At 42.6% G+C, this 72,089-nt stretch overlaps 1 long non-coding RNA gene across 1 annotated transcript; it reads left to right on the top strand.

Moving 5' to 3' along the window:
- The first annotated feature begins 14,113 nt into the window (after nucleotides 1-14,113).
- Nucleotides 14,114-36,640, top strand: LOC135318725 (uncharacterized). Its single transcript, XR_010377053.1, has 3 exons — nucleotides 14,114-14,325; nucleotides 35,038-35,137; nucleotides 36,524-36,640. It is a non-coding gene; the product is annotated as an uncharacterized LOC135318725 (long non-coding RNA).
- Nucleotides 36,641-72,089: the final 35,449 nt, after the last annotated feature.

A 72,089-nucleotide genomic window follows, 5' to 3' on the forward strand; every position in this document is an offset into this window, starting at 1 on the left:
ATATATATACACGCACACACGTATATCTCTTACATATCTCCACACTTTATCTTTTTTATATCTGTCTATCTCTATATATTAAAAGCCATTAGTTCAAACCACAAGTTTATACTGATACCTCCCATTCTAGTCCAACACCACAGGGCTTCATTCTAGCTCTCCTTCTATATTGATCATTTCCTTTTCCAACAGTGAAAAACCTGGGTCCCACTATCCATGACATTGTCTTATCTTCTTAACCCTAGCATATACAGAAAGTCATTTCAAAATTGTTAAATCACACCTCTGCAGAAGAAAAGCAAAACAAAACTAGTTTACAGATAATTTTGATCTCTAGCTTTAGGGCATATGGTCCAAATGCTTTGTTTAAAGTTATTTGAGACAGTTATGGTTGTTTTAAGCCACTAAGTTTTGGAGTGGAGTGGTTGTGCAAGGGATTATAGAATGACTTTGCAGATTAGAATTTATTTCAAGTCCAATATGGAGAAGAAATCAGGCAGGAATCAGGAAGAATGGGGGTGGGAGGAGAAGTTTCACCTGAGCCAGGGAGAGAGAGGCATTCGTTAGCTTAGCCGTCTTTCGGGTGAGGCTGAGAACAGTAGCACTGGCCTTGGGCCTAATTATCAATCAGGTAAGGTCTGTTTGGGACATCCTGTCTCTCCTTTCTCCATCACTCCCATCTGATGGGAATTTCACTCCCTGGATACTCGCTGCTTGCTGGCTACCCAGAACCTCCTCCCATGGCTTCCCACCTTTGCTTAGGTCCTGCTCCCAATCCTTCTTTAATTTGGCCAGGCTCTCAGCTGTGAACGACCCATGAGTTCTGGAGAAAATAGCCGTCTAGTTCTCCAAATTCACAATGGAGAGTGAGATTATTATCCAACTGGTAGACACTTGTTAAACTCAGGCCCTGGGAAAGAATGGGAGATACCTTAGGACCAAGCCTTTCCTGTCCGGCCCCCTGTCCCCTTTCTACTTCGTCTGTGGCCTACAATTGTCTTGCTGGGAAGAAACTCACCAGCACGTACAAAACTTCTGCCAGTTCTCTGGCCCATCTTCTGTGCCTGTTTCCCTCGGTCTCCATACTCCCCCTTTCCCACACCCAAGCTCAGCCCAGGCCTGCCGCAGGGCCTGTGGTCCCCTCCATCGACCGTGCTCTTCCCTCAGATCTTCCCAGGGCTCGCACGTCATCATTCAGGGTTCAGATGAAACTCGCATCTCAGAGAAGCCTTCCCAGGCCCCCTTGCTGGTGCACTTCTCTCCTTTCCCAGTGCCCTTTTGTCCTCTTGGTCTGTTTATTTTCTTCATAGCACTTACCTATCTGAAATTAATCAGTTTATAAATGTACTGCCTCTCTCCCCAGTAGCAGTACAAGCTTCCTGAAGGCAGAGGTTTTTGTTAACAAGACAAAATAACAGCTGTGTTCTTCGTGCTTGACACATAATAGATAATCAGTAAACATTTGGTGAGTGAATGAAGGGGGTCAGGACTTTGTTTTTAGTCCAGCCCCCTGTCATTTACTAACTGTGATTCTGGGTCAGTCCCTTGAGCCTCTCCAAACCTCAATTTTCCCGTCTGTAAGTGGGAAAAAAATGATACCTTCCTAGGCTATCTCCCAGAGCTGCTGTCATGGTCCATTCATATGCTGATGGATTTAAGCTGAAATGTGCTCTTCAGTGTGGGGGGCACCAGCACCACATCTGCATGTCAAAAGCGCCCCCACCCAACGTCATGGCTCAAGCGTCTTAAGAGCAGGGCTAGTGAAGGTGGGGATATTGTGAGGGCACTGGGTACTTCCAGGTCCTCAAATTTTGCCACCTAAGTAACTACCATCTCCGGCTCACTGAGAGCCAGCCAACGGGCTACATTCCAACAGTGTCTGTATCAACCATGACAAGGGTGCTGCAATTTCTTGGGGCCTTTGGGGTGAAATCTGCATCAGCTAGATCAAGCGTGGAGGTGAGGCAGCCAAGAAAGCACTCCCCTCCCATCTCCTTTCAAGAGGATCTGCTGGTAGCAAAGGTAACTGACAACCTCCAGCTGTACATCTTTGTCTCCCTCTTGGCATTCACACCAACACCAAGCTGCTTCCAGCTAATGAAGGAGCACAGCAGAGATTCTAGAGTGGGCCCTCTCATCCAATGTGAGACTATTCCAATGGGCAGCTTTTCCTTGGAGACTCCTCATTGCCCGGCTAAGACTTTCTCAAGCAGCACTGCAGTCTGAGGTTACTCCGACCTGGGGCTCCTTCTTCTAACTCTCCTTTCCCAGGTGTCAGCCCTGCAGTGTGGTCTGAAGTCTCTCCCTGCCTACTCCTGAGTCCTCCCCTTTATCCTTTACAGGTATTTCCCTCAATATCTTTGGCACATCTAATCCCACTTTGGTATCTGCTTCTCAGAAGACTTGAACCGACATTGAAGAGCTGGAGACAACTCTTAATTTCTCCCTGTAGCCATGACCTCCTGGTTTTGATCTAGACCCTGTAACAACTTGCAAGGTATAAAATTTTAATAAAGGCATCATCGATTAGGAAACACCCTGTCTCCTCCTCCTCTAATGGACTCTGGAGCAGGCTTAACTGATGGAGTAGATATCACTTTCTCAGTTCAGGGCTGAGTGAGACAGCCCAAGGGCTCCTGGCAGAGAAGAGCTGTGGAAATCACAGAAATGCATAGTTTGGGAAGTCCACTCTTTTCTAAAATCTCCAGTGGACATATGCTTCATTGTTTTCAAGTCCAGCTCATCCTACAAGGAAAGAAGAGGGAAGAGAGGATTGGAAATTAAGACAAGCATGCGAAGTAGAGCTAATCAATGATACGATGCAAGAGGAGTCAGGGGGAGGAAGCGTCAGTGCACTTAGGAAAATGTGCCTGGTGGACGAGGTCCAGGAACAATTTCCTCTCATCATCTGAAAGTATTCAGTAAGCCCATAGGCAGAAAGCACTGCATGGAGGGGTTGTCCAGGGTAAGTGAGAGACAGGACCACAGGACTCTATAGCAGGGGTCCTGAGAGGGCATCTCCCAGCCCAGGGGACTTCAAACAATTCCCCCTGGAGTTACCACTGACATTTTCTGGAAGGGGACGTGAGGGTCCCTAAGGATATGATCCTCGTCTTCTCACTCTGCATTTGAAACAACTCTACCACAAAGGCTCTGCTTCTCAAAACTAAGTCTAGAAACCACTAAGGTAGTCTCACCCTTTCCTGTTATCTACGGAATGATGGACGCCCGCAGAGGCTGTGTGATTGCGTAGGTTAACAGCAAAGGGGATAGGACTGGAACTCAAGACCCTTGACCTTAGTCCTTCCTGTTCTTTCTGCTTCATAATGACACTCCTTCAAGGAATTTATAATTTCTATGTCAGCTTGGACATAATCCATCAAACTGAATTGACAAAGTAACCACATCAAGCAGATGTTCAGGCTGAGGTTGGGTAGACGTGTCAATTTCCTGTTCAGAGAAGATGGGTCCAAAGAGATTTCCCTGCTTTTCCCTCAGGTTGTCATTTATACATCTATCACTTGGATTTGCTCTTGGATATTTAAATCCATCACTTGACAAATGTTCTACTACAGAGGAAACATAGAGTGGTAGAAACAGACAAGTTTGAGATCCAGACAAGTCTAGGGTTGAGCCCCGACTACTACACAATGATCTTAGACGAGTTTATTACGTGATCTCTTGGAGCCTCAATTCCAAATCTGAAAGGGTGGAGAACATCTACTTTACAAGTTGCTTTGAGGATTAGAAACGATGTAAGTGAAGCACTTCGCTGTGCCCATCACACAGTAGGGGCTCAGTAATTGGTGGAGAGTGCACTAGAAAGATAAGGACACTTGCCCAGAAGACCCTTAAGGAGTCACAATGCAATGGGGAAAACAATGCCTGTGGCAATGAGGGAACAATGAACTGGTAAATTATCTATGCTTATGGTGAGGGGTTCAGAGAAGGGACAAGTTGGGGGATGAATTTCCAAAGATGATTTGGAGGAGAAGGGACTTGCCTTGAGACTTAAGGGTTGAAGAGGTGGAAGATATATGAGACAAGCAAAGAGGCAGAGCAGGAAATAGGGGTCAGGACCATGGGGTTACTGGGACTGGACTCTGGGAACAGTGGGTGCATCACTGGAGTGGCAGGAGAAGCCTTAGAAATCTCCATGACTGGGTAGATTTTTACTGCTCCCACAGGTAGGAAAATTCTCTGATGTTTTAAGACAGTGAATTCTGGAAATGATTGATTATTCCTGATGTGACCTCTTGAGGAAGGTGTTAACCCTTGGTTTTCTTGCTCTCATGTCTCTGAGCCCTTACTTCTTTAGAGGTGAGGAAACTGGGAACCAAATGACCTAAGTGCCTGCCCCAAAGTCACACAGCTGGGAAGTGGCAGAGTTGGAACCAGAGCCCAAAACTTCCTGACTCCCCAAATCCATTGCACCCCTATTTTCACATTTCTTTGGTTTCTCTGTGGTGTCAAATGCAGGACTAGGCAGATAGATAAGAAACACTTGGGGGGAAAGCAATAAGCCTTGACTATGGTTCAAGGAAATTGCAAGCACTCCAACAGTGTTCTTCAACACTAAGGGCACGTGGAAATCACACGGGGAGCTTTAAAAAAAAACCAATGTTGAGCCCCAGGCTGCGAAGCACCACTTAGAGCAAAACCTCGGGGGCAGGGCCTGGCATATGAATGTTTTAAGACTCCCCAGGTGGTTCCAGGGTGCAGCCAGGACCATGAAATCATCGAGCTGGACTGTTTGAGACACCTGGTCCAGCCCACGCTGGCGTTTCTCAGAAGAGCTCTTGAATGCTACACCATCTGTGTGATCCACAGGCCTTTCTGTGCTCGCCTCATCTGCAGGCAAGTTCCTCCCTCCCTCTCTCTTTCTCTGCCATATTGCTTCTTGATTTGGTCTTCATACTCCTGGTGGTGACTAATTAATCCTCCTGGAACAATCAAAGAAGACCTAACCGTGGGTGAGCCATCTGGAGATCCTTTTCGGTTGACTTGGACTTTGGGGAGGCTGAGGGGAAGAAAGTGGGAGATGACTCATACTTGAGATGAAACACAAAAATTGCACTTATTCGAAGAAGGTTGTGGTACTTGGGGCTGTTACTTCTTCTCCCGCTTCTCAGCGGTTCCAGATGGCCCGCTTTCCCCTTGCACACCCCCGTGTCTGTGCTCACCGCCACCTCCAGGGAGGGTGGCCTCTCTGAGCCACTCTTATTCCAGTTCACAAAGTGAATTTGGTATTCCTTCAACAAGGTGCATCTACAAAATGCTTTACATGAGGGCCAGAGAGCTAACAGCTCAGACGGTTCTATTCTCTTAGTGTAGAGTTCTCTCTTAGAGGTGGGAACAGTAGGAGTCAACTGATTTCAAATATTTGTTGTACACTTGTTTTGTATAAGACAGGGATGGTGTTTGAGCCCTGCCCAGATCCCCTGGCCTGGGGCAGGGCCATCACCCCACAGTTACTATGCGTGCTGGCCCCAGATGGCTCTTGGCTGCCACCCTCTCTGAAGAGGTGACCTGGCCAGTAGGTGTCTCCTCACCCAGGAAGTGGCTCCCCCTCAGGGTGGCCCGTAGCCCATGACTGACTGACAGGGAGTACAAGATGCCAACCCCTTGCCTCAAATCGGGTGTGGTTTCTGCTCCTCAGAATCATGGCTAGCGTTGACCTGAGCCACATCCCTGCTTAGCGTTTTCCCCTTCTCTGTTCCAGGTGTCCCCTCGTCCCTTCCAAGTCTTCCCTTGGCCACTGCCTCCAAAAGTGATAGGCTCTGAGGTCCTTTCTCAGAATCCCTTCTAAGAAACTGATTAGAACCAGAAAGTTTGCTAGGTGACATGAGGGCTGCAAAGATGTTTAAGACCCAATTCTTATTTGTAAAAATGCTTCTGGGTCCATTACAGAAGCAAATCATTAACATGCAAAATGTTAAAAGGGAAAGAAGTAAATAACAATAAAGCCGCCTTGGAACACATCACAAGGTACTAGACAATATTTAGATGAGTTTTAGAGGTAGAACGGCATAGAGAAGGGTGGCAAGGACCCACGAGAAGCATCTGGGAGGAGCAAATAGGATGAACAAAACCACGAAGGCAAGAAAAAACAAGGTGCAGGGTTCCTGAACCTGAGCGTGCATCAGACGGATCAGCAGGGACTGGGGGACTGGGAACGTGGGTCACCGGCCCCGCCCAGCTTCTGATCCAGCAGATGTGTGTCAGGATGCAAGAGTTTTCATTTCTAACAAGCTCCCCAGGGATGCAGGTGCTGCTTGCTGGCCCAGGACCGCACCGCAGTGAGATGAGGTTTGGGAAACGAAGAACTTTACTTCCTGGTGTGCATCCTTATCCCAGGGGCCCTCCTGCCACCACTCCCACCACTCAGGTAGCAGATCCCAGGGAAGAGAGGGTAGAACCTTAAAGAACAAGTTGTCAAGTTCTTGGCTTAGGTCCTTGAGGGAGGCTTTCTTAAACCCCAGTCAAAGAAGCAATAACCTTAAAAGCCACAACTTCCAAATGCAACTACCAGGGCTTGAGGGAGAAAAGGGTCCTGTGGATTTTAAAAACCTGGCATCAAAAGCTAAAGTCTCCAAGACTGAGATCATAGGGTTTATACCATGAACCCAGGGTCAGTAAACAGGAGCTGTGCTTGTTTTTGTGAATAAAGCTTTCCTGGAGCCCAGCCACACCCTCTCACATATGTATTGAATAGGCTGCTTTTCCTGCTGCAATGGTAGAGTCAGGTAGTTGTCATAGAGACAGAATGTTCCGCAAAACCAACAATATTTAATATCGGAAAAAGTTTGGCAACCTCTGCCATCAACCATAGAGTAGGGAGAATGGCGGGGAGAGGGGTGTGATGGTGCGAGAGCAGCTTTCCCATCTCTGAGAGAGGAGATGAATGTCTTACCCGCTGGTTGGTAAGTAGAAAATCACTCAGGTTAAGATGAATTTATCTCTGAGCCTCCAAAAGGGATGCAAGCAAAGTTATGTTCAGTTAGAGGAAAAAAAACCTTCCATTTTGGGATTTCTGAATGATCTGTGCAATTCACATCTACTTAGGGGTAATTTAGCAGGATCAGAACAGGAAGTGGGGAATGACATGAGAGGGAGGTACGTGTGGGTTAAACTGGGGAGCGTTCCCATGCCTGGAGGGCGGGGACCAGGTCTGGGCCTCCTGGTGTCCAGCCTAGTGCAGAGCCAGGTCGCTGGCCATGAAAAGCTGTAGTTGTCGTTCCAAAGCTGTCCCCTGGAGGCCACGCCTCGTGGCTGGCGAGCTGCCCTCCAGCACTCTGTGGGAGCCTCACATCACCTCTGAGGGGCCCTTCCTGTCCCATCTCAGAGTGAAGACACCAGAAGCTCTGAAACGCTCAGGGACTTGTCTTAGGGCCGACCCCCAGGTTTCTAATGCCCTCTTTGGGGCTCTCCCACTTCTGCCCAAGGAAGGGAGAGGCTGGCACCTGCTCCAGGATGGTGACTACCAGAACGCAAGGAAGTGAACAACAAAGGGTAAAAACCATGGAGCAAATGATGGTATCTATAGCTGAGACTCTTGTTTGATGAACCATTTATTAATTACCAATCTCCTCCTATTTAACACTAGTAATAACTCTGTGAGGTAGATATTATAATTGTCATCATTTTACAGATTTAAAAAACTGGCAATGTTCTTCAAAAGGTGAATGGATCAATAAACCGTGACACAGCCTAGACAATGGACAATTTTTCAGCGCTAAAAACAAATGAGCTTTCAAGCCACAAAAAGACATGGAGGAAACTTAAATGCATATTACTAAGTAAAGAAGTCAAAGGCGAAGGCTACATACTGTATAACGCCAACTATATGACATTCTGGAAAAGGCAAAACTCTGGAGATTATAGCAAGATCGGTGGTTGCCAGGGGTTATGGATGAGGGAAGGATGAATAGGCAGAGCAAGGAGGATGCTTTGGACAACAAAATACTCTGTATGACACTGTAATGGTGAATACAGGTCATCATGTATTTGTGAAAACCCGTAGACTTTACAACACAAAGAGTAAACTCTGCTGTGAACTACGGATTTTGGTTGATTCAAAAAACAACACATTGTACAACACAGGGAATGTAGCCAATATTTTATAATAACTATAAATGGAGGATAATCTTTAAAAATTTTGAATCACTACATTGTACACCTGAAACTTATATAATATTATATATCAACTATACTTCAATAAAAAATAAATTAAAAAAAAAAAAACAGTGGCAGGTATTTGCCCACCATTTGTGTTCCCCCAGCCACACCTCCACCATACTTCATGCCGTGCCGGCCTGTAGATAGACAACGGAGTGAGTGCATCTGCTAATGGACCCAGCTGTACTCAGTTAGCAGGTGGACGTGTCTTTTATCCCTGGGAATGAATCATGATTAGTCCAAATCAGTTGTGGCAATTTGGGCTCCTTGTGCAGTGATTGGTGTAGGAGTGGGTGTATGGCCTGGTCTGGTCAATAAGACACAAGAGCAGGATTGATGTTTCACTGGAACACATTAGAATGGGACAACTAGTTGTTAAAATATTGAAATACCTCTCTACCAGGTGGTAAATACTGCTCCCCTGGTCTCTTCTCCCCTTGCCCCAGGTCTCTTCTCCCCTTGCCCCAGGTCGCCTGCATCTACCCACAAGCAGCATCTACAAGGTCACTTTTGGCAGAGAAGGGGCCTCCAAGACTTTGCTCCCAAGGTACAACCAGCATTTGACTTGTTCTGATTATCCAAGGGAGGTTTCTAAGAAAAAATTTCTTCCTGAGTAAAAAACCAAAGGCTCATGGCCTTTTGTTCATATCCTTTCTTCCTGCTTTACCACTGTTGTTGGCACCATGGCAGCTATTTTGTGACCATGAGGCAACAAGACAATGAGACTATAGACCTTGAGTCCTTAATGGTACTGGTGAGCCACGCTGCATCAAACCTGGAGCTGCCTCCCTCTAGATGTTTTGTTGCATGAGACAGTATCTTTCACAGAAGGCTTGATTAAGTTGTTCTATTATTTGTAGCTAATCAGATACATCCTAAACAATACAGACTCAGTCTCAAAGGGTTAAATAATTAATAATCAGGTTGACACCGAGTGCTAACTATGTGCCAATCGCTGTGCTAAGCTATTTGTGCCCGTCATCTCCTTGGCTCACTTTTCAGATAAGGAAACTGAGGCTTGGGAGATTTGAACAAGTTCCTCAAGCTCATGAAACCAGTGAGTAGTGAAGTTAAGACTTGCACCAGCTCTGGGACAGACTAGAACATAAACTGTTTCATTCTCAGCCTTGTCTTTGTATTAATCCTGACTGCACATCGTGGGGACAGCACTGGGGGAGGGATGGACTCACACTGGGAAGGCCATTGGTCCTCAGATGGGCCTCCGGCAGGTGGCAGCTCCTTGACCTGGTCCCGCATCCCATGTCTGGCCCCTGTTGTGCAGGTTGAGAAATTCAGTTGTCAGTTTCCCTAGTGCTGAGTGGGTTCCAGTTACCTGCCTCACAAAAACCAGTAAGTGGATGAAAAGCAAAGCTGTCAAGCAGATCAGTTGCAGGCGAGCTTTTACTGGCCAGCACCTACTCTTCCTTGAGGCTTGGAGATGCAAGTACATGGAAAACTAAGTTATAACCAGGAAGCTGCCTGCCAGGCATGGGACCTGAGATGGCAGTGAGCTAGTGATCCTCACTGCAGATGTTCCCAAGCTCCACGGTGCCTGCAAATAGCCGTGGAACTCATTTTGTGGGCCAGGGCTCCCACCCTGCAGACACTTACATCACTGGGCTTCCTTGGCAGAATGTTCCCTCCTCGGATTTGCACATTTTCTCCTTGGATGTGTGAATGCCTTCAGCTCACCACCAGCTTGCCAGCTGAAATCAAGCCATTCTCTTTAAGGGTGATTTTGCCTATTCTGTGTGCAGCCATTATGATTCTTTCTTCATCATTAAACTTCCTGGAGGCAGTTTTGTCTCCAAATCCTTGTTATTCCAATGCTCCACCTTAGACTTACATTTCGGTCATATGAAGAGTTTCATTTTAAAAAAGCACCCTCTGACCATGATGGCTATTTAAAGAAATTCTGACCTGTACATCGGTGTATCAAGAACATTCAAGGGAATAACCCACAGCAACACGTCTCCAAGCCCCTGCTCTGCTCCCTGGCTTTCAGAGTCCCCATGCTTCCTCTGGAGTCCCGGCATCCTAAACAGGTAGTTCTTTTCTTCCTCTCTCTTTGCTTCCTACTTTGCAGCTCCTCTAGAAGTTGACTCGGCCACTCTGCTCAGGCCTTTCCCGTTTCCTTGTAGTGGATGGGAGAAGATGAAAGGAGAGGAAGGGAAAGCAGGAGCAGGTGTTAATAGGTTTGCACCCATCAAAATCTCCCCCAGAGATGCCATGCTGGACCCTGAGGACACAATGGTGCCCAAGGCAGGGTCCTGGCCCCCATGGAGCTGCTGAATTCCGGAGAGACAGGCTGCTACAGCTTGAGGGAGCTCTGGTAGAGATGCGTGTCTGACAGAGACAGAGGTCGAGATGCATACTGAGAATGGCATGGGGAGATCGTACAGACACTTATTGGCTGTATTGCGGCACCACCATCGGGAACCAGAGCTGGGAATGTGGAGTCAGTGGAGAGAAAACCTCAGAGAGGAAGAGGGACTAATTCTTGCCCTAAGAGGAGAAGTTGAGGTGCTTTGGTGGGAGGAAAGCAGACTTGTTTAGGAGACATGCAAGATTATGAATCCCCCCTTCCTGTCACACCAACAAAGAAAGGGGACCAGGGGCAGGGAGGCCACCACTGCTGGCCATGCAGGCAAATTGGAGGAGTTACCGCCAGCCTCTCTGTCCCATGGGGGCTGGAGGAAGGGAGCTATGTGGGCACAGCCTTGTGGGAGGCGTGGTCCAAGCTCCCAGGGGCCGACATGGGATGTGTACTGGATGTCCCAGGATTTATTCTGCCTCCTCCACTCTCACCCACCACCCCCAAGATTTCTGCTATTACAAATAATGTGGCTACACACATCCTTGGACATTAGCCGTGGTGCTTTAGCTTCTATGGGGTAGCTCCTAGGAGCAGAACTGCTGAGTCAAAACTTTAGGTTTTTTATTGTAATGAATGTTGTCAGATTGCTTTCCTAAATGCCTGTAACCATTTGCCCTTCCATGAACAATTCAGGAGAGTTCCCTTTCCTCTGCATCGCTGCCAACAAAGGTGTTCCAGCTATTTTCATATTTTCTAGTCTGGTAGATATAAAGTTACTTTAATTTGCTTTTCCCTGGTGACTGTGGGCATCTTTTCAGATGTTTGTTGCTGTTGAGATCTGCTTTTCTCTGAGTTTTTTTTTTTTCCTTTCTTTCCTTTCTTTTTTCTATTTTTTGGTGCTTTCTTATCAATTATATATTATATTAGTTGTATATTATAAATATATGTATATATTTTAAATATAAGTATTCATATATTATAAATGTATCTTAAATTATAAGTATTAAATATTTGCATATTATAAATTTGTGTACTATATACATATTTTATATGTACATTACATTACATTATACATATATAAATATTGTACATTACATATAATATATGTATATTTATATATTATAAATATTAATGCTAATATTGTAAATATCTTACTCTGAAGATTTATGTCCTACAGCTTGGGGACATAAATTATTTTCTGTTATTTGTTTGATGATTTTTGCCCTTATTTTCCACGTACTGTTTTTGGAACTTAATAATCAGCTTGAAGTCCAGCGGGTAGGCCGTCAGTAAGGGAAGATGGGGGAGAAGTGGGAAGAGCACGGCCAAGGTGGAACCACAAGTATGAGGACCAGAGTGACACTAGTGCCCGTTCCTATTGCCTCTGCCATTGGTGGTGTGGCGCAAGTGTCTTCCTTTGGTCGTGGGGCCAAACACACACCTGGCCCAGGAGTCAGAGCGGCTGATGGAGGATCCAGAGGAAGGCGGAGCAGGTGCAGCCCCAGTGGCTCCTCACACCAGGAGATAAGCCTGCAGGTAGTTTGGGCTGCAAATTGGTTGCTGCTTCATTGTCGCCCTTCAAATCACTCCAAAGTCTTTCTTGTAGCCACCCGCAACCAAAACATACAGGGAAGGAAATTCTGGGAAATGTAGTTCAGCCTAGCCTAGTGGGCCTATTACAAAGCCACCACGGCCTTCTTTGAGGTCTTATTTAACACTTACAGAGTACACATAAAAGTATATGCCAACTGCTGTTCTAAGCATTGTATGTATACTAACTCATTTAATTTTTGTAATCCTTCTAAGAGGTAGCTGTTGTTATTAATATCCCCATTTCATAGAGGGAGAAACTGAGAACAGAGAGGTTAAGTATGCTGTGTAAGGTCACACAGCAGATAAGTGGCAGAGCTGGGTTTTAAATCCAGAAAGTCTGACTTTGGGGTTTTTGTGCCCCACCACTCCACTGTGCAAAGGCAGTGTTGCCCGTGGCCAAATGGATATTTAAAGGTGAAAACTGGTGAGCTGTAGAGCTTTATTTTGGGGAGTCATTTATTTGGTTGTTTTTGTTTTGGACTCTCCCAATGGAGGTGGTTTATTGAATTTTTTTGTGCTAAGAAATGTGTGTTCCAGTAAATAGAGGATCAAGATTAAAAAAAAAATGCTCAAGAGGGTAGGTATAGCTCAGTGGTCCTGTGTTCAATGTCCAGTACCTCCACCAAAAGAAAAAATTAAAAATAAAAATAAACTGCTCAGAAGCATCTGCATTTTGCTCTCTCTTGGTGCCTCTGCTTTAACCTCCCGAGTGCAGGCCCTGCCAGGAGAGGGATGAGGCAGGCTCTCAGGCTCTAGGCTCCTCCTGTCTCTCTGCAGGCTCTGGGCTCCTGGGGACTGAGTCCCCTAGGCTGGCTGTAGCCTCTGCACCCTCTGCCCCACTCTGCACCTCATAAACATGAGCTAACAGTGCCCCCAGTGCTGTTTTCCTGGCGTGTTCAGGCCTAGCCTGGTCTTCAACAATGGACACTAACCCTGCCTCAGCCACCAGGGAGTCACAAAACTGACAAGCCACCTCTCCATCCATTTTGCCTTGGTGTACGTAAGCCATTATTGGAAGAGGTGAGGGTAGCAAGCTCACCACTCAGCATTTTATAACCCTAGCCCTCCAGTTCATAAGCCCTGGTGCCCCTAAGGATGCAGGTGAGTGTGGGGTTTCCTAGTCCCCTCAGGCCCAAGAAGGAGTCAGGGACCAACGCTCCCCCAGGGCACACAGCCTTTCCTGCCACACTCCTGGGTTCCACTTGGGGCTGCTATGGGCAGTGAGAGATTTAACAGAGAAGCTGTCAGCCTGGCTTCCTTGCACTGATCTCCAAGCCTGAATCCTGGGGTAGATGCTGGAATGAATGTGGGAACTGCCCCGCCGGACCCTGGTCTGTTCAGCAGCTTGCCCGCTGCGGGGTCCCCATGGTGTGCAGAGACTGCAGGCTAGCACGTGACTGCGGTCCCGTCCTCAGTGATTCTCAAACTTGCGAGCGCATCAGAATCCCCCGGAGGGCTTAGTCCACCAGGCCCCACCCCCAGGGCATCTGAGGCCTAAGAATGTGCTTTTCTTACAAGTTCCCAGGCGCAGCAGCTACCTCTGTGAAGAGGACCCCACTTTGAGAACCACCGCTGTATGGAACATCGCCTTCTTCTCTGAGGCATGACGCCATTCCAACACTGACCTAAATCGATGCTGCCAGCCCGGCCCGGAGAGCATCCCAGAGGCCGTCGTTTCCTGCCCCCTTCCAGCACTGAGCTGGGCAGCATCAGCAAAAGCCGCCAGGGAGGCCCCCTCCCTCGGCTGGGCTGATCGCCTACACAAAGCGTCCTCTGTGCTGCAGACTTGCTGACAAGCACCACCCTGTGTTTGGGGGATGAACCAAATCTTCATAACATTAGACCTGTGGATTCCTGGCTCTGAAAACTGAAGCAGAAACTGCCCCCACCCCCACCCCCTTCTCCAGTCAGCCCACCCCGGCCACCCTCCGCAGGCGGGCGCAGCGGGAGGCCGGAAGTGGAGCCTGGCTGGTGGGCGGGCGAAGAGCTGCTTCCTGCTTCCGGTGCCGGCGGAGGCGAGAATGTTACACCCCCTCGGCCTTCGAGAACCTGTGCCCCGACCTAGTGTCCAGAACCAGAGACACGGGCCGGGCTGGCAGAGGGGCGCAGCTCAGGCCGGGTCAGGGATGTCAGCTTTGCGGACAATCACGGAGGCGCCAGGGCAGCCCCCCTTGACTCGCGCCTCCTTCTCAAAGCTTTCATGGACGCCCCGTGGTTTCTCCCTCCTTGGCTTTCAGGTAGAGTCACAAGTTTCCCATTCCCTCTCCCTTTTCCCATCACTATGAACTTCAGGTGAAGAGCAGCGGTATTCGCACATACAGAGTTACTAACGGCCTCCTTGGTGATTAAACCCATTTTGTCTGGTCCATGTGTCTTAACCTGGATTCTGAACCCCAGTATGGACTACAGGGTGGGCAGGTCAGCAGGTGCCGAGGGATTGTTCATCCGTCAGACGGCATTAGAGGACTGCAAAAAGATGGCACGGCTAATTAAGGTTTCCAGAGGCAGCCCTTGCCTAAGTGGTAACACTTCAGCTGCCCTTGCTCTCAGCCTCTAGCAAAAAAAGAGAACGTTCCTCACTGGAGTTCTGACTGGTGAGTGTTTTTGCACGGTGCCCAGCCAGCAGATAGCTACTTGAGGTTCACAGTCAATGGACTAACTCACAGAGTTGTGCTGCGTAACAGAAGTTCAAAAAACTGCATAGATATGAGTACATGTACTCATACGTATGATTGAATCTAATCTCAAGCACAAAGAGGTGCTGGCTATTTAGTAATATAAAATTTGTTTCTCTGTGCCACTGCTAATAAATATTTGTTAAAAACTGATTTGAAGGGGATGCAAAATTATAGCTTGCCTCAGATCTCAATTTGACTGTATAAACTCTATGAAGATGTTGTGCACCTGTCCGATTTTCTGGGGGAGAATTTTAAAGAGTAAAGACAAAGTGAGGAGGAGTGAGGCTAATAATGGGGAGGCATATGCACTACCTGGGAAGGGGCAGAGCTTTTTCTGAGGGAATGGGGTGCTACCCCCTTTTTATCCTTTTTGGTCCTTAATGTCCAGTTATGGCTGTATGTAGGTGTGTAATGACATTAAATGTAATATGGGAATGTAGTAAAAATCAGCGTACAATGAGACTCAGGGTCTGTTGGAAGTCAGATTTGTGGCCATCTTGGTTCCAGCTGGTTCCATCTGGGGTTTTTTGTTGTTGTTGTTGTTTGTTTATAGCTTCCTTTCTTATCTCTGGACCCTTTAACTTAAAGATTTATGTTAACATTGGCTAAAAGTGGGGGTTGGAGGGTTTGAGCAAGGACACTCCTGCTAAAGGTTAGGGTAGAGGGGTTTTGAGCAAAGACCCAGAGCAGCTCTGGCAACATAGACTCTATGAGAATGTTTTGCGTGTGCCCAGTTTTCTAGTTGAGTATTTGTAGCTTCCGTTGCATTACTGAAAGTGCCATGAACAACCCCACCAACTGGAAAAGGACAGGAACCGCTGGCTCACCAGTCACTCCAGACCTCTCCTCCCTCCCCACCTTCCCTCTGCCCAGCTGTCTCCATTCGTGGCTTTCCCATGGGGATCTGAAGAGGGAGTAGACTGGAACCACCTGTTTCCCAAATCACCACCCACCTCTGGATTAAAGTGAGCTGGAGGGGTTTAATGAACCAAGTGAAATAATAAATGTAAAAATATTTTACAAAAGTATACAAAAGTAAGGAGTTGAAGAAAAGGTAGGGGGTTGCCAGTTTTGTGAATGTTAGTGTGATGACTGATTCCTGATCGCTGGACCCACCTGTCCATAGGCTGTTTACTTAGTGTTTGAACTGAAGGCATTCTCGCTTTGGCCCCGAGCTCTGAATCACTATTGAGCAACTGCTCTGTACCAGGGGCTGTGCTAACCATGCTATGAGTATTAACCTACTGAGTCTTTACAACAAATCTACGAAATGAATGCTATTATTATTCCCATTTTACAGAAGCCCAAACTGACCTAGAGACCGCCTATCTCTGGCCACAAGGTCACAGAACTAATGAATACTGGAGCTGAGATTTCCCCCAGACAATCTTGTTTCAGAGTTCACACCCTTAACCCTCTATGGAATGCTAGGCTCCAAGGAGCTGCTTAAGTCAGCCTCCAAATAGCCATGGGGGTGGGGAGGGGCATACATTAAACACGATTCTTGCTATTGGAGGATTTGAGCTATTTTATTAAGATTCAAAAACTCATCAGTGAAGAATAATTTCGTCAGTCGTCTCACGCTTCCATGATCACAGTTTGGTTTCAACAGACGCTCACTGTACACAAACTGTGTAAAAGCACTGGGTGCAGCGCCATAGGGGCTACAAAGTTGAAGGTGATGATCCTCACTAGTCCCTGTCTAGGCTGACAGACACATGCATGTAAACACCACAGAATGCAAACTGATGATTGCCCTGACGTTGTGCTAGGGAGTCTGGGGAGCATTCTAGGGTTTTTGCTGACTGTTGGGTTCCCTGGTCGGGAGGCAGGTGCAGGTGTGACCGGCATCAGGGTTTTAAGTGGAGATGTGCAGGGCTGAGACACTACTCAGCCCGCTAGCTCCTCTGCTGGTTCCAAACTGTAAGTAAAAGGATTTGGTCCGTATCCATCTGGTCACATGCCCCAGGCGGCTCGTTGTTTCCTCTGCCCAATTTCCCTGCCCAACACAGGGACACATCTCAGGACTGTGGGGTCCTTCGTGATCACACAGGAGCAGATCCTTCTCCCAACACTTGCAGCCTTGTGTTGAGGGCATAGAGCCCTTGAAGGCCCTGCCTGCCCGTTTCCCAACTGATGATTAACTGTAGCTGACAACCCAGCATTACATAAGAGGATTATGAAACTCTGAAACAGAGAGGTAGGTGATCTGTGTATAAAAATAGGCAAAAACCTCATTATGGTGCTTCTTTAAGACTCAGAGACATCTAGTGGCGGAAAATTTTATCTGCAGGCCTAGCGGACCCTTTCCAAACAAGTGACTTTAAAAAATTCTGATTTGGAAATCTTTTCCACATACGCAAATTGGGGGCCTTGGGTTTAAATTACTTTGACAAAGAAGGAATGTACAGGTTTTTCACTTGTAGGAGTACAGTACTGCCTCTTTTATTGAAGTATAATTGATTTACAATGTTTCAGGCATATAGCAAAGTGATTCAGTTATATATATGTGTATACATATACATATGTATTCTTTCTCAGATTCTTTTCTAAGTTACTGTAAGACATTGAGTATAGTTCCCTGTGCTATACAGTAGGTCCTTGTTGTTTATCTATTTTATACATAGTAGTGTGTATCTGTTAATCCCAAATTCTTAATATATACCTCTTCCCTTTTCCCCTATGGTAACCATAAGTTTGTTTTCTATGTCTGTGAGTCTCTGTTTTGTAAATAAGTTTGTTTGTCTTTTTTTTTTTTAAGATTCCACATATAAGTGATGTCATATGGTATTTTTCTTTCTCTTTCTGGCTTACTTCACTTAGAATGACAGTATCCAGGTCCATCCACATTGCTGCGAATGGCATCATTTTATTCTTTTTAATGGCTGAGTAGTATTCCATTGTATAAATATACCACAACTTCTTTATCCAGTCATCTGTCAGTGGACATTTAGGTTGTTTCTGTGTCTTGGCTATTGTAAATAATGCTGCTATGAACATTAGGGTGCATATATCTTTTTGAATTAAGATTCCCTCTGGATATATACCCAGGAGTGGGATTACTGGATCATATGGTAAGTCTGTTTTGAGTCTTTTGAGGCATGTCCATACTGTTTTCCATAGTGGCTGCACCAAACTACATTCCCACCAACAGTGTGGGAGGGGTCCCTTTTCTCCACACCCTCTCCAGCATTTGTCATTTGTGGACTTTTGAATGATGGCCATTCTGACTGGTGTGAGGTGGTACCTCATTGTAGTTTTGATTTGCATTTCTCTGATAATTAGTGATATTGAGCATTTTTTCATGTGCCTATTAGCCATTTGTATTTCTTCACTGGAGAATTGTTTGTTTAGGTCTTCTGCCAATTTTTGGATTGGGTTGTTTAGTTTTTTCTTATTAAGTTGTATGAGCTGTTTATGTATTCTGGAAATTAAGCCCTTGTCAGTCTCATCTTTTGCAAATATTTTCTCCCATTCTGTAGGTTGTCGTTTTGTTTTGCTTATGGTTTCCTTTGCTGTGCAAAAGCTTATGAGTTTAATTAGGTCCTATTTGTTTATTTTTGCTTTTATTTCTATTGCCTGGGTAGACTGCCCTAGGAGAACATTGCTAAGATTTATGTCAGATGTTTTGCCTATATTTTCTTCTATGTCACCCTTTTTAAAAGGTGCATGGTATTGTACACTATTTATACATAAACTGTAAGTCACTTTTTTGAGGGACAGGTAGGTGGTTTCCAATTTTTTGCAGTCATAAACAATGTTATGATAAACATTCTAGTGTGTTGGGGTCTTTGGTTTGCTTGTCTAGTTCTTCCCCCAGGATAGTGATTCTCAAAGTGTGTTCCAGGGAGTCCATGGAAGAGCCTGAGGGGCTCCTGCAGGGGCGAGGTGAAGGCCAGGTGAAGCATCAGGTCTCCCTTTTGGCTTCACTAATATATTTAGCTTAGCAAGGCCTCTCTCACCAGAGATTCACAAACATGCACAGACACTTTCTTCTTAAACTTTTATATATTCGCCTTATTTTACATTCAAATTTTAATCATTCTGGAATATAATTTGGGGTAAGGTCTGCTGTTTCCCCTAAAGTATTTTGTTTATCATTTTATTCTTCACAAATACAGCTTCAAAATAGTCTCTAAGGACGTGAGCCTTTAACCAGACAGGAGTCCTGGATTTGCCATCATCTGAATATTGGCCTGTTGAAACTAGTTTTCTTCCTTCCCTTTCTCTGCTAGTTGTAGAAAACTACTTTTTGTCTTTCTGGAAAATCCATTCATTCAGTAAAAGACCAACAACTAAAGCCAACTATTTTTTTTTTAAAGGAAACAATGAGTTTCCTTCATATTTCAGGCTTGAGCAGCATTCCCTGTATAGTAATTTATGATCGACTCATCTGACTGTGTCCCTACAGCTTTCACGTCCCTTTGAATCCTAAAGCAAAGTGACCAAGTATGTTTGTGCCATCAGGGGAAAGAAAGAGGGGTTTATGTTTGTGCCACTTACTAGGAATGAAATCCATTTAAGCTGCTGTTTCTCTGATTGTGAGGTGTAATCCCTAGGGAGATAGTGATGGATGCCTCAAACAGCAGCAAATGGAGCGTGCTTTCTTTTTTTTTTTCCGTCCAGTTTTATTGCGATATAATTGGCATACAGCACTGTATACATTTAAGGTGGACAGCATAACGATCTGCCTTACACACAGCAGGATGTGATCGCCACAATAACCTTAGTAAACATCCACCATCCCAGATAGATACAAAACAATACGGATCCATGAATATTGGTGGTTTAGAGAGAAGTCTCCGAAATTCCATTATCTCCTGGGCAGGATGGGGAAGGTTGGAGGGTGTTGCTCTGAACCTTGAATTGTGGCAGAGGTGAGGCCAAGCAGGACGTGCAGTTTGTTTGTGATTTTGGTGCTATAAACAGAGGCAGGTTGTTGCTTATGCGAGAGGAAATGTAGCACTATATCACTTTTAGCTGAGTCTCTAATGGAATAAGAATAAAGACAGATTAATACAAAATATGTAATCAGTACCCAAGAACATGTACAGGAGCCATATTCTAACACAAGAATGAAACAGAGCATGTGTTAAAACTCTCCCTTGTTCCCTGGTTTCTTTCCTTCTGCCTAATATTGGAATATAAACACCATTGTTTTTGTGAGAATTAGAGATAATCTGTGGAGACTGTCACTGCACAATGTCTGGCTTGGAGCAGCACTAAAAACTGGTCATTACTGATGTTTGCAGGACTTTTATCATCGTTTTAATTATTATCATTAGTATTTGAAAGCAGAGTCACAACCTCAGATGGTTTCAGACCCAGCCCAGGAGTGTAAATGTGGCAAGTGGGCCTGGTGGGGAGTGCGGTGCCTGGAGTCAGCACAGTCTTCTCAGGGGAGCAGCCCCCATTCAGTTCTAGCCAGTCCCTGTCAAAGAAGAACCCCAGGCTCCTGGGATCCTGGGAGAATCAGTCTTAGCTTTTCCCCGGTGTCTCCAGTCATACTACACACTGCTTCCTCTGGTAAGCTGGTAACCTGGCTTTGTCAGTGTTCCTGCAGGCTGGGGTAAAGCAGGTTTCCATGTGCAAGGCTCTCACCAGGGGTCCTCCCTGACTCTGTTGGCCCAGGACAATCAGAAAGACCTTGTGTGAAGCCCTCTCCTCCCTGTTTGGGGCCCTCTTCTTAACCCCCTTCCCAGGACCCTCTAAGAGCATGGCTAAGACAGTTATTCACACTGAAGTGTTAATGAATTAACAGCTCCCCTCTCACAGTAGGTGTCTACCTTTTCTAAGAGAACACTCAGAAAGGAAATAGATCTGGTTACTAACGCAGGGATTTTAGGGCTCTCAGCATTTCAGAGGAGGGTCTTCCTTGGCTTTTCAGATCACACCAGGGGAGCAAAACCAAACTCTGTCTTTGTAGGAAGCTGGCTGAGCTCCAGCTTCTTCTGCGGCCTGGTTTAAAAGTCTTCAGGAACCCAGGAGGAGAAGATGCTATTATATCTTCCCTGCTGTTGAACAGTCAGTTGAGTTTTATTCAATGCCCACTGTCAAATCAAGAACAGTTCAGTATCTACCAGGTATTGATCAAAAAACACATCAAAAAATGTACGCTAATCCAGAGAAGAGAGTGATCACTGTAGGTTGATCTAGAATTATCAAATATTATATACAGGTTAAAAAAAATTAGCAGTTTTTAGTTTTTTAAGTTCATTTCATTTGTTTTCTCCATTCAGCCAAAGGATTTCCCCCAGCTTCTAAAAGCAGGCCTTGCAATTTAAGTGTGTGGCCACCAGGTGGTGGAAGTGAGCCATGTCCACGACAGTAAATTGGAGAAGCTGAGCTCACCTTGAATCAAATTGCCTTAAAACTGGGGTGAGCTAGGACTTCCTTTCCTTTCAACCAGTCAACCTGGAGTTCATCAAAAAAATGTTCACCTTCTGGCAATTCCTGGCTTAAAAGGTCTAGGGTGTAACCCAGAGTGCTCTTGCTGAAAAATTTCACCCTTCTGTTCATCTCTGAGAAAGTCGAGTTCCTGTACTTACAAAGTATAAAATCCTCAGAACCCTCTTTTTTCAATCAGCTCATCTCTGTCATCTGACACTTTGAATTTTCGTTTCCCCTCTCTTTACAGTAGAGGAGCCCCTCCCCCCTCCTTACATCCCTGGGAAGGAATGCACGCTCTGCTTGGGGCAGGCCTGGAGGCTTTATTGAAGCCTGGAGGCAGGCGGAAGGCTTAGAGAAACCTGTCCAGGCAGGAAGGGCGAGCATCCCCCAGTGTGATGCTGGAGACAGGATGGGCTGAGCCAACAACAGTTCCTCTGCTTTCACTGCTGTATCTGACAGGTTGGGCGGGACCTTCACTGGGAACTTTTCTCACTGGGAACCACTTTACTGAGGCTCTTCTCCTGCACGGTCTGCCCTTCCCCTCCAAGCACCAGAGATTCTTATTACTCACGGTAATTACGTCCCGTAGGGTTGCCACAATACTGAGCCATCGCACTTAGGAAAGTAAAGTTTAGGTTTCTGTGAGCCTGGAACATTGTCCTCAATTGACCAAAATATAATCTTGTCTTATGTGTGTTTCTGTTTAAAGACAGTTTTTAATTTGGGTGGGGGGCAGGTAGGCTTCTATTTATTTATTTACTTACTTACTTACTTACTTAATGGAGGTACTGGGGCTTGAACCTAGGACCTCGTGCATGCTAAGCACCTGCTCTACCACTGAGCTATACACTCCCCCACTAAAGATGCCTGCTTTAATATATTGATCTATTTTATATACTATGTTATTTTATATACTGATTTATACCATATTTAACATATTGGTCAACACTGAACTCACAGCCAACAGCACATGCCTGAATGAAGCTCATCTAACACAAGTCTTTTCTGCACAAGGCACATCACAGTCTCTCCGCACTTAGGACACCAGACTTCACTTCAGCACAGTGCTTAGAGGCCATTTCAACAGCGAAATCACCAACAAAGAGCACAAAGATGTGAAAATAAAAGTGACAGCAAATAAGGCTGTGAAAGTTTACAGTATGAGAGCTGAAACAAGAAAGCAGAGAGTTGTCTTGTGTGACCTCAGCTGGAAACGCAGGTTTTTCATTGATCTGCACCATGTGTCGATTTGGGAGTTACAAATGGATTTTAGCAAGTAGGCAAATTTGCAAAGACAGAATTTATGAATAATAAGGATCAACTGTACAAATGCACCCAAAGCTCAGATCTCAGCGCTCTACACTTTTTCTTTCTTCTCCCAACAAGAGTTTTTCTAGCCTCACATTGTCAATGATCACTTCCGGCTGGATTACATCAAAACATTCATTTAAAGCTCTGACCTTTCTCCAGACCAGCAGTTCTCAAAGTATGGTTCCGGAATCCCCGGTTGGGAGGGAGGAATCCTAAAGATTCTCTCATTTGCAATGACATATCTGCACAAATCTGGATTTTCTTCATATGCTTCAACTAAAACAATTTGTCATAACAAATTGAATGTAGAAGCAGATCTGAGAATCCAGCTGTCTTCTATTAACCAGACATTAAAGAGATTTGCAAAAATGTAAAACAATAACTGAGATTTTTTCTGTTTTGGAAAATCTGGTAATATTATTTATGTTAACGTGTAACACTTTTGTTGTTGTTCCTTTTAAATAAATTACTAAGTTTATATGTCTTGGTTCTAATTTCTAATACAATAAACATAATAGATAAAACCCACTTAATCAAAAGTTCTTTGGGTCTTCAGTAATTTTTGAGGGTAAAAGTGCTGAGAACAGAAGTCTGAGAGCCACCCATCTAGACCTGTAGTTACTTTTTCAGTGGTGTTCCTGGTATTTGCACTTGGACATCTATCAGCACCTTTTTTTAAAGAATTTTTTTTAATTATCTTTTTTTGGGGGGAGAGGTAATTAGGTTTATTCATTTGTTTATTTGTTATGTATATTTTCTGGAGGTACTAGGGATTGAACCCAGGACCTCATGCATGCTAAACACATACTCTACCTCCAAGCTATATACCCGCACCCCCCCCCCCCCCCGTCAGCACCTTGATGCAGCTTGACTGACTGTATATTCATCAGCCCCAGTCACCCTTGAGTCATTCCTCCTCCTGGCATCTCAGTCTCTGGCATCATCTTCCTCTCAACCATCTCTGACTTTTCTCCTCTGTGCATCCCCTGCAGTTTTCACTCAGGGAAAAAACTCCAGAACATTTTCAGAATCCACATCTTTCTTTCCATCCCCGCTCCACCTGCCTCTCATGTCCCGTCTCTACCATCCTGCCTCTGCACCCACCGAGCGTGTGCTCTGCCAGCAAGCCAGTCATCAGCCCTGCACCACCGCGCCACGTTCCTGCTCAAACACCAGCAATAGACCCATTACCTTCAGGAGCAAGTCCGGAGTTTTAATCTTCCATATTTGAACGCCAGGAAAGAGTCCCAGCAGTGTACCGCTGGTCCTCTAACCAGACTTTCGTTCTTCCTTTGGGGAGGGGAGGGTGGTGGCAAAGGATGGTAGTGAGGATGGAGGGTGCAGGTGGGAGGTGGGTGGCTCTACTCCATGTGCCAATGTTCTTGACTGCTTTTCCTTTGTTTCTGCATTCCCTGCCTTCCCTAATTAGTAACTGTTTGAACCTGCCCTTTGGAATTCAAGGAAGATCTAGAAGGCTGAAGCCTACTAACAAGAAAATGGAGGACATGGAAATGCTTTTGTATCCAGGACGCCCCCCAACCCCGGGTCCTGCTCAGTTTCACTCCAGGTCTGCCAGGGTGGATGCTGTCCTACTACTGAAAACGGAAACCACCACCATTGTTGCGTAAGGCCACCATGCCTGTCAGTCAGGCCCAGTGAGAAGCAAGGAGAAGGGGCACATTGCCCTGACCGGAGGCCTTTGAGGAGTCCCTGAGGCAGTGCCCTGCAGCGGGAACCTCAGTTAGCCAAAGGTATGCAGAGGCAGAACTAAAGACTGGAAGAAGGCAGGTAGCGAGAGGGAGGGGGAGAGGCAGCAGAGTGCTGGTCGCAGGTGAGGTGCCTGGCGTTCCCGAGGAAAGCTCTGTGACGCTGGTTCACAAAGGCTTGCTCTGTGCTGCAAATGCCATCCAGCTAAAAGTCCTGTCTCTCACCATTTTGCGCCAACTTCCCCTAAAGGTCACCTATTGTCAGAAGGAGCCCAGGTGGAAAGTGAGGTGAGTGGGAGTCCTGGGGGCTGATTTCATTCTGGTTTAGCTGGTTCCTGTTTAAGTCAGTAAAAAGGGTAGGGTTCCAGCTGGACTCCAGATGACAGTGAAATGTACCTTGTCATCCCAAAGTGACAGCCAATTTTAATACAAACAGTATGGTTCCACATTTTCCAAAGGCAATGGTGACCAAGGGAAGCAAAGGTGGGAGACTCAAAGGTGGGAGACTGGAAAGGGTTGGAGAAAGTAGCCTAAAGAGACCAATAGTCTGATGGCCAAGGCCTGAGGACCCGCACTGATCTATGTGGCAGCAGCAAAGAGTCTTAGATAAACCACAGGCAGGGGACAGAGGAAGTTCTCATAAAACTGCAAACACTTGTGTCACTCGGGGCTGGTAGATTGCAAACAACAGAAGTGAACTCTGGATAACTGAAGACAAAAAGAAGAGACTGAGAGACTATGAGCAGCCCAGAGATTCAGGAAGCAGGAAGTAATGGGCAGCCCTGTCCTTGGGGAGGAAACTGTTTTGCCATTTTGGGTCCTTGTGTCACATGGCCCAAGATCTAACCTCCCCCCGACAAAATTCCCATTTGCTTAGTTCAAATCATGTGCTCACCTTGGGTTGGGACTGGGGCATCTGGAGGGGCAGCGCCACCAAGCCTGCGTGTGTGGATAGGGGCAGTGTCTGGCTGGGGAACAGCCGGAGACCCAGAGGCAGCGCAGGGGTATCTGCGTGTGTGGGCGCTCGCCTGGGCTTCCCCTAGAGACGTCCAGGTGGGCTCCCAGCGGAGTGAGTTTTAAAGCAGCGCTGGTTGTTAGAACTGAGATTGGAAATATAAGAAGCAGAACTAGAGAAAGTACTGCAGGAGGAAAGGAACAAACGGGAGGCAATGTCAGCCAGAAAAACCTTCCCGGATGTGTGAGGGGAGAGGAGGGGCACGCACTGCTCTTCAGAGTTGCCATGTTTGGGAAGAATTAGCTCTGCCCAAGGGAGGGCACTAGTGTTAACCCTAGATAAAAGATAAGTATGGAAGAAAGAAAAGGAAAACATTTGCAAAGTCAATTTCTGAGCCAATGCCTAAGGGCTAGCCTATGGTAGGGTGTCTAAAGAAAAAAGAAAGAAATTTCTTCAGGCAACACAGACCCTCTGTATCCTTGAGCGTATTTTTTTAAAGTACCCATCTCCACCTGAGACGAAAATAAAATTAAAGCTTCTAATAAAGTGTTCTTCAGAAAGAGAGATCATACTGGAGATCAAATATTCAGAAAAATCACACACGCACGCACACTCTTGTGATGAATTAACAAGTCAGGAAGAAAATGAGTAACAGATACTCACAGGGAATGAAAGAGGTGCTTGCCGTGCAGAGGGAGGGAGGGAGGGGAGGGGGGTTACAGGAAAGCCTAGAAGGCTGAAAGGGCTGAGAAAACACCTGAAACCAAGACCAAAAGTCTACAAAGCAGCAGAGGCAGCGATGCCATTGAACAGAGGGCTGAGCCGCCTCTGTCTTGAGTCGTTCGCTCAGAAAGCAGGTACTGAGCTCCAGCCATGTTTGGGATGCTCTGTCGGATCTGGAGATGTCACCACTGACTCAGGGAACCTCCATTTACTACCATCTTTCCCTCTCCTACTGAAATTCTTCCCTAAAAACTTAGTGACAAAAATAGGACAATATAATGGTCTCCAAGTTTTACAATTTTGTTCCTTTGTAGCTGCTTGAATCCATCCCTTGAAAAAAAGAAACACAAAAATTGGAAAATACAGTATGGAACTTCATATCAGTTTTCTAAAATTTTCCAATTAAAAAAAAACCTCTTAAAGCTTACCAACTCGTTTTATTATTCTTTCAAAAGCAAAGATAGACTTTGTATTTAAAGGTCACACCTCTATCATGATAATTAAATGGTTTTATTAAAAAAATTATTTAACATATTACTCTACTCAGCTGGAAAGGTGAAACATGGAGCAGGTTCAGAATTGAGAAAGATCTAGGCTCGTCTTGTGGGTTGTTTTTGGAGAGAAGAAATAAGGTAAGAAATTGTTTGGCTTTTGCCCAGGTCAGACCCAGTTCAGACTTCAAAGAGAGAACAATATTGTTATTTGAGTTCAGTTTCCATCCAAATTAAAATATCAGTTTCCTACTTTGGGTTTAGTTCAGCTGCCTGTTGAGAGCTGAGAATGTCATTCAGTGGAAGAAAAGACGCCAGAGTAATTATTTTTTCACTCATTTTGTGACCCCTACTCCACCATCAATTGAGTGTCGCTGACAGCTCTCAGCTCCTCAGAGCACAGGAGCAGGTGGAAGTCCTCCAGCGTGCAGTCCTTGGGCCCTGGGACCCATGGGACAGAGAGCCTTTGCGAGCTCATGTCCTACTCAGAGGAGAGGCAGGAAGGACACCAGGGTCTGACGGGGCCTTGTACTTGGGTTGGCCATGGGTGCGAAGGTTCAGGAAGTGGGAGGTGGCTGTGGGGAAGCTGACACTTAGCACCGAGAAGGAAGGCAGAGGTATGCAGTGGCCTCCACCCTCCACCAGGAGAAAGGTCAAGACGGGCGTGGAGATACCTGTTTTCTACCTTTCTTCATTCTGTCTTAGAGACCCTGACAGAGGAACTCAGTGTCCAGAGGAAAAACTAAATAATAGAGGAAGGTGATGATTCAAAGGAATGACACAGAAAGGACAGTCATGAGAAATACCTGCTCTTTTCTTCTCCTTCCCTTGTCCCCCGTGCTCAGGTGCCCATCACAGCCTTGCTGAGAGAGGACTGGCCTGGCACTGCTGCCCCACCCCGACCCTGCTGTTTTTGCCATCTACACCCACACCCGTCCCTGTGCCATCCAGACCTGGTCACCCTGCTTTCCTATGGAGGCAGCCCAAACACTGCTCAGAGTGACAGCCACATGGGCCCTCTCTCCACCCCCAACTCCTCCTTTATAAAAGCAGCTTCAGACACTTCCAGGGAAAGTCTTTAAGTAAACATGATAAAGGGACTGAGGTGGGGGGGAACAGCTCAGTGGTAGAGCATGTGCTTAGCGGGCATGAGTTCCTGGGTTCAATCCCCAGTACCTCCATTAAAAATAATAATGATTAAAATAAATAAATAAGTAAATAACCCTAATTACCCACCCCTCCAAAAAAACTGATAAAGGGATTTAGAATATCAGGCTAGAGCCCACTGTTAAATTTATGTCCTGCTAAACCTAAGTATTTGCCATCATACCTGTGTGTGGTACTTTGAGGGCTAACAACAAAAACTTTTGCTCAGGCGTTGAGAGGATTAAATGAGATGACATCCAGAAAAGTGCCTTCAAAAATGAAAAATCGCTGTAGAAATGCAGCCCACTTTAAGCATTCTGGGCTGGTTACTGGTTTTCAATAGCCTAGAATCACAAATATAAATAATATACATGACATGGTTAGGTTTTTCATCTATTCTAGCATGTATTAACAGTTCTCATTACACTGTTAGTATCACTCCTACTAGTAGTCACATTTATTAAGGCAGGCATTTTACCTAACACATCATTTCAGTTAATCCTCCCAAGAATCCTGTGAAGTCACTATCTCCATCTACAGAGCAGGAACTGAGTCTCAATATTTATTTAATAGTCCATTCGTTTACCCACAGATTTACAATGGTACCTTTATCATAAAGTGAATGTCAGACATATGTGACTCTGGTTTAAGTTCTTTTTTGATTATTATTATTTTTTAATCCCCTAATGGAGGCACTGGGGATCGAACCCAAGACCTTCTGCGTGCCAAGTACGTGCTCTGCCCCTGAGCTATACCCTTCGATGTGGAAGGACGTTTTTTCCAAGTTTTTGTTTTTCGTGACTCTGTTTTAACTCTCTATTCTGCTCCATTGATGTGCTCAGCTATTTCTGTCTCAATACCAAAGCCTTTCATGATGGTTTTATTTATTGTATATTTTCCTATTTGATATCATTACACGTTTTCCCCCAAAACATCCTTTTTTTTAAAAAATAGATTTTCCCCGAGTGAAGCCTGTATTTTCGTTGTATACAGTTTGTTGTCTAAGAAATACAGACACGGTACTATATACAAAACACACCGGAGGGTAAACAGTAAGTGTCTCTTCTCTATGTCCTGTTTTATTAATTCTCTGTCAAGAAGGAAGTGCTGTTACCAGTTTCTTACCCGCTCTTCTAGAAATAGCCCATACACATGAACTTTAAACTAAGCTTATCAAGTTCTACCACCAAAATTCAATTAACATTTTGATTAGAATTGAATTAAGTTTATAGATTAATTTGAGGGAAAATTGACAGATGTACAATAACAAATCTCATTCAGCAACTGGAGTGTCTACCTATATTTTGGTCTTTTGTTATGTCCTTTGATAAACTTTTATGATTTTATTCGTACCTTGCTTATTTCTGACACTATTTATACCTAAGTATTTTAGTATTTTGTGTGTATGGCACTAATAAATAGAATCCTGGTGTGCTAGTTTTGTAGCCGCCTTCTTTAGTCTGATAGTATCTTGTTTGACTATCTTGCATTTTCTATCTAGACAATGATACTGTTTACAAATAGTGATGGTTGAATCCCTTCTTTCAGTCTTCATACTACTTTTCTTGTACTAATTTTGTTGATTTAGTAAGACTTTAAGTAGATTCCAGTGAATATTAGTTGAGGGAGAAGATAATACCATCTCTTCCCTGGTTTTCCGGGAATACTACTTTCATACCACTAATTGTCATGTTTGCTGTGTGTTCTCAGTAGCTAAGTTTCCATCTATTCCAAGAGTAACAGATATTGAATTTAATGAAAAGTTTTTCGACATCTATGAGATACTCAAATGGTTTTTCTCCTTTAATCTATTAACATAGCAAATTACATTAATGGAGATTCCTGGTGTTGAGATTCACAGTGCATCACTTTAAAAATTGTATTTAGTATTTTTGCATCTATGTTCCACAAGTGAGAATAGGGCCTTAATTTGAAGGCCCTTAAATGCCAGGCTAAGGAGTCTGGATTTCTTTGCTGGGAACAATAAAAGTTTGATTAATATTTTTACCTCCTTTGAACATCTTATTGTGACCAGTCCAGTGATAAGAATTTATCTTTGGTCTCTGCTCTCTATTGCCAAATGTTTCTGACTTTGTCTTTTTCCAGACAGCATCGTTTATTGACTGTTGTGGAGATATGACTGCCGAATCTTTCCTTTTCTTTTTGTATCGGAAAGGATGGATCCTCTATTGACTTGTAAACATCTGAACTGGAAAGCAGTCTATTTTAGGCAACTGTCGTTCCTTCTGTGCTTCCATGCTGTGTGTTTTTGCACGAGCGTGACTTGCCAAGAAGAAGTGTAGGTAACAACTCTGTTGGGGAAGAAAATGATCCTCAAAGGCCCCTCACTGGATGTTACAGGAGTAACGTAGCACGTGGCCGTGAGGGGGGTGACTGTACGTGCTAGTTTTTCCAGGACTGCCTGAAGTTTTAGGTATCCTGCTCAATTAGCAATGTGTCAGAGTTCACGTCCTTTGTTTTTCCTAAAAAATAAGGCCACTGTAAGCAGAGGAAGACCAACTAAAATTCATCAAGGGTGCCAGAAAGCCCAAGATATGCCAAAGAACTTAAATCCTCAGAAAACCTTGGTGGAAAACATGTTCGTTGGCCCTCGTGGGCTCCTGAAAATAACCCCCCAGTAGCCATGGTCTCAGAGGCCACACAGTGTCTTTAAGATGATGCGAGGCAAGATGATGGGGACAGCAGCAGATGTTCAGAGGATGGTCTGACCTCCAGCTGTCACTGAGACTTCCTGACTCCAGGAACTTGAGATTTTAGTTCTGCGTGGGAATGGGTCTCGGTCCTGTGCTGACTGCTAGTTGGCCCTCTATCCACCCTCCCCTTCTTTCCAATATGACAGGGTTTAGTTGAGTACATGGCTGCCCAGGCAAAGACGACGTGCATGTCCTAATCTCCCTTGCAGCCAAGTGGCTACATGAGTAAGTTCTTCCCAAGAGCCTGTGAACAGAAGTTCTGTGTGTCACCGACAGATCTTTCCCTTGAAACAAGTAGTAACACACTCCCGATGGGACATTTTCTACTTCCCTAGAGGTAGAAGCTAGAAATAGAGAAGAAAGCCCAAAGATCACACATCTGTCCCTCACTCTCCTGTCACCAAGGCACTAAGTTATATATCTCTTCAGGGATTGCCTAGCTATAGGGGACAGCCTAGCTTTGGCAGGTGAGGGACCGAGGGCCAAGCATTTTAACCCCTTCTGTGTTCAAGGATATGCCCACTTCCCACTGAGGAAGCCCTAAAGGTCTGTCACTCCCACGGGAGAGAGAGACCACAGCTTAGCCCACAGGTGCCCCCGCCAGCTCTGACATGGGAGGCAGGCAGACGCAGGAGCAGTTTCTTTGTACTTTTTTCTTTTTTCTTTTTTTTAAATTGGAGTACAGTCAGTATACAATGTTGCATCAGTTTCTGGTGTACAGCATCATGTTTCAGTCATACATGTCCGTACATAAATTCAGTTTCATATTCTTTTTCATTATAGGTTTCTACAAGATATTAAATATAGTTCCCTGTGCTGAAGAGTAGAAACTTGTTTATCTATTCTGTATACAGTAGTTAGTATCTGCAAATCTCCAACTCCCAATTTATCCCTTCCCACCCCCTTCCCCCGCTGGTAACCATAAGTTTATTGTCTATGTCTGTGAGTCTGTTTCTGTTTTGTAAATAAGTTCATTTTTATCTTTTTAAAAAATTCCACATATAGGTGATATCATATGGTATTTTTCTTTCTCTTTCTGACTTCACTTAGAATGATAATCTCCAGGTCCATCCATGTTGCTGCAAATGGCATTATTTTATTCTTTTTTACGGTTGAGTAGTATTCAGGAGCAGTTTGATAGCAGTTGGGGGGATGAATAACAATGAAACAGCAGTTAAACATGTATTGTATTTGTTCAAAACACAAAGAAAGACCGAGAAATTAAGTATCATTGCAGAGCAGAGAGAATCAGACATAATGAAATAAAGTTCGGGGGGAAAAATCTAAATTATAAACACAAGGGAAAATTTTAATAGCAAGCTACATAGATTATTACAAAACATTTTAAGAATTCCAGCAGGGCTCCTGCTTCTCCGCAAGGCAGATTAAACCACACATTTTAAGCTTTAATTATAGCAAGAAAACCTAAATACTGGTTAAGCTCAGAAGGTAGACTCCCTGGGTTGGCACAGTGGCTAAAACCTCCGAGGGGAAATTACATTCAGAGGCACAAGTTGAAAAATATAAATAAGTGAAATAAATTTACAAATCAATGAAACAAATAAAATTTTTTAAAATAAATTTTTTTTTTCAACAAATGGTGCTGGAACAGCCAGACATCCACATGCAAAAAAGTGAATCTAAACATAGACCTTTACACCTGTCACCAAAAGTAACTCAAAATGGGTCATAGAGCAAATTGTAAAATGCAAAACTATAAAACTCCTAGAAGATAACATAAGAGAAAACCTAGATGATCGGGGGTATGGTGATGTCTTTTTAGATACGATATCAAAGGTACAACTCATGAAATAAATAATTGATAAGCTGGATTCATTAAAATTAAAAACTTCTGTTCCGTGAAAGACACTGTCAAGAGAATGAGAAGACAAGTCACAGACTGGGAGAAAATGTTTGCAAAAGGATAACTGATAAAGGACTGTTACCAAAATATACAAAGAACACTTAAAACTCAACAATGAGAAAACACACAAACAGATTTAAAAGTAGGCCAAAGATCTTAATAGACACCTCACCAAAAAAGCCATACAGATGGCGAATAAGCATATGAAAAGATACTCCACATCTTATGTCATCAGGGAAATGCAAATTAAAACAAAGAGACGCCACTACACACCTATTAGAATGGCCAAAATCTGGAACACTGTCAACACCAAGTGCTGAGGAGGATGAGGAACAGCAGAAACTCTCATTGCTGGTGGGAATGCAAAATGGTACAGTCACTTTGGAAGACAGTTTGGCAGTTTCTTACAAAACTGAATATACTCTTACTATGTTATCCAGCAAGCACATCCTTTGGTATTTACACAAAGGAGTTAAAAACTTACATGTGTACAAGACCCTGAAGATGATGTTTGCAGCAGCCTTATTGCTAATTTTAATTTAAAATTTATAATTGCCAAAACTTGCAACCATGATGTCCTCCAGTAGGTGAATGAGTCAGTAAACTGTGATGCATTCAGACAATGGAATAGTATTCAGTGCTAAAAAGAAATGAGCTATCAAGCCATAAGAAGACATGGAGGAACTTCAAATGCATATTACTAAATGAAAGACGCCAATGTGAAGGTCTACATACTGTATGATTCCAACTATATGACATTCCAGAAAAGGCAAAACTCTGGAAACAGCAGAAAGATCAGTAGTTACTGAAAGTCGGGGGGACAGGAGGGATGAAGAAGCAGGACACGGGATTTTTAGGACAGTGAAATTTTTGTGTATGACACTAAAGAAGTGGGTACGTGTCATTATACATTTGTCCAAGTTCATAGACAGCACAGCACCAAAAATGAACCCTTAAGTCCTTAACTACAACTTTGAGTGATTATGATGCGCCACTGTAGGTTCATCAGTTGTAACCAGTGGACCACTCTGATGAGGGGTGTTGAGAGTGGCGGAGGCTATGCATGTGTGGGGGCAGGGGCTATATGAGAAGTCTCTATTCCTTCCTCTCATTTTTGCTGTGAACCTAAAACTGCTTTAAAAAATAAACTTTTTTAAAAAAGGGAATGTAAAGGACTAAGATGATTAGGACCAGGCATTCTTAGAAAGTTTCTTTAGCAGAAAGGGGGGGAATGGGACCCAAGGGGTGTGTGCCACAAACCCCTCGGAGAGTCTTGGGAGCGTTTAGCAATACCTGCAGTTTTCTTGTTTATTTGTTCACATGTTTATTCTGTCTCACGCATAGTGGACAGCGGGACTCTGTCTACTTTTTACTGGAGGAACCCAGCACCTTTGAACAGTACCTTAGGCACACGTGCTAGGTGCTCAACAGGCATTGCGGTGTGGCCGATCCCCTTCCCCTTTCTCCAGGGCACACCAGAACCTCAGCTCTCCTCACCTCCCCACCAACCTTCTCACTCCCTTCCCTCCAACCTAAGGAATCTGTACCTGATCAGAGATGGTGTAGTGGTGTGGGAGGGTGGCCGGGAGCCTTGCCCCTTTATTGTGGCTAATGATTCTCCTGGATATGTCTTTGCTTGAGTGCTTCCTTTCCCCTGCACACCCAAATTATTGAAACTGAAAGGCCATAAAAGACCCCCTTCCCTCTGACCCTGCCTTCCCTAAGGCAGCTAGCTGAGGACTGAGCTGCCTGAGTAGGGAAGAGCCACCTGCAGCAGCGCCAGCCAGTAAAAAGTGAACTGCGCCACAGATGCAGGCCACATATGTAATGTTCAGTTTCCTTGTAGCCTCATTAAAAAAAATAGAAAAAGAATGGGGGGAAGAATAAATCATGAATTTGGGATTAACATATATAAAATAGATAATCAACAAGGGCCTACTGTATAGCACAGGGAACTATATATTCAATGTCTTTTAATAACCTATAATGGAAAATAATCTGATAAGGAATAGGTTTATATATGTATGTATGTATAACTGAATCACTTGAAACATCGTAAATCAACTATATTTCAATTAAAAATGAGAAAATATCAAAAGAATGGGTGAAATTACTTTTAGTATCGTATTTTACTCAACCCAATATATCGAAAATACCATTTCAATATGCAATCAGTATGAAAGTTATTAATGAGGTAATTTCCCCTCTTTTGTACTAAGTCTTTGAATTTCCATGTGTATTTTCCGCTCCCAGCACATCAGTTTGCACTAGCTACATTTCAAGGGCTCAGCAGCCACCTGTGGCAGGTGACTTCGCATACTACAGCAAGCAAACTGGGGAGAAAACCACCATTGGTATTTTAAAGTGTCCGCTCCCACCTCACCTCACGTTGGCATCTCCAGCGTTTAACACGCGGGCCAGAAGACGGTGTGGCCGCGGGAAGGAGGAGGAAGCGTAGGCCCGGGGGTAGGGGGGTGGAGGCGGGGGCGGGGCGCGGAGGGAGTTGGCCCCACCCAGCTGTTTCCAGGATCGTCCTGACTGCCTCTAAGACACTTGCCCCTCGGGGTGTCTGGCAAGCTGCTTGGGCTGTGCTGGGGTGGGGCGTGGGGCGGTGGGGAATGGATGTCGATGAACAAATACGCTCTCAAGGGATCAGCCAGAAACTACCCGCTCGTTGGTTCCACCTTGCCCAGGGCCGGTGCCGGGCGCGGAGTGTCGGGCTCTCAGGCCCATCTGCAGGGCTCGCTTGGGCTTCCCCTGGGTCTCTAGGCGTTGTAGCATTACTGCCAAACACCAACACCTTTGTGCTATTTTGTCTGTGTTCCAAAAAGGTGCTTTTACAGCGTCTCTGCACCAATTAGCCCACAGCGTAATTGCCCTGTTATGAAGCCGGGCCTTGTTTAGAACCTGCCATCAAAGGTCTCCGGGGCTCCCTACCAAGTCCTCGTGAACTTCTTCCCCCTTTTTACAGGAGGGGAAGCGCCCGAGAAGCCAGCGGCTGCCTATAAACAGCCGGTGAGTCAGGCAGGAAGCCAGGCCTCGCCCCGCCATTAGCATGACGACCAAAGGATGTAAGTAAGCCCCGGAATCCTTCCTTGTTGAGCAAGATTGTGGTCCAGCGAAGGGAATGTTTCCCATACTTGCCGCTCACCCGTGTAACCGCCTTTTGACAGAAGACCTGAAAGAGATTACGTGTGGAGGATGATGAACTTGATCTAACTTTTTCTTAATGAGTCATGCTGATGATTCTGGCTAGTAATTCGCAAATTATGCTTTAATATAATAGTTTTTGTCTCTTGTCCAGCTGTCACTTCTGTTATGTGAGCCCTGCTTGTGCCAGACTCCCTTTTTCAAACGTTACGTGGGAAGGAGACAACATATCTTGTAGAAATGTGTGCAAACTAAGAGCCAATAAGCCCTGAAGAATCATGGAGGGGCTGTCCCTCTTAGCGGTGTTTGGGCTTTGTCACAACTGTTTTAGCTGCTCAGAAATTTGTTTTTCCAGAACGTGATTTTTTTCCCCCTAAAGGTCCACTTATCTACAGAAAATTGAATTCCTTGATTTGTTTGTAAACATTACTTTCCTAGGTTATACCAAGTTTCTTTGCCTTTTATTTTAAGTAGGCCTTTAGGATACTGGAGAAAATGATTCCAGCTAAGGATTCAAGCTTAGGGAATTTCCGGGAGAACACACAAAGCTGGTATTATTTGCTGTATCAAATGTTCTTATTTTTCACTAACTTCTGGGCACATTTACAAATATTCTTAAAGAAAGCATTCATAGCTTATTATCTACCATAGGGAAAATGGAAACCCAACCTGCTTTCATGCACACCTACCTGTTAAAAAGACATTCATGCCATTTCTTACTGTGAAAATGGAAAGCAGTGATTGCCAGACAGCAGCAGGTGAGGTGGTTTTGGAACGTAGTGTGATGGTGCTTTTGATGGAATCAGAGGTCTCTCTGTTTTCTTATCCTGGGGAGCCTTTCTCCTTTGCCCCTGACTCTATAAATCCTGAATTCTGTGAGATCTTGACAAGTATGTCTCATTCGCGATAGAGGGAGAAGTGTTGTTGCTCCAGTTTCTCCCTTCAGACAAAGACAGATCTAAAAGCTTCCCCAGGAAAGAGAGACCAGACGTGGAGCTGGTGGCCATGTGGAAAGTGGAGGGGCAGAAAGTTTAGCCAAGTTTATCTGCATAAAAATGGAATCATACGATGAAGCAGATACCCCTCCATCCCAAATAGTTTTGCTGCCACAAACTGGGGTCAGAGATGGGTGGGAATAGCAGGGATGTGACATGTGGCATTTCCTAAGCAGTAATTTGCCAAGGAACTGCCAAAAGGTATTGCAACAGATCACAACAGGAGGAGGCTGGATCCGAGGGCTGCAAATAAACCTGCACAGGGAAGCCGGTGCTGACCAAGGGGCCCTTTGCTTCTTACTTCCTTCTCAGAGATACAACCTCCTCTGACCTGAGGAAACATCTGAAAGCTCATAACAATGCTGACTCAACACACAAGGCATAAAGAAGCTACCCCTTTCCAGGAAGGCAGTGACGGCAGGGAGTAAGCACAGGTGAGGAAGAAGGTGTAACCCAGCACAGACTGCTCCGTTTCTGACTCACCTTCTGACTATGTTCCTCTGGCTTCACTCTGCCTCAGCTTTTCCACCTGTCAAATGGGAGAAGGAGGGAGTAGGGTTGTTTGTTTGGTAAAATTCTCTGAAATCTTTTGCTGAAAAGTTCTTCAAAAGGGCAAGGTAGTATAATTTTCCCTTGGCTGTTAGGGATGAGGTCGCTATAAATAGGGTCTAGAGTAGGGTCACAATGTCATGTCCCTGTTTACAACAATAAATGGGGATCCAGGGGAAACTTGGCTGAGTTCTTTGATAGGACTTGCATTCAGGAAAGCTGAGACTCGGTCCTCCCAAGGACCAGATAGACCCCATGTGTGCACTTTGAGCAAAGATGGTCCTTTATCCTGGAGAACTGCTTCTAACGTGACCTGCTCATGGCAGCTGTAGATAAGGGCATGTTCCGGCTGATCTAGGAGACTGGTCTAAATATAATTTATACCAAAGTGGTATGCAGGCATGTGTGCACACATGTGTGCATGTGCACATAAAAGCACATTCTTGCCAAACCTGAATATGCCTTTAAAAATACAAAAAGTAAGTGTAAAAATGTAGCCTAGGCAACCCCCACTAAGTCAGTTCGAGGATGACGTGTGTCTGTGTTATGGACAGAGCAGTGGCCAGCAGAAGGGCGAACGAGGGCTTCCTGAGCCTTCAGCTCTGCCAGACTAAGGTGAGAGGCATTGGGCACCAGGACTGTGGCGTGTTCTGAAAAGATGGGTCAGGGAATCACACTAACATTGGGAAGGGGTGGGAGCAAGAACGTCGGCTGGGGCAGGCTTTCAGTCATGCTGATACCCCACTAACCAGTGAGAGATGGCTGGGGTGGGGCAGAGGGGCGGGCTAGAGAATGAATGCTGAAGTGGGGTGTGTGACCTTTGTCAGTTCTCACAGGACACTTCTGCAGACATATATGGGACTCACAGGTGTGTGGGATAGCCAAGTGTTCAGCTTTGCCCCAGTAAAGTGGTGAGGTGTCTATTCCACTTTCATCTGGAATGCAGAACTAAGGAAAGCACTTCTTAAGAAAAGATTTAATTATTGGCATGAGCATAAGAAACATATCAGAACTTGCTCCCTCCCTCTCTGTCTCTCAAACTTCTTACTTCCTCATTATTCCTGTTGATCTAGATGATGAGATTTATTATTTTACATGCCTGGTACAGAGTAGTTGTTCAACTGATATTCAATAATTGAATGAAAAAAAGCATTTCAACTTCAGGGGGAGGGGTAAGTTGGAAGTTTGGGACTGGTAGATGCTAACTACTGTATGTAAAATAGATAAACAACAGGATCGGACTGTGTAGCACAGGGAACTATATTCAATACCTTGTAATAGTCTATGTTGAAAAAGAATATGAAAAGAAATATATATGTATAACTGAATCACTATGCTGTACACCAGAAATTAACACAACATTGTAAATCGACTTCAATTTAAAAAAAAAATCTTTTCAGAAATATACTGGGAAGCAACCTGATAAAGGATGTTGAGTTAAGACCGTGACGGATCAGCAAAAGGAAGGCAGCGGGGAGACAGTCTGCAGAGCATAGATTCCTTTCCTTCCTGGCCTTCTGTCTCCACTCTTTCATTTGGGCCTTACTCCACTGCTACCTCACCTGCCAAGAGCTTCTAACCCCTTGGGAAACGGATGTCGGTGCTACATGACCGGGAATTGTCCCAGACTCTGATGCCCTGGAATGTCCAAAGCTAGACTTCCCAAGTCATTCCATGCCTGCCTGGACTAACAGGGGACAATGAAGACTCAGCGTCATGTAGGAATTCCAGCGTGATGATGTGCGGGAATCTTACATCCCTGGTCAAACCCAAGTGAACTTCCCAGACAGCAGGACGAAGTGGTCTGGAGGTTGGATCTTAGAGTCAGGCTGCCTGGGTTTGCATCCTGGCTCACCCACTCACTACCTGGGGGTCCTTGAGCAAGGTCTTAACCATTCTGAGCCTTATTGAACCCATCTGGATATGGGTTTAATCATAGTATGGACCTATATGATCAGGCCTCCCAGGATAGCTGCTCTCTTGCTCTCTGTAATCCCCTGCTTGACCAGTCCTTGCTTCACCTCCACCCTACTCACCTGACTGACCTTCCTACTTAATCATAGAGTCCCCAGCCCCAGGTAGTGATAATCTTTAGATCAGAACATCTCCACCATGATAGCTTATCAAAGGGGCTGTGAGGGGCATGCCCCTCTGCTGGTTTCTTTGGTAACCCATGAGCCAACCTGAGTCAGTTCATCCTGTAACTGGTAACCTCCCCCACTCTCCGACAGCATAGACTGCTACCAAGTCCTGCCTGCCCTCTGACACGCATGGTGGGGAGTCACTCCCAGACCTTGCTTCAGGCATGTGAGATCTGCATCCATTAAACCACTGATGTCTCTGTAGCTGACTTCAACCCTTTCTTCAGTCTTAAGTTTGGGCACATCCAGGGCTTATAGGTTTGTGGGGTGCAGCCCAACGGGACCTTATTGAGCTACTGTGAGGACTAAAGGAGAAAATCCATGTAAAACCTCTTAGTGTGATGTCTGGAATGCAGGATGTATTCAACAACAGTTAACTATTATATTCCCAGATTCCTGCTGCATGGTCTTTTATCCACGTGTCCCAGGTGACATGATGTGGCTCCATCACGGTTACATTGATTCATCCACCAGTTCTTTGAACAACCCTTCCAGGGGATCCATGATTCTTTAAGTCAGTTGTCAGGCACAAACTGTAGGATACACTGAATCAGACATGGATCCTGCCTTCAGACAATTTATGATAGGAGTGACCAAAGTGTAAGATAGAAATGGAAAGTCTCTTAAAAGAGATATGAATGGCTTCCAGATGGGAAAAGGAGTCATTTCAGCTGGGCCTTGATAGATGGGCAGCTTTTGGAAATGAGTGGAGGTAAGGGTGGGGGTGAGAACTTTTAGTGCAGAAGGCAAGGGAGGAGACTTCCTAGAGTGAAGAAGGCAGGAGAAGCTGTGCTTGGCTAAGAATTTCCAAGGAAATCGGTTGGAAGGTGGGTTGCAGCCAGTTAAAGGGCATGGGCATGTGTGTATTTACTCAGCCTCCTCTTCAGAGCCTCTTCTAAGCCCCCATGTCTGTTTCTCATGACCAGGGTCCCTGGCCACAGGTGAGGTCATTGGGGTGGGCACCTGACCCAAGTGCAGATGACAGACTGGCTGGTAACCTAAAGAACAAAATCAACTAGGCTAAGTCTTCTTTCTCCAGAACCTGAATAAAAATTGTTCTGGTTACTCCTGCTGCATCATAAGTTATCCAAAAATGTGGCTGCTTTTGCTCTGCCGTGGCCAAACTGAGCAGCTGTAACAGAGATCAAATTGGTCTAAGAGCCTAAAATATTTATTACCATTTGACTTTTTAGAGAAAGTTTACCACCTGGGCTCTAGGAAGACCAGTCCAGGAGCTGTGTGTAGGATGGACTGGCAACCAAGAGAGTGGAGGCTAGAAGATGCATCGAGAGGCCACTGTCAGGATTGGGCAGTGGGGAACGGAGAGGGAGAGAAAAAGATAAAAGATGTGTCGCAGGTTAGTCAACAGGTCTGGGAGCTGTTTGTATAAGGAGAACTTGGAGAAGTTGAAGCCCACATTTCCAAATGGTTGTTCAAGATGTACTTTACAGATATCCAGCAACAGGGATGGTACCAAGGAAAAGTAGAGACCTGCCTTAGTATTTCCCACCAGACCTAGGGGAAGACAGATATAAATACATATGCACCCATGACCCAGAGCTCTGCTCTGGACTGATTCTGGGATCAGATATTAGCCACAAAATAAAAGTGAAAAATCAGTCCATGCAAATGATGTTAATCTCAAAATTTCTCAGATACTTTTCTTTCTTTTTTTAATGGAAGTATAGTTGATTTATATATAATTGTGTTAGTTTTAGGTATACAACGAAGTGATTCAGTTATACATATATATTTTCTTTTTCAAATTCTTTTCCATTATAGGTTATTACAAGATATGGAATATAGTTCCCTGTGCTATACAGTAGGGTCTTGTTGTTTATCTATTTTATATATAGTAGTTTGTATTTGCTAATCCCAAACTCCTAATTTATCCCTCCCCTCTTCCCTCTTTGGTAACCATAAGTTTGTCTTCTATGTCCATGAGTCTCTTTCTGTTTTGTAAATCAGTGCATTTGTACTCAGATATATTTCTTATATTTCTCAAATGCCATGAAAGGAGGACATGTGGCCCCTCTCCCCACCTACACGGCTACACTGAGTGGCCTGTAGTCCTCCTCCCAAGACACTCTCACAGCTCTAACAGCCTTCTCAGTCCTCAGCCTCTCATCACCCTCCTTTCCACCTCTTTTCTGAAATCTCCAACACAAAAGCCCCACTGGGTTTGGCAAGGCCTCAGGGAAGGCCAGGAACTGGGCAGACCTGGATGGAATCCTCTTTAGTGGACTGAAGAACAGCCATGGACTAACACTTAGTCTCATCAAAATGTTTTTTTTTTTTTTTCCTTTCCCATTATTTTTTGTTGTTGTTAAAAAGTATACTTTATTCTTTACAGAAAATGTTAGGTTCACAGCAAAATTGAGCAGAAGGTATGGAGATTTCCCATATACACATAGCCCCCTCCCTTATCAACATCCCCTCCAGAATGGTACTGTAAGTAGATAGGGCAGGAGGTCCCCAGAGAAAGAGAACCCCATGGCTTTCTTGACGTAAGAGAAGCCATTTTGGCCTAAGCCATTTTGTGATCTAAGCCTGGCCACAAGGCTTGTCCTTGAACAGGTCTCAGTAGTTAATGATCTTAAGGGAACAAAAAATGCAGGAACCATTGACTGTTATCAGGGAAGAGAAATAACAATGACAAAGATAATGTATCTGTTGTAAAGACTCCCAGTTCTGTTTCAGTGGTAAGGATTAGCCTGGAGCACTCGACCTCCAGATCCACTGGAACCTAAGGGAAGATGATGTTGACCTTTTCTGGCCCGCAGGTCTTCAACTAAAACTCCGACTCTGTCGACTTCTGCCCCAGTTCTATGCCGAATTGTCCTCTCCTCAAGCCCCTTCATGAATACGTATGTATCCTTAACTTAAAACTTCCCCAGTTTTGCTGTTCTGGGAGAGATGCTTCGGGAAAGATCCCCAGTGTTCTCCTTACTTACTGCAAGTAATGAATCCTTCCTTCTCCCTGTCTTTGACTTGGTTGTGTCTTTTGGCTCAACACCCACCAAGAGGTAAACCCCATTTTTCCGTTAACAGTACGTTTGTTACAATTGATGAACCTACATCGATACATCATGGTCACCCAAAGTCCATGACTTACATTAGGGTTCATTCTTGGTGGTGTTCATTCTATGGGTTTGGACAAAAGTGTAATGACAGGTATCCATCATTACAATATCATACAGAGTAGTTTCACTGCCCTAAAAATCCTCTGTGCTCTTTCCATTTGTCTATTCCTCTACCCCCAACCCATGGCAACCACTGATCTTTTACTGTCCCCATAGTTTTGCTTTTTCCAGAATGTCATATAGTTGGAATCATACTGTATATAGGCTTTCACACTGGTTTCTTTCACTTAGTAGCATGCATTTATGGTTTCTCCATGTCTTTTCATGTCTTGATAGCTCATTTCTTTTTGGCAATGAATAGTGTTCCCTTGTCTAAGTGTGCCAAAGTTTATTGTTCCACTCACCTACATTCAAATACATTATTGCTAATATTATGAACAAACTATTATCTATTCTATCGATTAAGAATAAAAAAGTTTTTATTTTACCTTTCACTTACTCCTTCTTCTATGTTCTTCCTTTACGTAGATCCACGTTTCTAACTTACATCATTTTCCTTCTCTCTAAAGAACTTCTTTCAACATTTCTTGCAAGGCAGACCCCTGGCAATTGCCTCAATGTATTTTGTTTGTCTGAGAAAGTATTTCTCCTTCACTTTTGAGAGATAATTTCACAGGGTATAGAATTGTAGGTTGGTGGATTTCTTTTTCTCAACACTTTAAAAATATTTCACTCCATTCTGCCCTTGTTTCCATGGGTTCTAAGAAGAAGTCAGACATAATTCTTATTTTCGCTTCCCTATAGGTTAGTTTTTTTCCCTTTGTTTTCAGAATTTTTTATCGTTGATATTCTCTAGTTTGAAAATGACATGCTTCGGTGTAGATTTCTTTGCTATTTATTCTGCTTCATGTTCTCTGAGCTTCTTGGAACTGTGGTTTGGGGTCTAACATTAATTTGGGGGAAATTCTCAGTCATTATTGTTTAAATATTTCTTCTGTCCCTTCCTCTTTCTTCTCCTTCTGGTATTCCCATTACATATGTTATACTTTTTGTAGGTGTTCCATAGTTCTCAGATACTCTGCTCTGTTTTGTGTGTGTGTGTGTGTGTGTGTGTGTGTGTGTGTGTGTGTGTGTGTTTTATTTGTTTGCTTGCTTTTTAGTTTTGGAGGTTTCTACTGAAGTATCCTCAAGCTGAGATATTCTTTCCTCAGCCATGTCTATTAAGCCCATCAAAGGCATTCTTCATTTCTGCTATGCTTTTGTTTTATTTTGTTTTGTTTCCTATTACAGTGTTTTAGATTTCTAGCATTTCTTTTTTACTCTTTCTTAGAATTCCATCTCTCTGTTTCCCCATCTGTTCTTGCATGCTGACTACTTTATCCATTAAAGCCCTTAGCATATTAATAATAATTGTGTTAAATTCTCAGTCTGATAATTCCAACATCTCTGCCATAACTCAGCCTGGTTCTGATGCTTACTCTGTTTCTTCAAGCAGTATTTTTATTTTTTTATCATGTTTTTTAATTTTCTCTTGATAGCCAGACATGATGCACTACCTAAAAGGAACTGCTGTATCAGTCTTCGAGTGAACCTATGCCTCTGAATTGTGAACTTCACAAGTGCTTCTCAGCACTCCCATCACTTTAGGTGGGATAGGATGGCTGGAGGGGGCTTGAGTTGGTTATTTCCCTTCTCCTCTATGGAAGGCTAGAGCCAGCTGGAGTTGGGTGTTCCTCTTCCCCAGGTCAGCAAGGATCTGATTAAAACCTCAGCAGGTGAGTCTCTGGTTAAATAATTTCTCCTGGGAGTAGAACTTGTTAAGAATAATGCTCTGAAATATTTCAAAATGGTTTCTTTTCCCCTTGCGCTGCCAGAAGCATGAGGGAATTTTTCTGTAATAGAGAATCTGGTAGAGGTCCAGGAAGTAAAACTCACGAAAGTGTAGGGATACCCTGATGACTGGGTTTCCCTGGAATGTTTAATTCTCAGAGTGGTCCATGTTGAGCCTCCAGCATCAAGTCATCAATTACAGTTCTGATTTCCTTAACGTGGCCTTAGTTCCCACAGAGGGTTCTGCTTTGGTAAGTTGTGATTCTCTGTATTCACCTGTCACTCCCTCCAATTTGGAGGGCAGTGATTTGCCCTGTGACATAACTTCTATTATGGATCTAACAAGAGTTGCTAATTTTTCAGTGTGTCCAGCTTTTTACATGTTGCTAGGATGGAGTGGTGACTTTTAAGCTCCTTACATGCCAGACTAGTAACTGGAAATTCCATCCAAATGTTTTGAAATATAGAAAGATACCTAATATGTATTGAGTACCTGTCCTAACTCAAGTGCTTTACTTGATTCATTGTTTCATTTTCTCCTTTCAACAATCCTACGAGGAAGGTGTGATTCTCCCCACTTTGCAGATAAGAAGGTGAGATTTGGAGAAGGGGGGCACTTGCTCAGGTGTTCACAACTAGTACATGGTCTCCCTCACTCCAAATCCCATCTGCTTCCAGCTATGTCCTTGTTCTGGAAATAAAGGAGGAATAAAGGGCAGAAATAACTGAAGCAAAAAACCATTTTCCATGTTTGTAAAACCAGCTCATACTGTAATATTTATGGATCAAGGACCCTTTGTGTGATTAGATTCTAAAGAGACCAGTGTTGGGAAAGCCCCAGGGATTGAGTTTTCAGTACACTGCTTGGTAGACATAGACTGGGCATTTAATAAATTCTTGTCAAGTGAATGAATGAATGGGTGTTCCATTCTGTGTGTTGTATGTCATCAAAGAATTCTTTCAGTGGGACTGGAACCATGCTAAGTGCTTTGCATTCTTTATCTCATGTAATCCTCTTAACAACATAAGGAAAGTGCAGTTATTTCCCCCATTTTTCCTGTGGAGGAACCAGAGACTTAGACAAAGTAAATAACCTGCTCAAGGTCATATAATTAGTAATTGTAGAGGTGGGGCTCAGCCCAGACCCGTCAGGCTGTCCAGTTCATGCTGTACACCGGGCTTTCCTGCCCCCTGAGAGGAGGGTGGGAGGGTCTTACTCCACACCCTCACCTGGGGCTGGCAGGCATCCCGGCTGATGCTCCCACTAAGTGCCTCACATCCAGGACAGACACAGACCTTACCTCCCCCAGATGCCATCTCTCACCACACACTGCTGAGGGTGTTTTAAAGCTTCCCCTAGACCCAGGCCATGAGCCCACAAACCAGCAAAACTAGAGAATCTGGCTGAACAGACTTGCAGTGTGACCCAGGAAAGCATGGTGACAAGTAGAGTCTTGAGGTCCCTGCCTGAAAATGGACATGATACCTGCTCTGGCTTCTCCTTTCTACCCTAGAGCATCAGATGGATGGAGCACAGGATTAAAAGAAAGTCAAGCTACAGAGACCTGAGCTAGAGTCATCTTTATCATTTGCTGGCTGTGTCATCCTGGGAAAGCTCCTTAAAAAATAAAATTACTGGCCAATATCACTTATGAACATAGATGCAAATATCCCCAACAAAATACTACCAAACAGAATTCAACAATACATAAAGGATCACACACCATGATCAAGTGGGATTTATCTCAGGGATGCAAGGATGGTTCAGCATCTATAAATAAGTCAATGTGATATACCAGATTAACAAACTGAAAAATAACAATCATGCAGTCATCTCAATAGATGCAGAAAAGGCTTTTGACAAAATTTGACATCTATTTACGATAAAACTGTCAACAAAGTGGGTATAGAGGAAACACACCATAACATCATAAAGGCCATATATGACAAGCCCAAAGCTTAACATTATACTCAGTGGTGAAAAACTGAAAGCATCTCCTCTAAAATCAGAAACAAGACAAGGATGCCTGCCGTTGCCACTTTCATTCAACATAATTTTGGCAGTCCTAGTCACAGCAGTCAGATAAGAAAAAGAAATAAAAGGAATCCAAATTGGAAAGAAAGAAGTAAAACTGTCACTATCTGCAGATACCATAATGCTACTCATAGAAAATCCTAAAGATGTCACAAAAAAACTACTAGAACTCATCAATGAATTTGGTAAAATTTCAGGATACAGAATTAATATGCAGGGGGGAGGGTATAGCTCAGTGGGAGAGTGTGTGCTTAGCATGCATGAGGTCCTGGATTCAATCCCCAGCACCTCCATTAAAAATAAATAAATAAACCTAATTAACCCCCCCAAAAGGTTAAAAAATTAATATACAGAAACCTGTTGCATTTCTATACACTAACAATGATCTATCAGAAAGAAAAGTTAGGGAAACTATCTCATATACAATTGCATCATAAAGAATAAACTACCTAGGAATAAATCTAATGAAGGAGGTAAAGGACTTGTTTTTGGAAAACTGTAAGACATTGATAAAAGACATTGAAGGTGACACAAACAGATGGAAAGATATGTCATGTTCATGGAGTGGAAGAATTAATATTGTTAAAATGACCATACTACACAAGGTAATCTACAAATTCCATGCGATCCCTATCAAAATACCAATGTCATTTTTCACAGAACTAGAACAAATAATTCTAAAATTTGTATGGAAACACAAAAGATTCCAAATAGCGAAAACAACTTTGAGAAAGAAGAACAAAGCTGGAGGTTACAGCCTTAATTTCAAATTATGTTATAAATCTACAGTAATCAAAACAATGTGGTACTGGCCCCAAAACAGCCACATAGATCAATGGAACAAAACAGAGAGACCAGAAATAAACCCATGCTTATATGGGCAATTAATCTACCACAGAAGAGGCAAGAACATACAATGGGAAAAAGACAGCCTCTTCAATAAATGGTATTGAGAAAACTGGATAGCTGCATGCAAAGGAATCAAACTGGATTTCTCTCTTGCACAAAAATAAATTTAAAATGGATTAAAGTCTTAAATGTAAGACCTGAAACCATAAAACTTCTAGAAGAAAACACAAGCTCTTTGACATCACTCTTAGTAATATTTTTTGCATATGTCTCCTCAGGCAAAGGAAATAAAAGCAAAAATAAACAAATGAGACTAAACTAAAAACTTTCACACAGTGAAGGAAACCCTCAACAAAACAAAAATGCCACCTGCTGAATGGGAGAAGATATTTCAAATGATATATCTGATAAGGAGTTAATATTCAAAATACAGAAAGAACTCATATAACTCAACATCAAAAAGATAACAGCACGATTTAAAATGGTTATAAGATCTGAGTAGACATTTTTTCAGAGAAGACATACAGATGGCCAACAGGCACATTAAAAGATGCTCAATATTACTAATCATTAGGGAAATATCAAAACCACAATGCGATATCACCTCAACCCTGTCAAAATGGATATTATCAAAAAGACAACAAATAAGAAGTGTTGGCGAGGATGTGGAGAAAAGGGAACCCTTGTACACTGTTGGTGGGAATATAAGTTGGTGCAGCCATTATGGAAAAAAGTGTGGAGAGTCCTCTAAAAATTAGAAATAGAAGTACCGTATGATTCAGCAATTCCATTCCTGGGTATTTATCTGAAGAAGATGAGAACTCTAATTAGAAAAGATATATGCACCCTTATGTTCATAGCAGCATTATTTATGTTAGCCAAGATATGGAAGCAACCCAAGTGCCCATCAATACACGAATGGATAAAGAAAATGTGGTGTATATATATATACAATAGAATATTACTCATCCACAAAAAGGAACTAAGTCTTGTCAGGTGCAACAACATGGATAGACCTAGAGGGAATTATGCTAAATAAAATGTCAGACATAGGAAGACAAATACTATATGATTTCACTTATATGTGGAATCTAAAAAATAAAACAAATGAACAAACATAACAAAACAAAAAAAGAGTTATAGAGAACAAACAGGTAGCTGGGGAATGGGGAAGGACGAGTGAGGTGAGGGAGATTAAGAGGTACAAACCTCCAGTTGCAAAACAAATGAGTCACGGGTATGAAATGTACAGTGTGGAGAATATAGTCAATAATTATGTAATATCTTTGTATGGTGACAGATCAGAACTAGATTTATCATGATGATCATTCTGAAATGCATAGAAATAACAAATCACTGTGTAGTATATCAGGAGGTAATATAGTGTTGTAGGTCAATTATACTTCAAAAACAAAGAAGCAGACTCATAGAAAAAGAGATCATAGTTGTGGTTATCAGAGTCAGGAGGTTTGGATAGGAAGAATTGGATGAAGGCAGTCAAAAGGTCCAAACTTCCCATTATAAGATAAATGAATACCAAGGATATAACATATAACATGATACATATAATTAACACTGCTGTATGTTTTGTATAAAAGTTGTTGAGAGTAAATCTGGAGTTGTCATCATGAGGAAAAAAATTTTTTTTAATTTGTTTAATTTTGTATCTATATGAGATGATGGATGGTCACTAAACTTGTGGTAATCGTTTCATGAAGTATGCGAGTCAAATCTTTATGCTGCATGCCTTAAATTTACACAGTGCTGTATGTCAATTATATCTCAATAAACCTAGAAGGAAAAAAAGCTTAATGTAAGACTTAGGGCTCTGTATGGAGCTAGTACGGTGCATGATATGGAATTCTCCATCTCCCTCCCCACCCAAGGCTTGCTCCTTTGAGAAAATTTTCTCCTATTTCCTCTTGATAAGAAGCAAGATCAACCAGGGCTATCACTTGATGTTGAAACATGGCTCTGAGGACCAGCATTCTGTTAGATCCCTGGATAATAATCAAGGATCCCTCCAGGATCTTAGTCCAAAGACAGTTGCCAAATGTCTCATGGCAAGTCAACGTTTAGCATCATATTTGTAATTAAATGTGTATGGATGTGTGTGGGTACAAACTATAGCAGCAACAGTGGCAGCAGGATTCCTTTTCACTCCCCTCTGCCAATTATCTATGACTGAATCTCTCATACCACTTCAGAGCAAAACACAAATAAAACAAAATCTCATCACCTGTTTATAAGTACTTTATTTTTACTTTTAGGTCATAATATTCCTTCTATTACTAGGAATTTGAAGATGGTTGGTTGAACTACATGTTAAGAACCAATGTAAGAATCTCAAATTTGTCTTTATCATTTGCTCAAAAAATATTTTGCATTAATAGCTAGTAAAACACCACACTAATACTATCAGCCCTCAACACGGACATCCAAGTATTAATACTTGATTGTGGGGAGGGATAGTTACTGGCTCAGAAGAGTGGTCAGGAGAGGAGGTTATCTCATGAACAAGCACCTCCTTTGGAGTACTCTCTAAGAGTACTAATATTTTTGCAACCTTAAGACTGTTATTCTAGGACCTTATCTAAGATTCATCAGCATCGTAGAATTTGCCAAGGGGGCAAGAATCTTGGGAGACCATTTGAGAATTCTGCCTACCACTCAGATGTCAGTGCCCACATATTCTTTAAACTACTCACTTCCTCTCCTCAAAGTTACGGGCATTGGTTCTGAGCCTAGGCAGACAAACAAAAGTGATATCGTGTAAGTACAATGAAAAACGTAGGCACAAAGTAGAAAGAAAAAGTGGTCTCCTAAGCACAGGTGCTGAGAGGCTATTTAAGGGAAGCTTCAGAAAGTGGTATTTCAGCTGGATGGTTAGGGGAAAAACCCATGTCTTCTCATTTTTGTCTTCACTGCCTGGCACAGTCTTAAGGTACACGGCAGACAACTGTTGAATATTTGTTGAATGACGTTGTAGATGTCTTCTAGGTGAAGATGGGGAAAGAGCATTCTAGGTAGAGGGAAGTTCATGTAGAGAAGCCCAGAGGCTCAAAGCCAGCCACTATGCTCAAGGATCAGTGAGAAGTATCAGATTATCTAAACATGCAAGGCAAGATATGGCAAGAGAAGAGGCAGTCAGTGGGGCCAGAACATGGGAGGCCTTGAGTACAGTACTAAGGAGGTAGGACTTTATTTTGTAAATGAAGAGGAACACTTGAAGAGCTTTCAGGAAGTGAAAAAAAAAATCAGGTTTGTATTTGAGAAAGTTAGCTCCAGTGGAGAGCACAATGTGAAGGCTGGTTTGAGGTGAGGGTTAGGATGGATGGGAGTAAGGTCAACCCAGGGCTGTACACATTCGTGCCTAGGGGTCTTGTGGTGCAGGTAGTGGAGGCAGGGTGCTACACTAAGACAATGGTAGTGGGACAGAGAAGGGAAATGGCTCCCAAAGCTGGCTGGGGAGCAGAGTTGACTGAAGAGCTCGGCTAACTGGATTTGAGGAATGGTGTCATCCTGGAAGATGACCTGAGGATGACTCTGGTTAGGAGATGAGTAAGTGATGAGGCCATCCATTGCCCTTGAAGTCTAATAGAAGGAACAGGTTTGAGGATGAGGATGGAAGGAAGAAGGGCAGCTGTGGATAACAAGTACCCTTTGGGACATGTTGAATTTTGAGATGCCTGTGGAAAATCCCAACAGAGAATCCAAGAGGAGGCCGTTGAGTTCTTCACTCTGGAGCTTAACAGGGATGGATACACATCGGGGTCTCCAGCTTCTGGGTGAGCAGGAAAGTCATAGCATTGGATAATCATGGAGGAATGGTGTGTAGAGTAAGAAAATAAGGAAGTTGAATATAAAACCATGAGTCACCAAGTCTACAGTGTCGAGGACAAAAAACATGAGCTGGAATCAAAGGCAAGAGAAGAGAGGCTGTGAGGGGAACTGTGAGTCTGGGAATACGTAGTCACCATAGAACATAAACAAAGAAACGAGGGACTGCTTCACTGTCGAATAAACTGTGCCTGTGAAATTCTTTGCTGCTATTTATTTCACCGGCTTGAGTTTTGGGGAAAAAAAGAAAAGGGAGGACAAGACCCCCCACACCATGTATAATTTAAACACAAAACTCCAAGTAAATTAGCTCGTGGAACAGATTGTCATAGGTTTCTTTATTGGATTAAGAAATACTTGTTTTCACTGAGGTCTATTCTTTTGAAGACAAAAAGAACTCTGAGTTAAAATGTATTATTCTCCTTTGATCTCTGTAATTAAGAGATTTTATCCAAGTAGTCATCTGCCCTTAATGAAAAATCAGTGGGTTCCCGAGACTTTCCATGGTTTGTTTTCTCATAACTTGAAGAACAAAAGCATATCTTTCATAAGATCATTAGGGGTAAACAGGATTTCACAAGAAGAGAGATCACTGTGGGAAAAATAAAAATTTAAAAGGGGGCAGATCCGTTTTCTATTTAGTTTTTCTTTGCCCATGTCAGACTCCACCAAATAACCTGAACAAAAGCAATTTGTATTTGCTCTGCGCCACCAAAGTTTGGACGTGCTTCAAACGTATCCGAAGAAGGACAATATACTTACGTGAAAAAATATATAAAGACGAAGTTAACCAAGCGTGTGTAAATTCACCACAATCTCACCTCATTATCCAGAAAGGATGGCCAGTGACGGTAACTAAGTGGAGGCCAAGTCCAGCTGAAACGCAGATATTCGAGTGCCAAAAAAGAAACGTCTCTGCTTTTCTCCTCTACTCCCTGGAATCTGATGTCTTGCTAAGTAGCTGGCTAGGTATCTGCATTCTTGGTGACTTGGAGGAGACAGGAGCCATGGCAAAGCAGCAATAACACACGTGGACACACACATGTACCTCACTTCTCTCCTCTACAACCCCCTGAAACAGGCTTTTTAACTTCAGTTAGAATGATGACCCTTTAAGTCCTAGAATGAGACGGAGGACGTTTATTGACATCATCCTCTTTTTCTGCTATTCAGCTAGCAGGCGGCTCTGCGCCTGGGTTCACATCAGCAGATGGGGGAAGGCTTGGTGAGAACCTTGAACACTGAGGCCAAGGACATGGTGAAGAGAGACCCGACCTAAGGAAAGAGGAAGGAGCTAAAAAGAAACAGCAGCAGGGGTAGGAGCAGCAAGGGGGGACGCCACCAGCTCCTGGAGCCCATGTGAACAGAAAGCTGAGGCCGGTGTCCATTAATCAGAGCAGAAGTGGAACCAAAGAAGAAAGTACATGAAATTGGAAAAAAATAGAAAGGCCAAGGTCTTTTCTTAACGAGAATAGGAAGGTTACACACTCCCCTCCTGCTCTCCCCAAAGATGACTGGAGTTTCGTTTTGTTTTGCTAACCTCCTTGAGAAGGTGTTCTGATATGCTCTCTAGCCTATCCGTTCATAAGAAAAATCTATTCATCATTCCCAGTGAAAGTGAAACTGAATGTCAGCAATACCTGGTTTCTCGGGTGGAAGTGCAGTCGAGCAGTTCTGAGTGCTTTATCTCTTGCCACGTGAAGGTTTGAAGTTCAAGCAGAGGTTAAATATGCACTGGTCCAAGTACAATCAGACTGAGTTCAAACGCTGGCTCCGTCACTTACAGTGTGACCTTGGATAGGCTCTTAATAGATCTAAACCTTAGTTTTCTCGTCTGTGTAGTGGGAATAGTAATACTCCAGATCCATAATCCCTTTTTAGCAATTCTGAAATCCAAAGGGCTCTGAAGAACTGATTTTTTTAAGTTTGCAAAGAAATTCATTTGACAGCAAAACCTGACCTGAACGAATGTGAGACTTTATGAACTTTTATTTATCCCAGTAAGCATGATTATCCATATGTTTGCTGCAGAAATATTCGCCTGTTTAATGATGAGTGGGGATGTTACGAGTAATCCAGTACATGCACAGATTCGTCTCTCACAAGTAGGAACATTTCTGAATTCTGGAGCACACCAGGGATCCCGACGCAATCTGGACAAGGGACTGGGGACCCGTTCTTTAGGGTTGTTGGAAGTACTAAGGGAGATGATGGGTGTGAGGTGCTTGTGACAATGGCTGGCAATGTAAATGCTCCGGAAATACGAGCTAGTATGTATTATTAGAAACTATTCGAATTAGGAGTGTCTACGCTTGTTCTTGTCGCCCTGGAACTCACCCAGGGGAAGCATCAGACTCTGAAGCTCTGACTCCCCTTCCACAGCCCTGTTACTGATGAGCCCATACTTTTGGGGAAAAGAACCTCCCCAGAAGGCTATGCACATGCTCCTGCTGAGGCTGTCAAACTGAGACTTAAAGCGTAAAGCCCTGAAAGAAGTTCCAAATGCACAGTATTTGAGGATCCCAAGGATGGGGAATGAATGAAGGACTGAAACTGGACATACTCCTTCCCAAAGGTGGGGTGGCCTGGTGGAAGGAGGCTTGACTTTGGAGCCAGAGAGACCGCAGTCCTAGCGCCGCCCTCCCGAGTGATGGGAACTGCTGGGTCTCAGTTTCTTCCTGTGTAAAGTGGGCTAACAGTACTTACTTGAAAGTTTCATCGTGACAGAAGAGCATTCTGCATAGGGCCTGGTATATGGAAGGGGCTCAGCAAGGGACAGGCAGGCAGACACATTATCCTGGGCGACAAGAAAACCAAAGTGCCTACTAAGTACAGCTCTGCCTTGCCCTAAATCCCTCCCCGAGGAAAAGCCTTATGTTTCCTGCAAAAGTGAGGCTAAGAGGCCAAGCAGAGGGGCTCTCTGTGAAGGGTTCTAAGCCTACAGTGGTGGGAGGTGAGCCCAGGTTCTTTTCTCCAGACAAGACAGTCACTGTGTTCCTTTGGGGACCTCTGACTCTGTGGGAAAGCCATGCACAAGGTCAGGTTGGAAACTGCAAGGTGATTTGTGGACACATGGGTAGTCAATAAGGCTCATTTACTCCCTGAATCCAGTTTTTGGCTGGATCACTAAGTCCCAGTTTGACTCCTTATAAAAGAAGTAATTCTCAAGTGTACTTGAGGGGGAAGGGGGCTGTTTCAAATTGAATCCTTTCATGAAGGAGACCTTTCACCCACATTATCACCTTGTCCTCAGATGCCCAAATCAGGACTAACACAAAGAGTAAACAGATATTCATTACAGAGGTGGCCTTGAGATTACCCTCAGCCAATGCCTGGTTTTCTACAGTTAGAGACTTCGACCTGCGTAATCATATTTTCTTCAGATCTGAGCCATAGGACTTGAGAAATGCCAAGCCTAAGACATCATCAACCTCTGGGCTTTCCTAAGCACTCCATTCCTTTTTCCTGCCCATTGTGCCTGGAGGTAAGGCTCTCCCCGTCTCCCACCCTCATATGGACCTCAGAGCTCCAGCCCCTCTTTCCAGGTGAGTCACGGCAGCAATGAGAACACACCTTCGCCATGCCTGCCTCCCAAGTGCAGCATGAAGAGGCTTCCTGGACCATCCTTTGAATGATGGCTCCCCGTGAACTCACTCCCATCTTTTCAGAGCAGTGTGGCTCAACAGGCAGACCAGCCAGCAAAGCTGGGTGGCAGCGGAAGGGATGGAGAGTGAACATGGGAGTGACAAAAGGAAATTTTTAAGAAATAATTTGACATTTGATTGATTTCTTAAAGCATCATAGTATAAAATAAATGTCCATGAGTCCATACTGATGTAGGATAAATAACTGAATAAATAAATAAATGTAGGAGAAAGTGCAGCACTTCCATACAAAGGAATTCCACTTAATAAATGTAGAAAGAATGAAGAAAATAGAAAATCACCGTCAGAACACCACAGTAATAACTGCCGCAGGCAAGACGCATGATGGAGGCTAAAATTAGCAGGCAAAAGTTTGAAGATAAACAGGATATTTTCATTGCCTCAAAGTGTTTCTACCATCATACTTACTAATTACAAAGAGAAAAATCGGAACCTTACAGTGGAGAAATCTGGCAGACACCGCCCTGACCAAGTGACCGAGGCTAGCGTCACCAGTATTAAGACACATCTGCATGCGTTCCCCCCGAATACCTTGAACTGAGAATGGTAGACCTGCCAAAAATGCACGATTTCAATTTACTCATGAAAAACATTGAACAACCACAAATTAAAGGAAATTCTACAAAATAACTGACCAACGCTCTTCCAAAGTGTCAGAGTCATGATAGACAAAGGAAGAGAGAGAGATGTCATAGATTAGAGCCAACTAGACAGGACAGCTAAATGCAGCGTGCGCCCCTGGATCGGAGATGGGAACAGAAGAAGGACATGAGTGGAAAAACTGGTGAAATCTGAACAAAGTGGTTTAGTTAACAGTACTGCACTTGTGTTAATTTCTGAATTTTGGTCACTGTACTGTGGTTCTGCTAGATGTTAACATTAGGGAAAGCTGGGTGAAGCCTCTGTAAGCTGGGGAACTCTCTATATTATTTGTGCAAATTTTCTGTTGCACAATTTAATAAAATTATGTCAAAGTAAGTTTTTTTTAAAGCATAAAATAATGGGACTGTTGTATGACTTCCTTGCATTGCTAAATGCTTTAGTGTTAGTCCCATTGTGAATTACATACTGGGAGGGAAGATGAGGCACTAGAGTCATTTCAGGGCTCAGGGCCTCTAAGTACCACTTGGAGCAAATTGGCTTTGTCCCCAGGAAGTCACCAGGCAGCTCTGTTCCTCACCCAAGCCCTTTTCTTCCCTCCTTGGATGCTGATGGAACTTAGAAACACCTGCTACTGCACCACCACACGCTCCTCCTGGACAGTTCTAGGAGCTTGGGGCCCTGACTCTCAGGGTGCGGCCATACTTTACGGTGTCAGTAGGACAATCCCACCAGAACAGGCCATTCAGCCTTAACTCCAGAGACAGAGCAGGCATGCTATGGCAGGGTCATTTCCTTGGGGTAATAATAGGCCTTATTTTGCAGGTTGTAAGAATTGCATGAGGCAATACACGCTAGAACGTGGGTGGACCTTGAAAACATTATGCTAAGGGAAATGAGCCAGACACAAAAGGACAAATCCTATATGATTCCACTTATATGAGGTGCCTAAAATAGGCAAATTCTAGCAAAAGAAACTAGAATAGTGGTTACAGGAACTAGGGGGAGGGGGAGATGAGCTATTGTTTCATGGGTACAGAGTTTCTCTTGAGATGATGAAGAAGTTCTGAGGCTGGAGAACAGAGATAGTTGCACAACATTATGAATGTACTTAATGCCACTGAATGGCACACTGAAAAATGGTTAAGGTGGTAAATTTTACATTTTATGTATATCTTACCACAACCAAAAATGCTTAAAAATTAAAGGAATTCAATGAGATGATTAAAACCTTCTATAAAGCCCCAGCCCATAGTGGACATGGATACCATTAGCTTCTTCCTTACTAAACTTTTAGAACATAGAACTTTTATGCAGTTGTTCCATGCGATTTTTGGCCATAACAGCCCCCTATGATTTTTATAATTAACCACATTCTTAACTGCACTATGGCCTGATTTTCAACGTTTATTTTTTATTCTAATGCGACGTTAAGACCAAATGATGAATTTAAAAAAACATTAGGCTCAAGTGTCTGTTTAGAATAACAGATAAAAACTGAAACTGACTAGCTGATTCCCAGTACGACTGTGAGGGAGTCTGGCCATGGCTTTAATTAAATCATGTTCCTACCCAGGTTTGCCCGATTATCCCTGATCCTCTTCCCACCTGTACTGCCACTTCTGCCGTCACTCCCACCACTTCCAGCCGAGGACCCCAAGCCACCTGCAGCCATCATTTCATATCTAGGCTCACAGCCTAGGTTTGGCATTGCTGTGACCATAGCTGAAGTTGAAAATCACTCTTAGAGTCAGTGTTGTCAGGACATCATACTACTGCTGAGGGTGTGGCTAAACCCTGCTATGATGTTGACACACAGCTGGCGTTTATCACCCTTGTCACTCAGCCCTGGTTTTGTGACAAGGCTCCCCGCTGCCCAGTGAGATGTCATGTTCAGCCTTTTGTTAAATGAGAATTATGTGCAGGGTCCTGGCCTTGGACGCCAGGGTGAGACACTGTCTTGCAGAATACTTCTTTCTGATGGTTTTCTGTGATGGAACATTGTAGTGTTCCATATTTTAGTTTTGGTTTTGTAATCACTGATTATATAATGAATTCTGGTTCTGTGCCTGCAAAATCGGCCTGCACAGTTAAAGACACAGGGGAGGATACAGCTGCTTTAGAACACACAGAAATAGAGACTCTGTGTCCGTATGTCCCATCGCTTCCACCACCACCCCTGCTAATCTCCTGAAAGATCAGTCTCACTTTATATCACAATTTGGTGGCAATGGCAGTGCCATAGCATTACCCCGTTACTTTTTGCACAGAGTCGCGGATCCTAGTTTTGAAGTTTGCAATTTTGTAAAACATCAGCTACCTCTAGTGGGGCTAACTCCATCTGCCTTACTCACATCTAAGTGCTTGAAAGTCTGTGCCCTTGACTTCAAGATTCAAGTTTCCAACTCCCAGTTAAAGTCCAGTGGCAGATAAACAATGAATACTTTTTTTAGGGTAAGTATGTCCCATGCAAAACTTGGGACATACTTATGCTTAAAAAAAAAAAAAAGGATTCATTATTTGTCTGAAATGCAAATGCAGTGGGGCAGCCTCCTGTTTTTATTTGCTAAACCTGGCAACTCTACTCAAGATCAGACTCTGGTCATTGTCCTATCCTCTGGATCTGTCCTTGTGAGACTCCGATAATTCATTCTGCCAAGAAGCTTGAGACAGCATGAGGCAAAGGAAGAATCTTAATCACACTTGGTTTTTTGTTCTTATCGAGTCCCAAGTGTCACAGATATGCATTCAATTCATAAATAAATTAAAACCTTTCATTTGGACGGCTGAAGTTCAGTTCATTTTATCCTGAAACTTTAGCAAGACTAGATTCCATTGAAAGGAAAGATGATGTAAAGAGGAAAGAATGTTCTAGAGATCCAGAGACTTGGTCACTCATCCCAGGCCAAGTGGCTATGGTTGTGGCACTCTTTCTTTAGTCTCTGTTTGAAAACTTTAAGAGTTAGATTAAATGACCTCTAAAATCCCTTCCCAGGGCTAATTATTCTGTAATTCTGGCTTCAAAAGTTCCAAAACTTCCAAGGTACATTATTGAAAAATCACAATATTAGATTAAAAATTTTTTTGAACATCTGGAATTTTTTTATTTATGATGAAATTTTCTAATAAGTTGCTTACCAAATTTCTGAGAAGAGTACATATCTTGACTTCCTCAGCACTCTTGCTATTACATTAAATATTTTGTGCAAACTCTACTTAATTAGTATCCAGCTACAAGATTTGCCTGTCAGATTGCTCTAATAGAATTTTCCACATGTCTCTCGTTCTTAAATGACCTTGGTAAAATCCAACATTCTAAATTAGAGCTCTAACAAGAACTCAGGTCATTAGCAGTTACTCTAAAGAGAGATCAATATGATCTTGGGTAAATGAAGATATTTTACAGAAACGTTCTTCATCGAGATACAAAATACATGTTAAGGAAAAAGCACTTTTTGAGCACAGAACTCGTTCTTTTCAAGTAGATTCAACAAACGTATTGATCATTTGACCATCCCACACACTCCTCTGGCTCCAACCCCATTTATATGTGTCCACGTTTTATTTCTCTCCTGAGTTTCAGAACCAAATTTCTAACTCCATACTAGAATTCTCCACCTAAATGTCCCACAGGCACCTCAAACTCAGTAAACCTAAAATAAAGTACCTACTGTCTTCCCCCCACAACCTGCTCTATTGCTCTCCTCAAACTCAATTCATGGTATTATTATCCACCATCATTATTAGCACAAGCTAGAAATCTGGTAATTACCTCCACCCTTAATCAACAGGTTACGAAGTCCACTCAGTCCTGCCTCCTCAGGGCCTCTCGACGCTGTGTCCATTCTGAGAGCGCTGCCTTAGTGCAAGTCCTCTCGCCTGGACTACTGCAGTAGGAGTCCTCGGAACCTTTCCCCCGCCATCTGCACAAAGGCAGAGTGGTAGTTCTAAAAAAAAGGCTCAGATCACCCTAACCCTCCTTCACAATAGCCCTCCACCGCCTGGAGAAGAGGCTCCGGACTCTTTCACATGCTAAATGTGACCTTTCGATTTCTGGCCACAGCTGCTTACTCCAACTTCATCTCCCTCAGAACTCAACACCCCACAACTTGCCACTTCCCCAGTCCGTTATCTCCTTCTAGGCCTTGCCTATGCTGATCCCTTTATAGAAATACCCCTCCCCCCTCTTCCCCAGCCGGCCGGTTCCTACTCATCTTTCAAGATCTCGTTCAAGGGTCCCCTGTGGGCTAGCTTCTCTGCCTAGTACCCTCCCTGACTCCGCCGTGCAACCAGTTAGTGCCTCCTTCCCCACAATAACCCTGTGCTTTTCAATTACACACTTTTCATCTGCTCCCTCTACTAAACTGAAAGCTCTTCGAAGATGAGGCTGTGGTTTATTTTGCTTTGCATCCACAGGGCCTAGAGAAGGGCTTGGAACAAGGCAAGTGCTCTATAAACATTATTTGGGGGGAGGGGGGATGGATGGATAAATGAAATAAAAAAGAGGTGGCCTTTTTAGATAGGTATTGTGCTAAGTGCTTTATCTCACTTGTTTCCTATAACAACTTTACAGAGGAGGATACTACTACCACCTTCATTTTATACATTAAGAAACCAAGAGTTTAAGTAACTTACCTAAGTCCACACATAATAAGTGATAGAGCCCACACGTGGCATTTGTTCCTCCAGATTCTCTCCATTGTCAACTAGATGGGCATGTTGACGAGCAGAGGAGAGGCAGACATCAAGAGGCTGTGAGAGATTGAATAATGTGTCTCTCAATTATTAGAAACTCACTACTAATTAAATAATCTCTGAATCCCACTTAAATTCCAGGCTTCTTAGTCTTTACTTTTACTTTTTACATGTTCTATTATTATGAAATATTTGTTATTACAGAAAAGTGCATAAAACACATGTATGGTTTAAGAATAATTGTTACGTGTGTAATCTCCACCCGTATCAAGAATAGAACTGCCAGGGCCTCAGAACCTGCCCCCCGACCCCAGCCCTTTCTCTCTTCCTGAGCACAGGGGGAATGGTCATCCTGACTTCTGTGATAATCATTGCCTTGCTTTTATTTGTTGCTTGGCCATGTAGATAGAATATATAACTGTATAGCTGTGTATTCCAAGTGTTCTACTGCTGTTGTAACAAACTGCCACTAACTCAGTGGCTCCCACGTGTCCTACAGTTCTAAGGATCGGAAGTCCAGCCTGGGTCTTCAGGGCTGTGTTCTCTCTGGAGGCGCTATGGGAGAATCGGTCCTCTTACCTCGCTCAGTTCTAAAGGCTGCCTGCACTCCTGGGCTTGGGGCCCCCTCCTCCGTCTTCAAAGTCAGCAGCACGGCCTCTTCTCTCTTCTCTGCCATTTGCTTGCTTCTGTTCTCTTCTCTCTGTGCCTCTGACTCTCCTACCTCCCTCTTAAAAAGGACCCTTGTGATTGCACTGGGCTCAGCTAGATAATGCAGAATAATCTCAATACCTCAAGATTCTTAATTGTATTTGCAAAGTTCCATTTTCCTTGTAAGGTGACATATTCACCGGTTCCAGGGATGAGGATATGGGCATCTTTGGGGGCCATTAACCAGTTTTTCACAGCCTCTAAATAATTTCCTTGAGTTATACCTGGTTTTGAACTTTATATATATGGAGTCATATGGTACCTATTATTTTGCTCGTATAATCCATTTCCACTTAATGTAATTATTTCTATATTGGAGTTTAAAACCACTGTCTCATTTGTATTTGTCCTATGTATTATGTATTGCCTTTCTTTTCTTGCCTTCTCGGATTATTCAAAAAAATTTTTTTTAATCATCTCATTCTTTTCCTTCGACTGGTATGAAAATTATATACTTTTTATTTTGTAGTTATTATTCTAGAATTAATATGCATTCTAAACTTAAAGTCTGAAATTAATCAGTGCCTTTACCCTCTCCCACATAATTCAAAGAACTTAAAACATTTCAATTCCCTTTATCCTTCCTGACATGTTATTTTTATCAGATATTTTAATTGTGTCTTGTTTTTATTGTTGTAAGTTTTGCCCTTCAAGACATTATTATTATTGTTTTACGCAGTTAATGTTCACTTAGATGTATCCGTATATTTATCAATTTCTTTCCTCTTTCTTCTTCTATCTCAGATCTTCCCTTTAAGATCACTTTTATTCTGCCTAAAGGAAGGTCTTAAATTAGAGTGTGCTAATGGCAAACTTTCATCTTTGAAGTGTCTAAAAATAACTTTGTTTTGCTCTCACTCTTGGAAGATACTTTTGCTGGATGTAGAATCTACGTTGGCAATGATTTGAGTTTATAAACCACTGATTTGTATACGTGTATCAACCATTGATGATTTTATTCCACTGGCTTCTGTTTTCTTCGTTACTTCCTCTGTTACTATTGAGAATGCAGCTGTTGTCTAGTTGCCACTACTTTGTGTGTTTTTTTTTTAAATTTTTATTGAAGTATAGTTAATGCACAGTATTATATAAGTTTCAGGCATACAATATAGTGATTCACAATTTTAAGGGTTATACTCCAGCTTATACTTCCTATAAAAATATTGGCTATATTCCTCGTGTTGTACAATATATCCGTGTAGCTTATTTTTTATTTTATTTTATTTTTTAACATTTTTATTGATTTATAATCATTTTACAATGTTGTGTCAAATTCCAGTGTAGAGCACAATTTTTCAGTTATACATGAACATATATATATATTCATTGTCACATTTTTTTCTCTGTGAGCTACCATAAGATCTTGTATATATTTCCCTGTGCTATACAGTATAAGCTTGTGTATCTATTCTCTGTGTAGCTTATTTTATACCTAATAGTTTGTACCTCTTAATCATCAACCCCTATATTGCCCCTCCCTGCTTCCTCTCACCACTGGTAACTACTGGTTTGTTCTCTGTATCTGTGAGTCTGCTTCTTTTGTTATATCCACTGGTTTGTTGTATTTTTAGATGCCACATATAAGTGATATCATACAGTATTTGTATTTCTGTGTTTCTTATTTCACTTAGCATAATATCCTCCAGGTTCATCCATGTTGCTGCAAATGGCAAAATTTCTTTCTTTTTAATGGCTGAGTGGTATTCCATTGTGTGTATATACCACAGCTTCTTTATCCAGTCATTTGTCGATGCTTGCAGTTAGGTTGCTTCCATATCTTGGCAATTATAAATAATGCTGCAGTGAACATTGGAGTGCATGTATCTTTTCAAATTGTGTTTTTGTTTTGGGATTTTTTTGTATATATACTGAGGAGTGGAATTACTGGGTCATATGGTAGTTCTATTTTTAGTTTTTTGAGAACCCACCATACTGTTTTCTACAGTGGTTGCACCAATTTATATTCCCACCAACAGTGTACAAGGGTTCCCTTTTCTCCACATCCTGGCCAACATTTGTTATTTGTGTTCTTTTTGATGTTAGCCATTCTGGTAAGTATGAGATGATAACTCACTGTAGTTTTTATTTGCATTTCCCTGGTGATTAGCAATGTTTAACATCTTTTCACGTGCCTCTTGGTCATCTTCATTTCTTTGGGAAAATGTCTATTCAGTTCTTCTGTCCTTATTTTAATCAGGTTGTTTGTTTTTTTGATGATGAGTTGTATGTGCTATTTATATATGTTGGGTATTAACCCCTAATTGATCTTATCATTTGCAAATCTTTCCTCCCATTCAGTAAGTTGTCTTTTCATTTTGTTGATGGTTTCGTTTGCTGTGCAAAAGCTTTTAAGTTTAATTAGGCCCCATTTGTTTATTTTTGCTTTTATTTCCTTTGCTTTAAGAGATAGATCCAAAAAATATTGCTACAATTTATGTCAAAGAGTGTTCTGCCTATGTTTTCCTCTAGGATTTTTATGGTTTCCAGTCTTACATTTAGGTCTTTAATCCATCTTGAGTTTATTTTTGTATATGGTGTTAGAGTTTGTTTTAATTTCACTGTTTTACATGCAGCTGTCCAGTTTTCCCAGCACCACTTATTGAAGAGACTGTCTTTCTCCACTGTACCTTCTTGCCTTCCTGTCATAGACTAATTTACTGAGTATATAAGTTTATTTCTGGGCTCACTAGTCTGTTCTACTAATCTATGTGCCTGTTTTTGTGCCAGTACCATACCAGTGCAATTACTGTAGCTTTGTAGTATAGTCTGAAGTCAGGGAGCATGATTCCTCCAGCTCTGTTCCTCTTTTTCAAGATTGTTTTTGATTTTGGGGATCTTTTTTGTTTCCATGCAAATTTTTCAAGTATTTGTTCTAGTTCTGTGAAAAATGCCATTGGTATTTTGATAAGGATTCCACTGAACCTGTAGATTGCCTTGGAGAGTATGGTCATTTTAACAACATTAATTCTTCCCGTCCAAGAACACAGTGTATCTTTCCATCTGTTTGTCTCATTTTCAATTTCTTTCATCAGTGTCTTATAGTTCTCCGAGTACAGGTCTTTTACCTCCTTAGGTAGGTTTATTCCTAGGTATTTTATTCTTTTTGATGCAATGGTAAATGGAATTGTTTCCCTAATTTCTCTTTCTGATAGTTTGTCGTTAGTGTATAGAAATGCAACCGATTTCTGTATATTATTTTGTATTCTGCAAGTTTACCAAATTCATTGATAAGCTTTAATAGTTTTCTGGTGGCATTTTTAGGATTTTCTATCATGTCATCTGCAAATAGTGGCAGTTTTATATCTTCCTTTCCAATTTGGGTTCCTTTTATTTCTTATCTAATTGCTGTGGCTATGATAGTCATTGCTGTGGCTATGATAGTCATTGCTGCTTTGGAGATCGTCTTTTTCTCTGGTTGATTTTAAAATCTTATTTCTCTTTGGTTTGTTAGAGTTTCACAATGATGAGTCTAGGTGTAGATTTCTTTTTGTTTTCCCTGCTTATCATTCTTGCATCTGTAGATTGATATCTCCGATCAGTTCTGAAAAATTCTTAGCCGTTATCTCTTTAAAATTATTTTTATCCAAACCCTTCTCTCTTCTCCTTCTGAAAGTCTGATTCAGTGATTGCTACACATTTTACTGCTTCCCTGTCTTTTAACCTTTCTTTCACATTTTCTATATTGTTGTTTCTCTATACTATACTCTGAATAATTTCTTCTGATCTATATTTCACTTCTCTAATTTTTCTTTTTAGTTGTGTCTAAACTGTTTAACCATATCTATTGAGTTTTTAACTTGGGTTGTTGCATTTTTTAATTTAGAGACATTCTATTTGGTTACTTATAAAATCTGCTAAATCACTTTTTATCATACCCTTTTCTATACATATATTTTCTATTTTTCCTTTGAATTCAGTAAGCATAGTTGCTTTTATGGATTGTCTAGCAATTTCAAAATCTGCAGTCTTTGGAGGTCTCTTTCTTCCAGTTCTCATTCTTGATGGCTTACTTCCTTGTAGGCTTAGTCTTTTTTTTTTCTGTACATTGTTTATTGTCCTTGAGATTTTGTTTGGAAAGATTCTTTAAAGCCTAGGGTGACATTAATTTTCTCCAGAAAGAACTTTTATTTGCCTGTGATAGGCACACAGGGACACTTTAAACTAAATCACTTTAAACTAAATTTACAACTTGAGAGGGTTTAATATATTATGGTTTCCTTTTCTTTTTGTTTTTTGTTTCTGTTTTTGTTTTTCATCATCCAACTGATACAGATTTGGAAGCTGTGAAAGTACCAACTTGCAGTTATAACTTCTCAGGGCAGTTCACTGCTTTTACCACTTTCCCTGCTCATCATAAGGGCAACTTTTCTTGTGATCTCCTGGGCCTGAGGGAAGAGGCACATTTACTTTTGTTTCACCCTTACCCTGAGAGTTTTACCTGTGTTAGTGAGGGGAGGAGCAGACCCTAGGCTTTGATTCTGTCCTCCTTGTCCTCAGAAGCCCTCTGAACCAAAGCTCAAGTTTGCCCTAATTGACAAATGTCCTTAAACAGCTTTAAGGTGACACAACTTTCAGAGACTTTTTCTTCTCTCTGATTTTGGACTTTAACTTCTTACTATCTTGCCAGATCTTTGATGCTTATAAGAAGTTATAATTTTTTTTTAAGTTAGTGTTTTTGGTTGTTTCTAGTAGGAAGTTGGTCTGATTTGTATCCTTCCTTATTCCTGGAGATGGAAGCCCTTCCCTCATCTTCCTAGGCTTGTTTGTTTTTTTTTTAATTGGTATATTTTATTCTTACTCACTTTTTTGTTTTTTGTTTGTTTTTGTTTGTTTTGGGGGGGAGTAATTAAGTTTGTTTGTTTGTTTGTTTTAACAGAGGCACTGGGGATGGAACCCAAGACCTTGTGTATGTTACTTGCTCTCTACCACTGAGCTGTACCCTCCCTGCTTCTTAGGCTTGGTTAAACTATATGCTTAGAAACTAAAAATCAACATGATCTACTCTAAGCAAATTAACATATGAAAAAGCAAGCATATTTTTTTAAGTCTCCTATACTTCAGGAAAAGAATCATTGCAAGGTTCCCTTCAATAGAAGACAAAAACTGAATTCCATACAAATTTTCAGGAACACATCTGAAATTTTCTAAGAAATGTTTTCCAAAAAAAAAAAAATTAAGTAATTTTCTAACCACTACTAGATTATTTTAAAATTGTAATAGTTTATCCAGAAATTACTTTTCCAGCAAACTCGACCACCCAAGAATCCAAGAGTAAAAGTAAATAAAATGACTCTACATAGTCCAATTAGATGGCAAAAGGGTTGTCACATTATTTAATGTACTTTATTCATCAGAAAGTCTTAAAGGCCTCATTCAGAGTTGATTAACTCTTATTTTATACACAGTTCAAAGAAACCTCACTCTGGTTTTTCTAGCCCACAAATCCTTAGGAAGAACAACTTGAAAGAAAACACGCATTTTGAAAAGCAGGCTTATTGTAAGAGCCAGGAATGGTTTCTGACAATTCCACGAGTGGAGGGTAGACTGGACTGTAAAAGCCTGTCCAAAAAGGTCAAGAAGAGGCATGAAGCAGACATTTAGCCTAACGTTCTACAGAAGCCCGTGGGAGGCTCGTTGCACCATCCCCAGCTTAGTGGACGAACATCTACGCTCGTGGTGCTGACCCTGCAGCAACATCCAGAGATGCGGTGTCTTCAGTACATCTTCTCTATTTATTAAACTAAAAATTACTTCTATGGTAATTTTTTTCATGTTTAGAGAATCTCACTCACCAGCAGGGTCTGATAAATAAGCATTTCTATATGATAGCCTCTTAAAATCTAATTTCCCTCTAAGACTGAGTTCAGAAAATTCAGAGCTTATGAATACCCTCCATGTACCTTTAAGTCCTTTAACTTTCAGTCTAGCAGTTGAAAGAAGGGGTGTTTTTCTCAGTGTCACTGAGCTCTGAAATAGAAACTTAAGAGAAATCAACTAGAATGGCCACGTTTGAGAGAAAGAGTCAAAATGGAGGGGGTTGGCTTTACTCCAGAGCAGCCTCACCTTGGGCAGGTTACATAGGTTCACAAAAGAGAACTTCATAGGTGCAAAATGGAACTGCCAAGATCTTTAAGTGGTAGGTAGTTACCAGGGTTCAAAGGGTGCATGGGGAAGGAGAGGTAAAGGAAGTGGGAGGAAAGAAAACGCTCCCCAGACATCCCACCACGAACAATGCCCTCTCTGCCTCCTGATGAAACTTAGAAGACACGGCTCTCAACGTCACACATTGATTTTGGATCCCACTGAAAGGCGGGCCTGTTTCTGTGGTACAGGAGAATCATTGCTTGAGAAGTTTCAGGCTTTGCTGATCCCACGAGAGGAAATGCTGAGTTTTAGTATCATTCTCATTATTACATCACTAGTATCATTCTAGAGTCTCATGAGCCGGAATACACAGACACCTGCTTATTGCAAGATGCTGGCTTCTCTGTATCCTTCCAGTGTAATTCCCTGTACCTTCCCTTTAGTATTTATCCTATCAACTTAACTTTTTCAGTGCTTAATTTGTATTTGTGGGTTATTTTCTTTTTTTTTTTTTTTTTGAATTCTGTAAGTGGAGCTAAGAACTGAACTATAGTGGGAGCAAAGGACTTCTGTCCTGTTTAAAACTGGCAAATAGGTTTCATTTTGCAAGACAATTCTGGTTGGTTGGGTGGAAAGCCATATTTTGAAGAATATCAAAACTGCTTCCAGGTTCAGGAGGAAAGAGCTCTGAGATCCATGAGTAATGTCTGCTCCAGCACAGGACTGGGACTACAGTGTGCCTGTCAGATATTTGTTATCCCTGGCTTAGTTCAACAAATATTCATTGACTGCCTAGTATATGCCAAGTAGTGTGCAAAGTGCAGGCTCTTTGTTTATTGGTTTTGTATGGTTTTTGTTTTAAATAAAGAAGACATTGTTCCTTTATTTATCGTGATAAATGGCAGACACATGAAAATTTAGCGCAGAATAGTAATGAAAGCATATCAAGGTCCAGGGAGTCAGAGAGAAAGAAATGGGGTGAGCACATCAGGGAAGGAAGGGGTCTGGGAGAAGGAGACACATCAGCAATTTCAGAAGGCTGGATGGGCTCAGCTTTGGTCTGAATCCCCCGCTTCCTACCTCAACCACTTGCAAATGGCAGAGCACCACTATATGACCAGTTTCTGGACAGATTTCCTGTAAGCATTCTAATAAGTAGCCCATATAACTTTTCTCTCCATCGTGTACAGCCTTCATCTCATTATCAGTGAATCCCAGCTGAATGCCACAAGGGGATGGACTGCCGCCCTGTGAGCTTCTGAAGGAGCCAAGGTAGGACCACACAGAAAGCGCACCAATGGATTTAGGCTTTCAAAGCACACATGCTAACAGTGACAGGAGTGGCCCATAACCAAGAACAGTTATTTCTAAAAGGCATAAGCTTTGTGAGGAGTGTCCGGATGGTCAAAATCCAGAGTAATCCAAGGCTGATTAAAAATGCTAAGTAAAAAGGGTATTTATAAGCTATGTTTGGAACAAAACAAGCAGCCATGTAAGAATGATCAATTTGGGGGAGAGTATAATGCTAATATATATAAGAAAATTATAAGAAAAAATCATAATTACCAAATTACTTCCCATTATTTTCCTCTGCATAAGGTGTTTCTCACAGGTGGTGCATCAAACTCACCTAGAGTGTTTGTAAAAATATACACTCCCAGGCCCCATTTTGGATCTACTAAGCCTAAATCTCTGGAAGAAGGTTGGAGATATGCATTTTTAATTTTTAAAATATTTTTTAATTTAATTATTTTATTTTGGCTGGAGTTGGGGAGGTAATTAGGCTTATTTATTTTTAGTTCAGGTACTGGGAATTGAACCCAGGACCTCATGCATGCTAAGCACGCGCTCTACCACTGAGCTCTACCCTCTCCTCGGGGATGTACATTTTTAATAGCTCTCCCTCCTCCAAGTGATTCAGCTGTACCCTAAAGATTTAAAACCACTACTCTTAAAGACAGAAAGACAATGGCTATAAGAAAATAAAGTCCAAGATAAACAAGAAGGCGGTGAGAGTACCAGCTGCTTCAAATGAGTTTAATTCTGCAAATCCTATGAAATACATCCAGGATAATTTTGCAGATGTGATCATACAAACACCAACATCAATCTTTAAGAAATCATGGGAATGGCCCAATTGCTGGAAACCTGGAGATAGGCAAATACTGGCTACCACTGCATGGCAGAGAGGAGGATTCAATAAAATAGGGAATTGTCAGTTTTACATGGATTCCTAGCAAAACTTTGGAAAGAGTTAGCAAACAGTGTTCGTAAGCACTTAAAAATGGAATGTTGATCATTAACAGTCAGCCTGGAGTCACCACAGGTAAATTTATATGTGTCTTTTATTTTAAGCTGCATCAAACCCCTTGTTGAAAATGGTCAAGTAATAAATAAAAAACAACACATACTAAGCTGATATCTTTTTTTTTTTTGATAAGTCTGCTAGCACAGCAGAATGATGAAGTTATTTTATGTTGAGTTTTTCTTGGGCTTTTAACAAACTGTGTCATGATATGTATTGAACAAGTTGGAGAAATCTGAGGCAATTGATAACTAACGATTTATATTTCAGAGCCTACTTTATGTCAGGAACTCTACTAAGTGTTTTGTGAGTACTAATTCATTGAATTTACCCATCCTTATAAAGTAACAACAATTGTCCCGTTTTACAGATGAGGAAACTAAGCAGAAATTTATCAGATTAACTTGCCCGGGGTCATATAGTAAGGATGTAGTGGAGCTAGGGTTGAGAGGTCTACCAGCAGCACTCAGTTTCAGCTGGATGGAGTCAGAGCTGGGTAAAATGTCACATCCAGACAGAGCTGATCTGTGGTTCATGCCAACCTGAAGGAATCACTAACGGCTGGTGGGTCTATAAAATCATCCCAGAACAGCACAACACTTTTATTAGTGGTTTGGATAACAATATAGAGGTTGGGCTTATCAAATTTACAGATGGCAGAAAGCTAGAGGGAGGGATAGCTAAAACTGTAAATGAGAAAATCAATATCCAGAATGATCTTCGCAAATGAGAATAACAGACCAGAGCCAAAAAGATAAAATTTTTGAAGAACCATGGTAAAAATCCTGTACCCTGATTACACAAGTAAATACAATTAGGAACACCCAGCTTAAGTGCGTAAGACAAACTGTAGAAACCTGGGAGATTAATTAGATGTATTGATACAGTCAGCCTCCTATAGATTGGTTCAAGATGATAAATATGTGACAACAACAAAATGACCTCACGTAGTTCTTTGTCTGACTGGCTCCCCGACCCACACCCCTCCAAAGCTGAAGCTACCATATTTCACCTAATTTGAGATGCCATTGATTGCAGGATGCACAGTGGCTTAGTACCACTGGCAGTGGGGGAAGGAAAGCCATCAATTAAACTAGGACACAATGCTTTTGTATCACTTAGCATTTTTATTTTATAATGATCAAAAGACCTTTTTACACTTCACCAGCCCCTTGAGGAAGACACAGTGGCTGTTGCAGCTCCTGACCTTCAGCTGTTTGCTTTGTGCGGGAACAAGTTGGTCAGGAAGTTTTTAAGGATTCTGGAAGGACACCCTCGGAGCCAGAGAGGCAGATTCACTGAATTAGTCCCACTAACCAGAGCCCCCTGCGGAAGGAGTGGGCATCTTCATCAGAGGCACAAAAGAAAAGAACCTCAAAGTGAAAGGACTTGCTCTTCTAGCAAGACTCTGAGAATTACTTCAAGAAAAATACCGCATGCTGAAGGTTCTAGGACTTAGGACCGCTTCCAGATGAGAGGCCGGAAGTGATCATTGATTTGCACAGCTCTTCTGAGATTGTTCAACAGATTACTTCTATCAATATAGAGCCAGGGGTATAGGTTGAAGTCACTATTGCTGATGCTTAAATCAGCTATTTTAATAAACTGATTACAAGTTGCTAAAAAAAGATTTAATAGACACAGGTTTTTATCACATCAATTGTGCATGATGCAAAAGGAAAAGATAAAAGAAAGAAATAGGTTAAGGAATTCCCTAGAATTCTCATTCAGAGTCAAACTTCTGAAATACATTTCACTTCAGAGTGGAGTCTACACGTCCTGTTCTTCCAAACACAGTCGTCCTCTGTGCCACCAGGGTGTCAGTTGTGCAGGATTTCTTTAAACAGATCTTTCAAGGATTTTTTTCCCAAGGAATGCCTCTACCCCTTACCCCCAAGTTTTAATGCAGGTCCTTTCTTGATCTTTTCAGAAGGTGTCAACAGAAGATTCCAGAAAATAACCAAGACTTCCTGAAATGGTCTTAAATTGTTTGTTGAGTGAAAAGTTGATGAGTTGCTGCTGTCCATTTATACCATTAGAAATATAAAGCAAGTTGGCACATGTGCAGGCAGCCACCACTACATATTGTCTGTCACCTGGCCAACAGCAATTATAAGACACCATTGATCAGAAGAGGCATCCTGATTTCAGAAATGTTAAATGTGAAAAGATCTGTATCCGAGAATCGATAAAATTCAGTAATTATGCTCTGCTTGCAGGCTGAACCCAATCCAAACTTTGGAATCTACGTTGCCCCATGACAGGGGAGGTTTAAGAGACTCTTACATCCAAGGATTTAATACTCACAATTCCATCTAGTCTGGTGTAATGTAATCGAGTCATCCATAGTTTCGCTAAGAGAAGAACCTGAATCCTTAGTTCCCAAGTTGGGACATGAGTCAGTTACCCAGCTGGAGAGTGACTTTGGCTAACTGACATATCGTAGCCCACCTCAGTGCATCTTCCTGGTCCTTTACATCTCATGGAATGGTCAGTAGTCATCACATACTCAACAACAATCTTTCCTAAATAGCAGTCATGAGGTTGGGGATTTCTAAACAACATAGGATGACTCTCTTCTAAGTTTTATAGAGAAGAGCATAAAAATTGAACTCGGGCCAACTTGGGTTCTATTCTGACACTTACTATATGTATGATCTTGGCTGAGTTTGCCTTGCTAAACTTTAGTGTCCTTTTTGGTAAAATGGAGGTTGTCATAATTATTATTATGAAATATGAAATAAGATAATGTGCTTAAAATGCTAAACACCATGCCTGGCACATACAGTAAATGAACAATAAATAGTACGCCAGAGATGGGTTTCAGATGGATCAAAGATTAAATGTAAAAAGTGAAATAATAAAAATAGTTGAAGATGACATGGGAGATTATTTTTAGAACGTCAGAATGGAGAAGGCTTTTCTTAGTGATACATGTGAGGAAGAAGGAGGAGGAGAAGAAAAAAAGCCCAGAGTGAAAAGATTGATACATTTGACTACTTAAAACAAAACTTTTCTCCATGGTCGTTGAAAAATGCCATAAGGTAAATAAACAAATGACAAACTGGAAAGAGTAATTGTACCATATAACCCAAAGGGTTAATTTCATTAACAGACAAATATCTTCTAGAAATCAACAAGGAAAAGACCCATAAACTAATCGAAAGTTTTGCAAAGGATGTTTAAAAGAAATACAACTTGCTCTTAAACAGATAAAAGATGTTTAACATCACTCGTAGTAAAGTTGAGTAGACAAGTCAAAACTACAATAAGCCGCTTGTTTTCTGCCTCCTTCCTTAGATGCTCTGCCTGCCTATCTGCCGGGACCTCTGTCCGCTAAGTGCAGGGTCTTCCTCACACTGCCTCTCTTCACCTTGGGCTCCCTGTCTTGCCTCCTTCTAGGAACCCCCACTGGATGTAAGCCCATCAAAAAACTGCCCCTCCGCTGGCCCCAGGATTTCCCAGTAGCTTCCAGGTTCTGATGATTTTAGACT

This window comes from Camelus dromedarius, chromosome 20, assembly GCF_036321535.1.
Source record: "Camelus dromedarius isolate mCamDro1 chromosome 20, mCamDro1.pat, whole genome shotgun sequence".
Classification (NCBI taxonomy): Eukaryota; Metazoa; Chordata; class Mammalia; order Artiodactyla; family Camelidae; genus Camelus; species Camelus dromedarius.